At 35.0% G+C, this 72,089-nt stretch overlaps 1 protein-coding gene across 2 annotated transcripts; it reads left to right on the top strand.

The window, feature by feature from the left end:
• The first annotated feature begins 31,801 nt into the window (after nucleotides 1-31,801).
• On the top strand, nucleotides 31,802-48,572 carry LOC138315094 (cytochrome P450 27C1-like). Of its 2 annotated transcripts, XM_069255835.1 has the most exons (11): nucleotides 31,802-31,973; nucleotides 35,265-35,702; nucleotides 39,719-39,909; nucleotides 41,878-42,077; nucleotides 42,705-42,905; nucleotides 43,155-43,339; nucleotides 44,476-44,642; nucleotides 44,928-45,006; nucleotides 45,314-45,473; nucleotides 45,891-45,934; nucleotides 46,129-48,572. In XM_069255835.1, the coding sequence occupies exons 2-11, from the start codon at nucleotides 35,391-35,393 to the stop codon at nucleotides 46,231-46,233; spliced, it is 1,644 nt and encodes a 547-aa protein (XP_069111936.1). In that variant the 5' UTR covers nucleotides 31,802-31,973; nucleotides 35,265-35,390; the 3' UTR covers nucleotides 46,234-48,572. The 2 variants fall into 2 exon arrangements, with proteins under 2 accessions (XP_069111936.1, XP_069111937.1); XM_069255836.1 differs by lacking the exon at nucleotides 31,802-31,973 and having other exon boundaries at nucleotides 35,078-35,702.
• Nucleotides 48,573-72,089: the final 23,517 nt, after the last annotated feature.

The following is a 72,089-nucleotide window of genomic DNA, read 5'->3' on the forward strand; positions in this document are numbered from 1 at the left end:
GATATATAAAAGTACAAGGAGGATGACACGTAGTCTAAATCAGCTGCCATGAAGGGTTGAGTGGGTGTCTATTTCCTGCCATTCCTAAGTGTACTGACTTGTCACTTGCCTTATAAAAATACACATTTTCAATACGCTTTGAGGATGTAATACCTCTGAAAGAAAGAATAACATTTATTACATTTTTCGCAGTGAAATATAAGGTTTTATGGTTGAAATATAAGTGATATTTTCACCAGAGTAAAATTCACTTTTCATATTTTCACTGGCTTTTGACAAATCGTAATGCAGCATTGACAGTGAAAATATCATTTTGATTGTTACGTCGTTAGTTTGAGCACAGCAATGACGTCATATTTTAGATATGAATATGACGTTATGCTCACAAAATAGTGATACATGTAATAATAGCAAGAGCGAATGAATCTGTACGATACAATGGCGAAATAAACTTTCGCGGAACTAGTAGTGATGGTCTTCTGTAAATGGGAGCGAGAAAACAAATGTAATAATAGAACATTCCTTGTTCTTGATGAATACCAGTAATGTTTCATCGAGTGAGGTGGAAACTTTGATATTTTTTCACGAGTTTCATCTCACTGGTACTCATCAAGAAATCAGGAGTATCCTCTATGTCGTGTAGCATGCTTCTTCAATTCTCACTTACATCCAAATCTTTTTGCTCCTTGATAATTCTGTGGACTTTTCACGACTTAGCGGCAGTTTCTGTTAGATGCTGACCGATATTGTTCCTTATACGGCATTCCTAAATACGAAAACATACGTGTGTAAGTATAAGATAAAGCACGTCTATTGAGAGCGAGAGGTAAGGTGTTATCTCTGGCATACTCTACACCAACGAACGTGTTAAATCTCACCAGTTATTGCAATAACTCAACTATCTAACTGTTGGATATTTAAAAAAAAATGATCGAAAATGATCACACAGGTGAAATCTAAGAATGGTTTAATGAACATATTTTAATGTTTTGTTTTAGATACACGTGCATTTGTATGGTCATGTCACAGTAGCAGTACAGGCAATGTATTAGAATGAATTTAACATACAGTTATAGTGATAATTAGCTAGTTAAGTCGACAAAAATGATTGCAAGTGAGAATTTTTCTTTTACATTTTTTATGGCCATCAAATCGACATTTCACTTTTTAACTACCCCATTCTCATTAATACTTGCGATTAGGCATAATAAGGGAATAATGTATATCATACTGAAGGAATTCCAATTTTTATGCTACATTGTACCAATGGAGCAAAAGTGTTTTCTTGGCTATATTCAACACGTGATGACCACTTATTTTACTGACAAATACGGTATCAATCAAACACAAGGGAAATTGTTTCCAGACCCTTGATGGATTATTTCAGAAACTGAGTAAAATGCATAATAAAAATGTCTGATGTCATCCAATATTTCAGAGTTAGAGGGAGTAGTGTAAAAAAGTGGGTCAATCTTCCTTTATACATAGTTTTAAATACGGCCGCTGTAACAATATGTTGTAAAACATATAATGTTTGATTATGGATGCGGATAGAGCTATTCAGATAGAAGAAAGATATTTCATGCATTTCAAAAGCAACCACAGATCAACGTCATATTAAAAACTTTCGGATAATATCGAAAACCCGAGTTGCATAACGTAATCTACATCGGCGATATCCGTAGAGGATCGGAATATCCCGAGTCGTGCATGATGTATCACGTGACCAACATTGGCGATATCCGTCTTCATCAACAAACACAACGAAAATGACCGAGGAAAGTGTAATGATCTTTGTTAGCATTTTTGATATAAAGCATAGCATTTCCAATATCATTTATTTACTACTCTTGAAATACCAGGCTGTTGTCCGCAATGTTTGATTTCATGTTCTAAGAACGTGAAAGGAACGTAAGTGTACCTTTCAACGAACCCGTTCCAAGTTGGCTCACCCGGAACGTTCCGCTAAATGGAACACGCGGTATATCTCATTTCATAACACTCATTTATTATCATATCTTTATCACAAAATCTGCCGAATATCACTTGTGACTTCCAGTAATATTTTACATATGTAAACCCGGAGCGTTTCCCATTGGCTGGAAATCCATTGTGACGTATTCAGTTGTCGTCAGTAAATATTGACGTGACGTCAGAATTTAAAGACTTCGTAACAAAATGCAACATTTCATTATACATGTATAGCAGACCTTTATTCCTCTTTATACCTTAATGAAAAACAAAATTATGTAGATACAATAAAACTATTGAGGAACGAACTTCTTATCGCAAACAATACAGGCATGTGATATACTTTTCATTATGCATGTATAAAAGACCTCTATTCCTCTTTATACTTTAATGAAAAACAAAATTCTTTCCCCTGAAATCAGTTTTTTGACATTCGGCCATTTGACTAAAATAAAACCTCAGGAAGTGTTTTATTATGGTCGTATAATGAACTGTGTTAACCCAGATTATATCAAAACATTTTCGAAAAACGAAAACATTATGTGACAAACAATCACAAAATAAAAAGCATGTTAATTGTAATCCGCTTGGTGGATGGAGCCCTTCCTAATCCAAACAAGTGTTTATCAATTAAATCCGGATTATAAGTGACGTGCGGCTTATCCACGGAAGTGTTATTGTATTTTTTTCACTTGTGCTTAAATATAGGTGGTTTTTTTTCTTCGATAGAAGACATGAAGTGCATCTATGTACATATATATGTATCTCTGATATTTAGTTATGTTTTATGTGTTAGTAACATCAATTGTCAAATACAAAAAAATATTGAAATGCTATCCAAACAAAAGTTACATTTCTCAGTATGAAGAATTTCTGAGTGAGGATGTAAACTCGATATGTATCGTTATGCGGGACGATTGGACGCTAATCGACAACATTGTTATTTATAAGCGACAGATGTAGCCGCTTTATGTTGATGTACTGACTCCCCGACACCTAACGATTTTCCATCCATCTTAAATGTTCTAACAGCTTTTTGTGACAGTAAAGTCACACAGGCAACGTAAAATCACCGGCGAGAAAAAAGCTCAAGGTCGAAGGTAATACTTTATTTACGAATTTAGGACTTAAGGATCTGTCTTGTTAGTGTCGGATGTCGATCGGTGACTTATTGACAGGGATTCATTTCCTGTATTAGCGCACAAAAGACAAAGACGGTTCAACAAAGTGTATACGGTTATTGAATGAGTTAGGTATTACGCTGTTAGAATAGACGATGATATGGCTAAAACAGACATTTTCATTCATTACATACCTTCAAAGGCATTCCTGACCTATTTACCTGTACAAAACAACGACTTAACAATGTAAAAGAGCGGGAATGTTCATCTCATAACAAAAAGTAAAGAGCGATTTTGGAGACATTTTTTTAATTAACATAAGCAAATTACTTTACTTATCCCTATTGTGTTTGAAGCCAATTCTATTTTTGTATATATAAATGTCCATTGAACCAATATTATGTGGCCTATATTCTGCACTTTACCTAGTATTGTGCTTCCCACAGGGACTTGTAACGTAAGTTGTGAGTAAGCCTAGTATATAGTACACATGTATACACGACAGACTTTCTCACAACCTACGTTACAAGTCCCTGTGGTGCTTCCTTGTAAACACAACAAATTGAACAAACGATGAGTGGTATGTAGAAGTCCTAGATATGACTATGAATATAACAGTCGCTTGGCAAATGATACTCTAATCCGTAAACGTGATACTAAACAGCTCTCAATATCTGTATTAAAGTTTAAAACATTATATTAATTGAAATAATCAATTAAATATAATGAGCCCTATGACTTGTTGAACGAATTAAAAGTAAAACAAGAACAGGATATGGCGACCCCTGGGTCCTATTTAATTAAAGATGCTCCACCGCCGACAGAGCATTTATGATATTCATCATTTGAACAATAATCGGTGTTTAATCGTGTATGTATATGTCTAATTAACACAGAAAATAATATTTAATAATTCATTTTGCCGTTGGTGCATGCGCAATCAGTACTTCATTCCATATAGGATATAGTGCCACGGATTTTTTTCGGGATGCAATTAATTATATTTCATATTTTTAACTTTAAGTAAAATTAGAAGCTCAAACTGTTCAATGGTGGTAATGGTGTAAAGTAAGTAACTTTGTAACTAAAGAAAAATACTCAATCGTCTGCTTCTGTTTTTGATAATGAAAAAAATACCATTTGTCAGCGGTGGAGCATCTTTAAGGGATCTTGTCCATTAAGAAAACATACCAAGAGCTATGGCAATGATATTCAATAGTTATAGTTCGTACTTATAGCTGTCACATAAGAGCGGTGTTCTGTGAAACAGAAACTCATTCGGCGCACACTTTTATACAATATATGATCTGTTGTAAAAACTAATATCAAAATATCATAAAACTCTTGTGGTGTCTTGAAAACAACAAATCAATCAAACATTATTATCTTTTAAACGAAAGTGCGATAGCTGTGACCAAAGGAAGGATAATACCTTGGCTTTTACTAAATAATGTTTACAAAAAATATATATGTGATGAAAGAAAAACTGAAATATTGAATGTATTAAATTGTGATGAAACAGGCGTAGATAATTTTGTTACTAATTGTTCACATCATTACAAAAGGAGATGACTGTTAATGTATCATTGAGATATATCAAATGGTATTTTCACATATTGGTAAAACTAAAGCCGTTACTGGGTTTTCAATAATGCTCAGTCAATACGTGTTTCGCAGATTAAAAATAATCTATATCAAAATGTCATTTTTCCCTGATATTTCGACTTTGTTTCAATTTTATTCATAATTTATTGGATATTACATAAGTTTCCTCATATTGGAAGAGTTTATTCATTCAATACACAGATTAAGATTCAAACTAATTCATTGAATTTAAGATGGCAGTTTTATAGAAAGGGAGTCGACTCATTTTATTGACCGTGATTAAATTGACTATTCTTTATTAAAATATTACAGAGTTATATGTCTTTGCGAGTATTGTTCGTGTAACGTTTTTGAAAACGACGTATATTGCGTTACAGATATACAAAATAATTACATCACAATCGATAGCTACCCGCGAATATACAAAGAGAGTATTATGCTGAAAAGTATTTCCTTTGAAGTTGTTGTTTGATTAATTAAACACATTTTGTAGTGCTAATCTTTATTAAAGATTAATTGATATAGCATTATTATCGATTTTAAAATAAAAAAATGTTGAGATCTAGGTTATATAATACCAAGAAAACGTGCAGTGAATGCTGGATTTGGTTTTATGAGTTTGACGTCCTATTAACAGCTAGGGTCATGTAAGGACGTCCTATGTTTGTTGGCGGGGAAAACCGGAGTACTCGGAGAAGAATCACCGACAAGTGGTGAGTACCTGTCAACTGTCCAACATGGGATTCAAACGTAGAGCTGGAGGCCCCAACAGTGAATGCATAAGTTAAATGGAAACATCGCACTTAATGTAAAGACTTCATCCATATTAACTAATGATGATAAAATGCTCTATTTTGCTAAATCTTCGATTGGCTGAATGAAAGCAGACAACTATCATTATTATTTATTTACAAGCTAACCGATATTTACATAATACGTAATTCAATTTTTCGCTTTTTCGAAAATGTTGACATGACACACATAGCAATATTTCTACATTATGTATAATTTGCGTGCTCCTGTGCTTAGGCTGAGGAGATTCCGGAATAGCAGTTGAGATGGATTGTTTTTATTTTGTACACGTGTTCCTTCCACATATTCATAGAAATATAATTGTCGAAGACAGATATATTATACGGATTTAATAATCGATGAAAAGTTACATAATATAAGACCACGATCGAGTGCATCGTGGGTAGCGATAGGCCTGGGATGTCGCCTTGCAGACGGTGTATGAAATTTGCAATTTATTATTTGTCTAGATGAAATAAATAATTTGTTTTGATAACTGGTTGATGTAAATAATGAATTTACAAACCCATATTTCCAACGTTGCGTAATTTTCATTTTGCTGTAATCAATACCGATGCTGGTATCGTTTGTGCGATGAGATAAGATGACGAGGTTCTGTCGAGTCATCTCGTCTTTCCGTGTCGACACCAAAATAAAACTTGTATTGTAAAATACTGACCGTGTATTCTGTTTATCATACAACCATTTCATTATACATGAAGATGGCATTCAAAACGAAAGCAGATATGATTTCGCTAAAAGCGAGAAGCTTCTTTGGTGATCAAGAAAAATGCATTCACTAGACGGAATGAGTTTGTACCCCCTTTTACTACAGTGGGGAATATGTAAGCGACGTCATTCCGGAGATTGTGACGTCAATGTTTGACGGGACTGGCTGATATTTCATTTACTCCTGCTAAAAGTGACGTCACTCGAATGTTCGGGATCAAAGCATCAAATTTAGAATCAAAATAAAGAAAGAAATTGAACATTTATTTACTGACATTTTAGTATTTTCCCATCGCAACTGTTACAGGAAATCCCTATTTTCTGGTATCGAGTTCTATGCCTGACTAATGTCGATATTAGTGCTGAAAATGCATTGTTTATTGATATTGTTCCGCTTCTTTTGTTGAGTTTAAATTCGCAAAGTCGAAGGACGTAAGAACGCTTGTTTTCAACGGGAATAAACCCCGTATTGATAAAGACCTTCAAAATATGGCAAATGAATATTTGCATCTGAGGAACAGGAACACAAAAAGTTTATTTTCTCCAAAAGTAAGAAAGTTACAATAATATAATTTTAGGCAAAGCCTATCTGAGAGCGCAGCAGTTAATCCTTTATTTCGTTTGTTGTTTTTGAACTGTTACTAAATAGAAATATGTCAGGTAAATAAAGGATTTCTAATTGTGACAGAATAATCTCCCCTGACCCATCAGTCTTATCGATGTTGACACTAACTGTACTTCTAGAAACCATTAATAGAACTATTAATCATTAAAATCATAGCTTTGCTGAATTACTGACATTGAGTTTATATAACAAGAAAAACAATCACAGTATACTTCTACTTTCACTTTCTGCAAAAATACGTGACGGCGGCTACAGATATATATCAACGTCATTCTCCGTTGCCAGGCGGAAACTTCCGAAGCATATGGTCACGTAAAACGACTTTTAAGTTAGGATTCAAGACAAAATGTAAATGTTAGATTCAGATAAGAATAAATGGGAACGTGTATCTTTCACTAATGTTTTCATTTTGCAATTTCAAAGTGAAACTTGTATGTAATCACACGAGAGTGTGACTTTGGATACTGTCTTGCGCAACGCTGGATCTTGTGCTGACTTCCTGTTCCCGGTTTTTGAGAAAGTTTTCCAATTCTACATATATTGGATGATTTACATAAAATAACGTTACCGAGACACCTCTATCACAAGAGTTCGCTGCGCTCTCTATAATATTATATTTTCGTGTATCTGTTACCTTAGAAGTGCTTCGCACTTCGTGCCCGAAGAAGTGCACGAAGAGCTGCACCCTTATTAATTTTGCTGGAACACTAAAAAATCATTCTGATTTCAGAACATTGGAATTAGGAATAATTTTAGGCAAAGCCTATCTGAGAGTGCAGCAGTTAATCCATTCTTTCGTTGGTTGTTATTTTTTACTGTGTTACTAGTAAATAGAAATATGCCAGGTAAATAAAGGATTTCCAACGGCGAAAGAGCAAATCTCCACTGAGCCATCAGTCTTATCGATGTTGACATGTGTTTTGTTCTTATTGTTTAATGTGTGCGCTGACTAAGTGTACTACTAGAAAATATTTATAGAATTATTATAGAATTATAAATTATTAGAATCATAGCTTTGCTGAATTACTGGCATTAAGTTTATGACAAGAAAAACAATATTGAACACGGGATACTTCTCCTTTCACTTTCTGCAAAAATACGTGACTGCGGCTACAAAATATATCAACGTCATTCTCCATTTCCAGGCGGAAAATTCCGAAGCAACTGCTCACGTAAAACAGCTTTCATGTTAAGATTCAGGACAAAATGTAATTGTTAGATTCAGGTAAGAATAAATTGGAAGGTTTATCTTTCACTAATGTTTTCATTTTACAAATTTCCAAGTATAACTTGTTTAAAATCACGCGAGAGTGTGATTTTGTAATTACGAGAGGATTTGACTTTGGATACTGTCTTGCGCAATGCTGGATCTTGTTTTGACTTCCGATTTCCGGTTAATATTGAATGATTTACATAGAATAACGTTACCGAGACACCTCTATCACAAGAGTGCCCTTCGGCCCGTTCGCTACGCTCTCTATTATGTAAATGTAATAAGTTCTGTAAAACATTGTTTTATCTATATTTATGTTTGTGAGGATTTACGGTATTTGAGAGACACGCTTTTACAAGATAACCTCGATTCAAGTATTTAAGCAAAAATGAAGAGAAATGATTTTTTTAACAAAACAGTTCATATATATTGAATGAGTTAAACAATACATATTCCATCGATATTTTGTTCAAGATTTTTATTTTCCTCATACGAATGATGATTATTCGTGCGCAGAATATGTTGAGAAATGTAAAAATTGAATACCAATTAAGAAAATAATTCTTGACAGAAGATGCATAACAACTATATATAATACTATGATAATTTTGGAGAAGAGTGAGACTAACTCAAGATTGCCACTAACCAGCCAGTTTGAGATGAAAACGTATGTTAAAATAATAAAGATATAATGGTTCCCCAAACTAGCTGAAGAATTGGAGGAATTCTGTAGCAGTTTATTTATAGCTCGTTAAGATTTTGTAAATAAAATGTTTTACAATAAAACAGCATCTTTAAGTTTGATAGTGACAGATTGGGTTTCGACTGGAATGCCAGTAATACGGTTATTGGAGATTTGCACACACTGTTGATGTGAGAATTTTTTTCTGATTTATAACATCTTACCATCGCGTAGGAGTAATATAATTTTAGGCGAAGCCTATATGAGAGCGCAGCAGTTAATCCATTAGTAATCTCCCCTGCCCCTTAAGTCTTATCGATGTTGACATATGTTTTATTGCTTATTGTGCGCGTTGCCATAACTTTACTGCTAGAAACCATTTATAGAATTATTAATTATTAGAATCATAGCTTTGCTGAATTACTGGCATTGAGTTTATGACAAGAAAAAACAATATTGAACACAGGATTCTCCTACGTTCACTTTCTGCAAAAATACGTGACTGCGGCTACAAAATATATCTCAGCGTCATTCTCCGTTGCCAGGCGGAAAATTCCAAAGCAACCGCTCACATGAAACATTTAAGATTCAGGACAAAATGTAATTGTTAGATTCAGAGGTTTATCTTACACTAATGTTTTCATTTTGAAGTTTTCCAATTATAAATTGTTTGTAATCACCCGAGAATGTGATTTTGTAATCACGCGAGAGTGTGACTTTAGATACTGTCTTGCGCAACGCTTGATCTTGTGTTGACTTCCTGTTTCCGGTTTTTGAGAAAGTTTTCCAACTCTACATATACTGGATGATTTACATAGAATAACGTTACCGAGACACCTCTACCACAAGAGTTCGCTGCGCTCTCTATAACTTATCGAACAGACGTAGTTTTCTGTGTTGCGCGGCGTTATATAAATCGCTTTCCGCTTTAAGTATAATCAAAGTATAAATCACACGTTAGTACGTATGTCCTCCTAAGTTTTTTTTTGTTTCACATCCAAGCATTAAAGCAGAGCGCGGTGGTTAAATGGTTCATTTATTTACGTCTATTGTAATGTCGCAATAACGTTGGTCCCACCGCGACTGTGTCACTTAACGTCGTATGTTATCTCTATTTGTGCGGGTTAAAAGAATATGATTCTCGCTAAAGCTTGTATTACGGCGCACCGTTCCTTCTGGTTTTATCTAATGAATTTTGATAATTATGATTTATTTCATTTTTAGGCATACCTAGATCACAAAGACCACATGATTATTGTCTAAAATAATATGTGTTGTACAAACGTTACACACATCAGCAATCACATTACCTTTAAAAAGTTGTTTCGCCATTTTTTCAATTTCAACGTTAACTTCGCCATTATTCATAATGCCAAAAAATACGTCTGTTGAGGGTTACCCGACCGACCCTAATTTTTCACCCCCGACCCTATTTTTTCCACTTCTCTACAAAAAAGGTAAATAGTCGGGATTTTGATCTCAGACTCCGGTTCCGGCCATCATTTTAGATTGAAAGACTAAAAAAAAAAAAAAAAAAAAAAACTCCCGACCGACCGACCCTATCTTTTTGCCAATGTAACCCTTAACATATATTTTTTTATAGAATAACCGGAACAAAGCGATCGTTATTACATTATATTGTTCCGTGTGTTGATTTACTTAGTCCTTATCTAGAGCGATAAGAAGAGTTTCATCTACTGATTTAACATTTAGTACTGACGTTATATATGACGTTCGATTCGAGTGTGAGTGTAGGATTATTTGTTATGCATATAGCTAACCTCACAGTAGGGGTATATAAAATATCACTCGCTTCTGGCAGCGTAATTCGAAGTGTGTAAAGGGTAACGTTACACAGCCTTTTCTCTTATCCCAGACAAGGATATCCACAGTTTTACTGGTGTGAGATTTTCCTATCTTACCCTAGGGTTAAGACAAGCTACACGAGATCTTTGTACGTGCTCAACAATTGTATGACGTCACGACAACAGTATCATGACGTCGCCGTAATAGTATCATAACGTCACGACAACAAGGAAATGACGTCACAAAAACGGCGAAGATGACGATTCATTGAGGTTACATCACCCTCGTTTGTATAAGTGACATATTTATTAGAGACACAAAGTGGTATACGGGGTATAAGAAAAGAATCATTCACCCTCTTAGGGGTGAGACAGGAGATCTCAACCCTCGGGATCAGATTTTTAAGAAATATTGACAACTTAAGAATCTTATCCCGAGGGTTGAGATTCTCCTGTCTCACCCCAAAGGGGGTGAAAGATTCTATTACTCTCATATTAGACAGTTTTCCACCTCACGGTATACCAGCTAAATATTTACTCAGACCAACTCTCCAGTATATCGTTAAACTTACTCTCCTTCCTCATATTAGGTTTCTCCGTCAGATAAACCATTCCAGTTTTTGTTAAACCGAAATCATTCCGAAACACTACACGTGGCGATGCCCGTCTATATCTAATGTACCACCTCAGCCTATAATAGATACAATTTAAAAATATCAGTCTAACTCTAAAAATAGGCCAATATCATCAAACCAATCAAATTTATGCAAGAATTCCATGCCTGTTTTGTGTCTCAAACTAAGTAATGTGATATGTCTCTTTAATGTAAATTCGCTTGGTCATTCTAATGGAAGGCCACTTCATTTTTGTCGTATTTGCTTGGTAAACTATAGCACTATTTTAAACAAGGAATGCAAAGCAACAGAAAAAAATTACCTGAGTGCTGAATTCTACAGAGGAGAAAAAGTAGTATGTTTATAGAGCATGGTGCTAGTGTGTCTACACTACAGCTCATAATTTAGTGCCATAAGGACACTGGTAACACGTAACTCAGTGCCATAACACGTAACTCAGTGCCATATGGACACTGGTAACACGTAACTCAGTGTCATAAGGACACTGGCAACACGACACTGGTAACACATAACTCAATGCCATAAGGACACTGGTAACACGTAACTCAGTGCCATATGGACACTGGTAACACGTAACTCAGTGCCATAAGGACACTGGTAACACGTAACTCAGTGCCATAAGGACACTGGCAACACGTAACTCAGTGCCATAAGGACACTGGTAACACGTAACTCAGTGCCATAAGGACACTGGTAACACGTAACTCAGTGCCATAAGGACACTGGTAACATGTACTGGCATCATGTAACTCAGTGCCATAAGGACACTGGTAACACGTAACTCAGTGCCATAAGGACACTGGCATAAGGACACGTAACTCAGTGCCATAAGGACACTGGCATCACGTAACTCAGTGCCATAAGGACACTGGCAACCACTCAGTGCCGAAAGTTCGGTTATAATATTCAGAGTCCAAGTACAATCCCTAATAAAGCTTTAAGGTTGAAGAAAGATACTGGTGAAGGGAGAGAACATAAGATAGAGTCAATACTCTTGGCACCTGCAATCTAGCTTTAAAGAAAATCTAGAAATTCCATTATGCACTTTAAAGTTGGATATATAACTGAAGTTGATGTTTTTACGATTCTCTGATAAATAATTACATGTTTCCATGACAAATATAACCATTCTTCTCCGAACTTTATTTACCAAATTCTGTGCATATATCTAGAAATGATAAAACAAGTAATAATGAAATATTAGTTTCCAACCATCAAATCCTACAAATGCGTTACTACCAAATGCATGCAATTACTGAATTAGAGTGATGCATTGTTTATCACTTATTTGCTGTCACAGAAGCGCAAGTACGCAGGAAATGGGGCACATTCAGAAGATTGATAGGGAAAAATACGGTTAGTGCAAATTTTGATTCAGTATTCGTTACTTCAGTTTTTGCCTCTAATGCACTCAGGTTAGATATGTGTTGGCACCACTACAGGAATAGAGTATGTTTACATCTAAATAAAATCTTCAGGAAAAAACGGGCCGACAAGGATGAAGTTTGAAGGTGTCAGTGTAGTTCCTATCAGTGATATGAAATAGCAGCCTGTACATCGCGCGTTCCTGCTCCAACGTCAACTAATTATAGGCACCAATAGATACCGGCCGATAGACTTCCTCCAGCTTAAACCGTTAACCCCACATAAGTACAAGATGTAACGATAAAACAAATAAACTGAGACTTGTTTTTAAACTCCGATATTCTTGAAGTCATCTCTCAATGAGAAATGCCAAGTCCCGCTTGATTCTCTGTCAATGGTTTCTGATAAGTATGTGTTCCGACCTATCATAGTCATGCCAACCTGGGTCAAGGTTGTGCACAGCTTTAAGTTATCCACCTGTCGGTTACATCGCAAGCATTATAAATGGTCAAGGTCGTAATGGCTGTAAGCTTTAGGACAGCATTGCAGCGACAATAAATACCATTTCCCTCAACCTATTACAAAAAAAAGTTATACATCGAGTGGATGTTGGGTATGGGATTTATTCACAAGAGTGAGTTACTTTTTTTAAAGTTACAAAATACGTTGTATACAGTTGGTGTTCTTTTTTCTAACTTTGCAAAACAAAATAAGAATGTTAAATGAATGGCATGTCCAATAACTTCGATTTGTGTGACCTGACCATGACAAAATCATCTACACATTACAAAAGGTCAGACTACGATAAACGCTATTGCATATACAAATAAGGTGGAGTTATGTCCTCATTAGCAAATATGTAATCATAAATATTGCAACAAAAACACTATTCCGTTAAGAATATATTAAGAAGAAATTGATTCAATTATGAACAACTCTCGATATATTTCCAACTACTGAAGAAGGTTACTAACAGTCAAATACCAGAATGTTGAATCAATATGATTTTCCCAACACATACACATTAATGTAAATGTAACGACCTGAGAATGGAATAATATGACGCACTGTGGCAGAAACACTATATAGCTATTTTTAGGCTATTATACCTATGCCACAGGACGAGAGTAGTATGCCGCAAGCCGATCCTGACTTCCATTCCATGTCGCCCAAAGGTGCCATACGATTCACCAATTCATCTCAAGGCTGATGACATTGCCTTCCGTCGTACTCCTAAATGTTGCAGGAGTCTGTTGGTTGATTGAGCTGGGAATTCCTTGTATCCAACCTCGACTGCGACCAGCCATGTCTTAAATTTTTCTCTTTGCAGTCTATTCTTTGATCCGCAGATTTCAAGCTCTTCCTTTCATGCGCCTCTTCACAATTTTCCTCTCAAGGTACTGTGAGCTTCACTACAATGATAATTCTGGATTGGTTCGATACCAGAACCATGTCTGGACGTTATGTAGTCTCAACAAACCTTCCATCCAGGCCCACTGTGAGCTCCCAGTCCTTGAATTTTCTTTATCCAGCAGTGATGTTGTAGCTGACTTCTTCCGCTCTACTGTCTCGCCTTTCCTTACTAAATTCGTGTGGGTGCTTCCTTTTCATTTCGTCCTCTACAATAACTGCAAACACGCGTAAGACCATATCGTGACCCCACCTGTAACGTCCCTGTGTAAGTCCCATATCTCTTGCGTCCCCTGCTCAACAGCTTTTGTCTCCCACTGCTCAACAGCTTTTGTCTCCCACTTGCTTGTTTTCCTCTTCCCGCCTGATCTTGCTCCAAACCATCCTACGCCTCTCTGGCATTGACGTGTTCTTCCACTTTTGAAAGTGCTGCAACCCAAGTTCTTGACATCCGTTCAAGTGTTTCTACATGTAGCCACATCCCGTAGTTCCAGCATATTTTCAGTCTGATCTAGAGATATTGACGCTGACAACTTCTTTCCTTGTTCTGACACCTGCTCTATTGACTCTTGCGTCTAAGGAGTCCCGAAATGTCACGACTACCATACAACCCTATAGAAGTAAGTCCTGATAGGACACCAAGCCTTCGCCGCAGATAACAGCTAACTGCTCTTTCCAACCGCTAAACTTTCGTCACTAGGACCGCGTAGATCACCAACAGTCACATATTTATCGATTTGTTATATGAAAGTGATTCATCAAACTAAACTAGTTCCCTATGCATTTGATTGGATTGTTGACTAGTTTTGGTATTTCGTCGTCTTGCACCTTCAACTTCATTTGACAAATACGTCCCTTTTTTAAGAAAAGGCTCCATGACTTGTAGGGCTTGAACGTCATGCGAGCGCATGATATATTCTTGTCTAGCGTAGTCAATATCCATCTGGCTTGTAGTAGTAAATTATATATGGACTTTTTGTGATATAGGTATATATTTTTTGAATATCACAATTACGCCCTTTCTTCTTAACTCTAATGTTAACGTTTCAAACTGTGCAGATTTAACAGTTTCAACAAAATAAAACTATTTTAGTTAATCATTTTGAACCTGCTTATGGGTGAAGTCATCTTGTATTCAATGCCAGGTAAATCAAATAAAAAAAAACCAGAATGGCAGAAGTGTACACCATCAAACAACAGATGGGTTAAGTGATTAATCAATTATGACAGTGAAACATGGTGTGTTCATTTTCCTTTGTAATCTTCTTCCCAAAAGGAACATTCCATGACTGTACCTATTTCAATAATTATATGATATTTAATCCGTAATTCTCAATAGCACTATATTTATTCAAAATAATCTTAACAGTAATCCAGTTTCCTTACAGTGTAATAACTAAAAATGAAATTTGTCTTTATTACAATTACAACATACGCCTGTCTACAAGAGAAGCCATCTTATATCTCAATCACTATGAAAGTCATAAAGTGCCTACGGGAGAAACCTTCACTACTGATCAGATATGAACTGCGAGATGTTCATGACTACAGTTTACAATTTAAATACAACAAAACACAACGAGATTTAAAACAAAACACGCACATCACCAATCGCAGCACACGGTCTACGTGGAGTTCTGTCCTTAAATGCTACGTATTTGTTATAAATGCCACATGATATCAGAACAATTACCACCACAGAACGATGATATTGTATGAGAGAACCAAACTATTTACAATTTAAGATTAATTGTCACGCAATTCAACACATCAAGTGTTTCACACTATGGCAGGGTAATATAAAACTGTTAATTTGTCGCAAATATGTTAAGTCGTCGAAAGGACAACACGCAAAAGGCTTCCACATAGCAATTGGTGCTAAATAATGTTTTAATACTAGGTAGAGTTTTTATGCAAAGTAGTGAAATCTGTCAATATTTCTTGTTATATGTTTCATAAGGAATGTAGAACAATACATTTATGTCATATTTTGCTTCGTGGTTATGTAACAGAATTAGCCTAATTGAATTGACCCTTTTAACGCCAATGTAACGTTGCGATGCCCTTTGATAATTTAAATCACATTATTTGTCACACATGCTATTAATTATAATTCGATTGACGCAATCGTTAAGGGCAAACATCGGGTCCATGGACCAACAGAGCTTGAAAACAAACAAAGAAAGTATCTACTAAATTGTATTATTTTACTAGTACTTCATTGGAACGGAGACATATTGCATTGGTTAAATTATGAATTTGATGAATTCTAGGGAGGTTTCATCTGGTGCTTAAATTTGCAGGTATTAAAATTAATTCCCGTTCAAGAAAGCGATGTTTTGCATGTATTATTGGATCACTACTTTGGTGCAGTTGAACAGATCTGAATTAAATTAATCACAAGTGTGTGAGCATCTTAGGTATTAATGTTTTGTGTACATCTATTGTGTAGCTTGTGAGATTTAAGTGAATCAACCAAAATATGACAGTTAAAAGTTTAACAAGTTTGTCACCAAATAGCCATATATTATGTTTGATTGTGTCTAGGATTGAGACATTTAGCTGTTTTAAAGAGCCATAACTCATACGTAATGAAGAGGTGATCCATAGGCAAGTCACTAGATATGAGATGGTGGGGATTTTTGGGGGTCGGGTGGAGTGGGGTGTGTATATCAAGAAAGCTTAAGTACATAACACACTTTAAAGGTGATAAAAACAGATTTTAAATATGCTATTTTTGTGTTGATATTTGTTTATTGTGGTGCACTTTATGATTTCCAACAAAAAATAAAGGTTGTATTTGACGTGATTTAAATGATATGTGCTTGAAACGAAGTTCACAACAACCCTAGAATGAATTATGAAAACTGTGCAGGAGGACCCTTTTTACTTTTAAATGCGCAGAACATTTCAGTCGACGAAAATAGGGGGCAAAAAGACACAACAGATAAATTATTGTTTTTTCTTTTAATCTGCGTGTATTTTTTATGTCTTCGTATGTTTGTAACGAATGATTTTTTTTCATCAAAACGTAGGTCTAAAGAGGTGGGCCGCAATAATTGTCCATTTTCACTACGATCTAACGTTGCACATAAAATTACCATTATGTATATCAAAACTCCCCGGTTAATTTTATGTGTAAACTATAAATTACATACATGCACAGTCGTATTACTCCTGGGTGGAGTTAATAGGAAAGTAATACTTACTAATTCGTGAAAAAAATGGCCTTATATTTAACTCCTCACATGATACTCCACATGATATATAAGTATTATGTACTCGACATTAATGACATCATCATTTACATATAGTGACGTAATTTTATAAGTTATGACGTCAATAATGTGCAATTATGTAGGAGATAAATCACGCTTCCCAATAGGTCGAAGTATAACATATTTTTCTCCTTGTGTATTTCCGTAAGATCGGCACACCGGCTTCCGGTAGTTGATTGTCTCAGATGACGTCAAAACTCATCGGAACTCAAGGGTGGTAAGTCATAGAAAAAAATCTGTCGTCAAAAAGATGTGAAGATTGCTTTCATTAATTTTACTATTTAGAGACAAAATATGAGCAAATATCAAACTGATATATGTTTAAATAGGACATACAAATGTTTCTAGCGTATTATTTCATTTTCCATGTCCCTTCTGTTTTTATCACCTCTAAAACATATATGTATGCAAAGGTGAGGTTGTATAACCGCCACGTTACATTGTGATTTCTTTCAATTTTCGAATTTTTAAATGTTTAGGTGTATCGTTATTTAATGTGCGCTTTTGATATCTTCTGGTTTTTTCGAAAAAAAGATGCCCTGAAATCACATTTACTGGTAATACACTTGTGTCTACATTTTGAACATATTTTTTATATATGCTAATTAAGGATGTATTCTTCTGAGGTTTCAGTCCCGTTGAAGCCTTGTTTCAACATAGATCAAAGAAGTTATGAGATTTTAAAATAAAATCTATCAATATCTGTAGCAAATTGTCGGTTGCAAATTTTGTCAAAAAAAACCTTTCTAATTTTCAGTAGATTTTTACACGGGGATTTTAAGAAATGGCCTGTTTGGCGGCCATTTTGAAATTGTGTCTTTTTTCGCTTTGTGTAGAGCCACAGTTTTACCATTTTTTACTGAAATTGTTTTTACTTAAATCACTGCGCCAGTATTTTAAGCTATATTAAGCTATTTTTTGTTGTAAATCTTTACTGGGTTCGTGGTTATTAAAATATTTAGCATTAATGTGTGAAATGATACACTTTTGTCACATTATTTTTACATTTAATGGTAATTTGAGCACTTTTATTTTTTACTCTAAAGTACTGAAAAATAACAAATATTCAAATGGGGCAAGAAAGTAAGGATCCCCCATTTTTCTGTCTGTTTTTGAAAGAACAACACTTTCCCTGTTGATATGCAAAATATTAACAAAAGTTAAATACCAGAACCTTTTCTATAAAGGGTTAAATTTGACAAAAATGGCTGAATATGGTTCATTTTGAAGCTCAAAATTAAGGGGTAAGGGTAGCATATGTTGTTATTCTGAGCAAAAATGTTAGTCTTATTAATCAAAACTGGTATATTTTTTAAGAAGACTGCTGAAAAATAAAACACCTCGTTAGGAAATAATGACTTTAATCTCTTGTTTATATGGTCAAAACGGCAAAATTCACATAAAATCCAATATTTTGTCAATTAGGTATCTTTGAGTGACAAAAGCTCAAAAACGAGCACACGGTCATTTGTTTTTAATTTCATTTTGTTTCATGGTATGAACTCCTATTTCCAAAAATCTATATGAGAAAAAAAGTTTAATACAAGAAAATTTTAACTTTCTCAGAGGACAACATCCTTAATTAATGAGGCTTCGCTATTTATTTTATACCCATTTATAATGGTATTTTCTAATCAATTTAACAGGATAAAAGATAAGGTTTTGGGTTTGCTCCAAATCTTTGGCATGTTATCGACAGTGTGCACAATATTAAAATCATTTTAAAAAAGTGCAATAGGTAATAAAAACTTATTATAATAGTTTCTCTTTTAATATCAGAAATCAACTAATAACGGGAAAGACAGGTATTTTTATTAGCACCTCAATCTCAAAAGGTACAAATTATTTCCATCTTTCCCTCTATTGCAGATAAAAAGCTATTTGTAATGTAAAAATTAAAGAGCGAATTAAAATTAAAACACTACAAAGGCTACAGTCTTCGTTACAATCGCAACAATGTATTTCAAAACTAGTTTTCAACAAACCTCATAACCCACTTGTACTAATTGTCATCAATATCTAAGAATATCTAAATTTCAACCAATTGGAGTCGCCATTTTTCTTTTTTCTTTTTTTTCTTTTACTCGTGGAAACCAAACATTTTTACTCATACTCATAACCTCTATATGCAAATTTTCACTTAAATATGACAATATTTGGATTTTTACAATCAGGTCCCTCCATTTTGTTACCAAATTGATACTTAAGTAACCTCACAATCCTTAACACCAATGTTCACGTAAAACTGCCAAATAGAGGCCTCCATTTTGTTATCATGACAACCAACCAATATTTTTGAAAGTGTTACCATTATATTCAGCATCCCAAATTATTACTACAATGGAATAAGTGATATTGAACTGAGAATGTTAACACAGACTTTTTAAATCTTAATTTTGATATTAATTTACACATAGCCAAACATGTCATTGCATTAATTTTACCGCAGGGCAAAATTGAAAAATTGCATACCTTTTAGCGGAGTGTAATGAGATAAAAAATAGAAGTGTTAAAAGTAAAACAATAACAGGCAATGATATTAAAGTACATGAAGGATTATTCTCATTTTGGCATAATTAGACAGATAGATGTAGTCAAACATATTCAGGCCGTTTGAACCTTTTCAAAATCAAAATAGCGTTATGGTAGAATGACAATTACTAATACGTTTGATATGCAAATTGGATTGTGAGCAGTCTCTATGAGATTTTAAACATAATCCTGAACACCCCACCTTTCCTCGTGCGTTTGTTGATCATGAAACAAAAACAAGTCGATAATTTTAGCGATAGTAAAACGCGTGAGTCAGCTATTTCATATGGGCCACATCATAGGGCGTGTGTATCTAATGCATAGGTGATTTCACAAGGTTGGAACAAAAGAATTGTGACCACTTAACATTTGCATATTACTCATATCAGCGTGGCATCGTTATCTCCCACAATCTTATACATATTTGTGTAATGAAACGTAGCCCACAAACTGTTGGTTTCAACTTAGTATTAAGGGTTCATAATGAAAAGTTCAGTCAGTTCAGTTTATAATAATCGTGAATGTAGAAAGTTAATTTAGAATGATTAAGAGTAAAACATAACTTACCAAGCATATGCATGGACTATTTAAAGTACTGGTAATGCAATACATTCATACACATGTACATAAATTTGTTTTATTAAATCACATATTAAAAAGGATGATTGGCAAATTGGTATATAATGGTAAGAAAGTACGATGTATAGATATATTTCTAAGTTTATTTTTTCCCTCAATATTTCCCATTCTATTCTCATATAATGCTGGCCTTTTTGTTTTAATTTTTTTATATATATTCGTATTTTATCCTTATAATTGCTATTTCACTTAATAGATACGGGGATACATGCCACAGATTTTGTTATCCTAACGATCTTGTAAACTTTGTGAAACTTAGAGGTATAAAGGTTATTCAAGTTAGAGTGTATACCTTTAGCCAACAGAGGTATCCGAGTTCAACACTTTATCGATGGATTTCACTTTTGTTTATTAAAAATAAATAACATCTACCGATCTTAACACATGATCGCTATTTTGCGATGTCCTATGAAATAAGGTTAAAGTCAGGACGAGGAAACAAAAGCACAGATAACGATCCCTTTTCGAAGTTTTTGTAAATATACTATGTCCCAATTAGATAAAAAAAAGTAAAAAAATTTAAGATGATCTAAAACTCCCTGATACAAGATTAGTTTTCATCTTTTTTTGTGTGTGGAACATACCGTATTATTGATATCTGATACAGTATCAATATTCCCGTGATATTAAACCACATATAATTAGAACATACCAATAGAAATGTTCAATTCACTATTGCGTATCACTAAACAAAACTGTTGATATATCTTCTTCTTAGTAACGGTTATGACAAGACATAGTGTGACCCCTTCATTGCGTGGAGAGACATTACGTTGATCATGTATTCTTGTCGAGGACTACATCATAAAGTAATAAAGATAGCAAGATCACTAATATATTAACGACATGGATGAATCTTTTACAGTTGTTCTCCAAACCCATTAATTGCGCTCTGTTACAAACCCATTAATTGCACTCTGTTACAAACCCATTGATTGCGCTCTGTTACAAACCCATTAATTGCACTCTGTTACAAACCCATTGATTGCGCTCTGTTAAACATCGATGACACCATATGATGTTACACGTGTTCTACCAAATGTATTGATTTATTCCGAATTGCCAATATACTTGTATGCATTTCGTATTAACAATTTACCCTTATGCCTATTCCTTTAAATTGCATTCTAACTATGCAACCAATTTGGTATCAACAACACCATCCACAATGCTTGTGTGTTGTTTGTATTTTTAATGTACTTTTAATGGCTATGGTTTTTAAACAATGACATAAACAATTGCAACGCTTTAGATTTATCTTTTTCCAACAGTCTTGTCATGGGTTCAAGAAAATGGTTTGTAAACATAGTCTGGTGTTCCTTGGTAATGGGCGTGCATATACCTTGATAAGCTATACTTAAAGGGACAATTCAGTCTATGAGAACATTAAAACTTGTACATATATCGGAAAAAACCCTGTTCTAATGGAAATTAGATTAGTCGGTTTTACTGTGATATGCCTGAAAAGCCCATGGTGGTGACATGTGTGTAGATGTTCAAACTCGCTCGCAGTCCGCCATTCACATTGTGGTCGAACTTCTTGTATGCCAAACCCTGTCCCTTGCTTGAAGAGTTATGCAACTGTTGTTTAGAACTGCTCAAATCGCTCTTAACAATGTTAATACTTAAAAATGTTGTGGAATTTTTCAATGTTTTACGTTATATGTTTCATAAGAAATGTAGAACAATACATTTATGCTATATTTTGCTTCTTGGTTACGTAAAAGAAATAGCCTGAGTGAATTGTCCCTTTAACGCTGTCCGAACATATTCTACACAAAGCCATGCCTGAAAACTGGGGAAATTCCTTCGCAATAACAACAATAATAATACCTTGTTTTGCCATTCCCATCATATGCATAAGAATTTAGTGTTTCCTATATTTCGTTAACAATTCACTCATACGTCGATATACATTTTGTCCCCAAGCCGAGATTTAGTTAAAAATCCCGCATGTTGCCTGCGCGGGAGGAGTGAGGATAATATGAATATGCACCAGTGTAGAAGTACGCATCTAAACATACTTCAACTAATACAGGAGATAATTGAAAAAAAATACATCATCAACTAGAAAAGGTTGAACAATTCTTAATCATAATAATTTCGTAACAAAATATAACGGGTTTAGTATATGCAGGTTTTTAATCAAAAGTTTTGTGGGAGTCCAATGTGGATAGTAAAAAGAGAAACATTGAAATTCATATGATAAAGTAGAATATGTAATAATGTGTTTTGTACTAAATGTTATTTCGCATTTCGCAACCAAGTTTATCACAAGATATTTGTCTGACACCTGTCCATTTACACTGACAACAAAGACTTATAATCTTAATACAAAAAGAAATAAGGACATGGACACGGCCAGTGACTAATAATCATCATTTCCAGACCACACGCCACACCTTTCCCCGTTCTTGTGTTTCGTAATTCCCTGTGTGTCACAGTGGGATCCAGGGTGGATCCAGGATTTACCGAAAGCGTGGGTTGAAAATACACTGTATATATCTTTTAAAAAATGTTAACCTTTCAGTGGCGTATCTAGGTTTGAAAATAATATGCATAGAATGGGGCGCAGGATTCCGGATGGAATCTTCAGTTGGTTTTTGTGATGATGACGACACATTATCACAATAATTCCAACTCTAATACTTACTAATATAATGCCCACCTGTTGTAGGCAGTATATATTTTGAATTTGTTCTCGTTTATTTAATTACAACTCAACCTGTATGCATTTGTTATTTTGCCCTCTAGTTATTTTAGACAAGGTTGGGTTTAATTCGCACAGTAGGTAATTTGTAATGTATTTGGTTCATTTCACGCTTTTAAGATTAATTTACACATTTGCTATTACATACTATAATGGAATTAAAACAGTTTATATCAAATCTGAAACGCTATATTTAGTAACATTTATTGTTGAATAGTTGCTCTTTCATCTCATAATATTTTGATTTTTATCCACTTTAAAATATATTACAAGTCACATTTTTGATCAACAGAGACGTGGCTTATTTAGTGTACAAGTAATACATCATACTTCGATTTGGTCTATCATTTTAATTTGTCAATTTTAGAAATCCTTAGTAGTGTGGGTCAACACGCCTGAACTTAATAACAGTTAACTTTACAAAATGAATTGCAAAAGTTAATATTCAGACGTGATATCCATTAGAATTACACCACATTGTTTATTTGGTCTAGCTATATGCTGATTGCAATGGCTCGTAAGACCTGTAGTCCTTACTAATAGTACAGTGTAACAGTGGTTCACCCATATCATCTCCCGACATGTAAAGCAAGGCTGTGCAATATTAAGGTTTTATCTAAATTTACAAATAAGAGCTATTGATCCAAAAATGATTTTTCTTATTGTCAGTTAAGGAAGCAGTGTACAGCTAGATCGAATTGCCATGGGTGAGATTTTTATTGAGCAGAAAGCCCCTGTTTTATGTTATGCTTAAATTTTTTTTTAAAAATGTATATGTCCTAAAATTGGTGAATTCAATCTAGAGAATTATATGCAGGCTTCACATTTGCATAAAGAAATTCAACAAAATGGGTTCGAGATTAATGGTTTAGACGGTATCCGAATATGCGTCTAAGATGACAAAACTCAATACTGTAGCAGCAGAAATTGATAGATGCAGTACGAGGAAAGATTGCTCAAAAGTTTAATGTTATACCTATGTCGAAATAGGCTCAGTTTTGCTATCACGGCAGTGATGCTTGGTTTTAAACTGTGTTCAAGAAACAAATCTCCTAGAGGGGGTGTAATTTTGGGTTAAAAATCCCAATTGTTTGCATTTAAAAAAAAACAAATTTGGTTACCATCGTTTTTACAGGCTCACAAAACCACAAAAAGCAGACCTTTCCAAAAAGAACTCTGCATAACAATTGTAAATGTTGTGTAGATTAAAAATATATATACATGTACTTTTATATATGTGTTACTTAAGGTTAAAAAGTTGTGTGTACATAGTTAAAGCCTGCACTTGATTTTGCTGCATTTTTCAAATCTTCTGTAAACTGCCATCTAAATGTAAATAATCAATAATTTACAAAATACCTTTGAAATAATAATCCGTTCGTGCATTGGGGCGGAACTAAATATACTTATGATAAATATAAACTATCCATGTAATTTAGAGTCATTGAACACAACTTAATTTGCTTATCTTGTTTATCTTTTCAGTTTCAGCATGCCTATACGTTCAGGTTCCTGCTTCTCTATGCATTTCTACTCCTATTTTATTTATATCGATTCAATGATTATATATGATGGTGTAACAAGTAGTATGTGAATGTCAATATATTTACATAGTTAAATGTAGTATGTGAGTATTTCGTGATATTGTCTTTTGCATTGATATTGCATATAAATATGCATAAAATGACTCTTGCTGAATAAGATTATCTCTCGACATAAAGTCCTTCGCCTCCGGGTCACGAGTTCGAGTTGTTCCAAGTGTGGCAGTTGCCAGATACTGACCACTGGGCGGTGGTTTTTCTCAGAGTAATCTGGCTTTTCTCTACCATTTAAACATGGCACGTCCTTAAATGACCCTGGCTCTTTACTTGATGTTAAACTATCAGATAATTACAACCGAATACTCATAACTGTTTTGTAAAATATATGAAATGCCCTTACGATATGAAACTGTTCTCAACCACATGATAAACAGGAGTAGAGTTGCGATTTAATCAATAACATCATTAATCGTCTTATACAATATATTACGCGAGTGGAAACACAATTATTGCCAAATAATTTCAATCTATCGGATTAAATTAGCACTCAATAATACTGTCCTGTGCTGATTTTATATAGTACGTGTACCCAGTAACATTTAGGTGGGTTAAGTAGTTATGTAATGTCGAACTTTGGCTGAGCCTTTACCCGTAATCATTTAGTGCAATACTACCGCCTTATTTGGCAGCCCTAGTAGAGGTATATAAAAAAGTCCGCACGTCAGTTGTCCCAAGGATCGGCTACTTTTCAAGGGTGAACACCTTGTTTTTGCTGCAATACTTTGAATACTCCTGCAATTTATATTGATAAATGAAAATACGAACACGTAAATTCAGCAGTAAATGACTAAACATGCCGTAATAATGCGAAATACCGCATAATCGGTTATTTGAGCGGATATCATAATTTCGCGATTCCACGGTCACCGCCATTCTCTCGAATTTGTGCTCCATGAAATGTTAAGAATTAGACGGATGTTATATACAATTGAACTTAAATTGCGAGATTTTGATTCGCTAAAAGTAAACTTTCTATGTATAGGTCCAAATTGCGAAAATATTGACAGGCAAAATAGCCGACTATACGGTAGCACTAACAAACGACGGAACTTTTTTTTTCTTAAACAATGTTTGAGGCGTCATTTTTTTTCAAAGGTCATATTTACGCCGTTTCCAAAGCATGAATAAAGAACTATTTACTTGGCATATGATGGATTAAGTCCAGGGTCGCGTCGTCGTTGTACCGGGTAATCGGGCTCAGTTGATTTACGCTAAATATTATTCTCAAGCGTATGTTCAGCCAATAATGGCTTTCTTAGCCATCATTTTTCTTCATTAGACACAAATATATAGTCTCCATACCTGCAAATAAAAGCAAATAAAGTAAGATTGTCTTAAGTTATTAAAAGTAGATAAAGTAAGGTTGTCCCAAGTTATTAAAAGTAGATAAAGTAAGGTTGTCCCAAGTTATTAAAAGTAGATAAAGTAAGGTTGTCCCAAGTTATTAAAAGTAGTTAAAAAAAGTTGTCCCAAGTTATTAAAAGTAGATAAAGTAAGGTTGTCCCAAGTTATTAAAAGTAGATAAAGTAAGGTTGTCCCAAGTTATCAAAAGTAGATAAAGTAAAGTTGTCCCGAGTTATTAAAAGTAGATAAAGTGAGGTTCTCCCAAGTTATCAGAAGTAGTTAAAGTAAGGTTGTCCCTAGTTATTAAAAGCAGATAAAGCAAGGTTGTCCCAAGTTATTAAAAGTAAATAAGGTAAGGTAATCCCAAGTTATCAAAAGTAGTTAAAGTAAGGTTGTCCCTAGTTATTAAAAGTAGATAAAGTAAGGTTGTCCCAAGGTGTTAAAAGTAGATAAAGTGAGGTTGTCCCAAGTTATTAAAAGTAGTTAAAAAAAGTTGTCCCAAGTTATTAAAAGTAGATAAAGTAAGGTTGTCCCAAGTTATTAAAAGTAGATAAAGTAAGGTTGTCCCAAGTTATCAAAAGTAGATAAAGTAAAGTTGTCCCGAGTTATTAAAAGTAGATAAAGTGAGGTTGTCCCAAGTTATTAAAAGTAGTTAAAAAAAGGTTGTCCCTAGTTATTAAAAGCAGATAAAGCAAGGTTGTCCCAAGTTATTAAAAGTAAATAAGGTAAGGTAATCCCAAGTTATCAAAAGTAGTTAAAGTAAGGTTGTCCCTAGTTATTAAAAGTAGATAAAGTAAGGTTGTCCCAAGGTGTTAAAAGTAGATAAAGTAAGGTTGTCCCAAGTTATTAAAAGTAGATAAAGTGAGGTTGTCCCGAGTTATTAAAAGTAGATAAAGTGAGGTTCTCCCAAGTTATCAAAAGTAGATAAAGTGAGGTTCTTCCAAGTTATTAAAAGTAGATAAAGTAAGGTTGTCCCAAGTTATTAAAAGTAGATAAAGTTAGGTTGTCCCAAGTTATTAAAAGTAGATAAAGCAAGGTTGTCCCAAGTTATCAAAAGTAGATAAAGTAAGGTTGTCCCTAGTTATTAAAAGTAGATAAAGTGAGGTTGTCCCAAGTTATTAAAAGTAGATAAAGTTAGGTATGGCGGGCTAGCTGCAATATTGTAGCTCAAAAGACAACATTAAGACAGATAATGGTGGCTTTTGAAAGCCAAAAGGTATAGTATGCCAGGTACGTATATTCGTGCTAGTGGAAGTTCAGACATCTTAACCACTCGGCCCAGCGCCCCCCCCCCCTCCCAATAAAAAATACTAGGAGATGAAGAGGCAACCAATTTTATCACATATTAATAGCGTGAAATGATATGTCATGATCTTCTGCCGTTATCTGGGCAGTACAGTGTTAATCAAACACTTCGTTAACACGTGTATCATGACCATGATAGGAACTATTTGAAAACAATAAACGCTCCCTCCCTTAAGAAATCAAGGTTTTTAGGTATTACATGTATGGAAGTTTATGTATCGTTTTATCCAAAAAATGGTTATTTCATTTCAGTTGATCAAAAATAATGAAGAATGTTGTATTAATAGATTTTACATTTTTGGAAATGTAGAAAACATCAGTTTTCCTGCTGCACGCGTCTTTTATTGCTCTATATTAACACCTCAAATTGGCAGAAAGAAAGAGTTGTCTACTTGTTACGAAGACCATATTCCAAAAAAATGGATACATATTCCAATGACACACGTTTGGACATTATCACAGCATAAGAAGAATGCCACGAGCTTTTTACCCCAGATTAAAGAACCCCAAACTCATATGCTATTTGGTAATAATGCTATATTGAAATCAAATCGAAAGAATGTGAAATATGTTTGCGAGTAGCGCAGCAATCTGGTGTCACAGACCATGTATACCTTCATATTTAGCTGATTGAACCTGGTTGAAAATATTACTATATGCTCAGGTTCTTTCTGCTGTTTTTGTTGGCATAACTTATAATTACAGATAATTCAACAACGTTAAATTTGTTTGTCGATATTAGCATTTATTAACTAAATGCGAATACTAGATAAGAAATTTGTTTCATAGTATTACATATACCATTTACTTTATTCCTAAACTTTTATAACAACACCAAAAGATGGGGGAAAATACAAATATTCGGTTCAATATTAGCCGAACAGTACCTGATCGTCTGTAATCTTAGTGCTAAGCCATAGTACCACCTGTTTATAGATCCTCACATGCCTAAACACTAAAAAAGTGGATGCGTCTAAAAAGTTAGGGCGAAAAATAAGATAATGTAGTACGAGCTATCCTTGAGTCTTTTCCCTTAAAAACAAGAAACTGGGATGCATATGCAATTATTTTTGTTGAATACACTGTAGATTTTAAAACTGAGCGGCTATATTCTGTTGTAAATCTATATATAATTTCGGGCTCCCTAAGCTTTCCTTCACCGTATATCCTGTTTTTAATACGACCCATTTTATCTACCGAACATTACAGCCCGACCGTAGTATACTTGTGGCGTCATTTCTTGTGATCGTTTATAGTCCTAGTCTAGATATATAGTGAGGTCTCACTGAAGCATATTGTCGACTTTATTAGTCAATACAACAGTCATAGAATATACACACCCAGTCATCTCACATGAGTAAACGCTGTATTGTCTAAAAAAGAGATTAGGACAAGTAATAAAAAGTATGTCATCAAAAGCGATATTCTTCTGCTGTCGTTCAGATACGACAATTTAATGACAATTTATTTGATTTACATGTATCAGTTAATATCAAGTGTTTAGGCTATTTACGTTCATTTTACTTACGTTGCCCTCTTGTCATTTGAACTGAACTACATTTTGAAATCTATAAATACATATACGACTATATATAAAGAGCCCAAATATGAAAACAAATTTAATATAAATTGGCATATTTCCGAACAACCCTGAACTTTAAGGGTTGATTATTCTAGATAACAATCCAATTCATCCCTGTGCATGTTAAAAGTATTTCATTACTAGGTGTCCAGAACAAGTAGTTAAGATGACTAAGCATTAATTGAATTATAGATTTGTCATTCGTAAAATAGTTCACATCTATCGATCAAAATAATCCACTGAGTATCATTTCCTGCTTAAAGTTCACTTAGCGTTCACCTATGGGTCCGACATTGTGATAGATGTATCAGTACTGGTATGTCGACAGGTATTTCTCTTATTTCATATATTTTAGCAATCCTACTGTGTAGGAACACGAGATGTATTCAATATAGGGAACTACGTTAGTGATAATGATTTTATAATTACAAACATATCCCATTCATCATCGTTATATTTAGACTTAATTAACAAGTCATAGAATGTAAATGAAAAAGTATATACAATTCATAATATATGCATATTTTTTACTTTCAAACGATGGATTCAATATGCAGTAGTGTTTTGCAACAGAATGAGTTTCCAAGGTCCACGTTTTTAAGTTTTGCCTACTTCAAATACACGTATACTAAATGTGCATATCCTTTTATCTATTTTATCACAAAAACAACGAGTATGCTTATACACATTATTTAAAACTTGTTTGGTATTCTCGGAACATCTGTGTTTTCCCTATAGCATCATTGACGAGTACTAAATGAATCCATTCACCAATTTGTTGGCTGGATGGCGAACTGGTTTGTCCACCCATCTTCTATCTAGCTGACCAGGCACAGCCAAGAAGAGGTAAGGCGTCTCCTGCATATTTCATTGGGTTTTTACTATATCAAAAAAGGGCAAAAATGATATGTTCGTTTGAAAATCGATTTAGAATTAAACGCCACATTTTGCTAACATAAACAAAATACTTCTTCAACGTTTTGTTTAAATTATGTTTTGATTTCAGCGTGGTATATAATGGTAGTTTTGTTTCGTTAGACCACTGTAAGTCGACTTGTTTTACTCCGCCACGAGCGTCCACAAACGCTTTCATGATGGGTAGCATGTTTAGTTCATAAGTATTCCACACCATTCCATTTACCATCTCATGCAATTGTGACACCATTTTCCATGGACGGTCTAATGGTTCAATGAGTGTTGGGATATGTTTGCCTTGACAACTGCATATCTCAATCGGCTGTGCGTTTTGGGCCACCAACACACAAGTACCACCTAAGTGCCAGCAGCATCAATGAAGTGTGACGTCATACGTTCCAGGACTAGAGTGATTGAGTACACATTCTAGGAAGTAGCGCCCCGACACAAACAACACCATGTTTGTGGATAGTGTATACTAAGTATCGTATTTTGTAATATGGCTATGTGTCACATATCAATAAGTCTTGTTTGACTACCGACATGTTTATTGACCGACTTTAAGAATTGACCACTAGCTGCATGTGGCCTGTTTTGTATGCAGTGTCAACATAAATCCATGACTATCTAAATTCATTTTGAATATGTGTAAATGATTGTGTGATAGTATGCGATGTGTGGAGAGCAAAAGTGAAGCTCCATGGTGATTTGTAACGCTATTACTGTAATCCAATGGTACAGTCGGTATTTACAGAAATTAAATTATCATCATCGAACCATTTGTTCATGTCCTTGATCTCGAATAACTGATAACTGATTGATAAATTGTAATCTTGGAATAGTATGGGCTGACTGTTGTGTTAACATTCCATCATGACACATCAGAGAAAATGATGTCTATTTTGATATTTGTCTTTTTGTGAAAGGGTAAGATGTTCTCAACTTACTAATCTAGCAAAGCGAGTAGTACAGTTTTGTTAAAATGGGTTGGTAACGCATTTGTCTGGTCCATGAGATGAGATAGGACTCTCAGATAGTGAATCTAAAATAAGTGATATAGCACATATTGTTTGATAAATACTTAACACCAGACAGGCAATTTTTCACATTGCTTTATTCAAAAAGATATTGTGCTTTGAAACAATAACAAGTCATGTTCTGTACATCATGCAATAGGTATACTATATAGCAAAACACTAAATTACCACACTTCAGCTAACGTACCAGGGCATCCTTATATATTAATGACAGATTCTTTAAGTTGATGGATTGTCAGAATTTGTTTTAATACACTTAGCGTGGTATGAACCCAACAGGATTTCGCATAGAATGTAAATAGAACAATATCTCCTGATGCTATAAATAATAATAAAGCCGACCGATATTGCATTCACAATATAATATGCTTGTACATTGATGTTTGTACATATATCTCACTAGTTGTTAATACAAAACGAATTCATATGCATGCAAGTAGTTAAATCGATACATCGAAGTGTATTGTATATGATAAATAATTGTTATTGAACATTATAATGATAACAGGTGTTATACGTTATAGAATATCTGTATAGCCGTTATCAGATGTTTCACAATACATTTTAACTGAGACTTCAGCTGCACGGTAAAGATGAGATATAATTATGAATAACAGCTTCTTTATTTTTAGAAAAAAACATGTTATTTACAATGCGATTGCTATTACAATGTAACTTTTAATGTGAGCGTTTGTGTACTGTTAACGTGTTCTTTGCTGTAACTCTATAATGTCTATATACCGTGACTTTCACAGTGGTATAAGAGAGCGCATATATATGTATAATGTATGTATTTACTCCTCATGAATACCGCTCGACCAATCGTAGCTTAACATGGATTCGATATGGATTAAAAGTATGTAAGGTTAGCAGTGGCGGGTACCGGGAGCTGTTGTGAATGGGCATTCTCTCCTCCGCCAATTATACGGCTTACACTATAAATAGGACGCTAATGTCTTTGCGTACATTTAATCTTGTGAATGCAACGCATACACACTAGTACTGTAGGTACTACGTACATAGCTCTTCCTCTAATAATTGGAAATTACAACTAAAGCAGGATCCGCAAACAGAAAGGTAAGATTTTTCTTGTTTTAATCGACAGTGAAATTTGTTAATAAAACGTTTTGATAAATAATAAAAGTATCTGATAAAATTTAACTGAACATATTTGATGTAATTTGTGTACAAGGAGATGATCATGAGTCAATAGGCATTTCAGTTAGGTGGCTTGTAACGTCATTAATGACGCAATGCTTAAAACGTAGTTTTTACTTTTTTAAGTCGACTAGAATGAGTCTAGGATGCTAAGTTAGTTATTCGTCTAGGATGCTAAGTTAGATATTCGTCAATGATACTAAGTTAGTTATTCGTCAAGGATGCTAAGTTAGATATTCGTCAAGGATGCTAAGTTAGATATTCGTCAAGGATGCTAAGTTAGTTATTCATCTAGGATGCTAAGTTAGATATTCGTCAAGGATGCTAAGCTAGTTATGCTGTTGGATGATGAGTTTTAGGGTGTGTAAATTTATCTTTCTGTCAATTAGGATTAATCAATAAGTCGACTTACATGCAAATGTTAGTTTTAATGGTCTGTATATTAGCTAAGGGATGCCTTAAAACCTCAATATAAGTCGGTAAATAATTTATAATGGTTTTTTAATTGTCCTTTAGGATGCTAGGTTCGGTAGCCTATAAAGTCGACTTAGGATGCTATACGTTTGTTAGTTATTGTTGACAAGGATGCGAACTGTGATCCTTATTGCTGAGTTTGTGAGACAATATTAATGCGTGTAAGAATACTGTGAACACTGGACATTGTCAGAGTTGAATAGGTACAAACGATGTTTGTTGTGTAAAACACCCTTCTGTATCAGGCAAAGCGACAGGTCCCGTGGGAATCAATATCTATTAATATTTTATAACCGACACGGGAATTCCGGACCAACTTGTACTGATTTACGAGCTAAAAATAATCATAAATTGTCACAAACAAGCTAATTTAGTCGTTATTTTGATAATAGAAAAAGAAAATAATAACTTGTATGTAAATGACCGCATTCCGTTACATTAGCGTAAACGCATGCAAACGATGAAAACACGGTTTTATGTGTCAACGGTTTATCGGTATGATTTACGTATAAACTATACAAATATTTGTAACTGTTGAGGCAAGCTGCCTCATCTTATTGATCGTAATAGTAAAGTATTTACGTGTGCAGGTTAAGTCACGGCTAACACCTGTGATGAAGTGTAGTGCTGTGATACACTGCTACCTAAGGTTTGCGGTTTCCACTAAGCTAATAGAAGTGGGTAATACTTTTTAACTGGTACGTGCTGTTTATTATTCGGTAAAAACCACAAACGCGACAACTTGGCCCACACATATATCAAAAACACATGGTAAGCATGAATTTATGATATAACTCCACATCTTCAGAAAGACAATTTTTATTGATAATCGGTTCATCACAAAAATAATGTTTTGACGATATGTATATACATAACTAGGTGACATTCCTGCGTAGATGTTGCCGATAGCAAGCCCTAATTTAGTGGGTCATTAAGTACACATTGGGCACACTGCTCTGTGGTCAATATTTAAGCAGCAAAACATGTTGATTGATAAACTAAGCGATATATCAACATGCCGGCAGTTAAGTTCCTAATATAATTTATTTCCATGAGTACCAGTGCTGGACATTCTATTAAGAATGTCTACCGAACCTCTAGATTAGCACCTCGACATAGTGTTTTAAATTTGTATCCGCCTTAAATCTACCAACAATCTGAGCTATATTGTAGATTTCATTTTTTTAAAAACACGCTGTTCTATAAACAGTAATAGACTGTTCCATTCGGATATTGGTTTACACGAGTTTGACGTCGTACTTCAGGAGAGAGTACCCCTTGCTTTCCACATAACCTGCCTCGTATATCAATGCTTATAGTTTTTGTACAAGCAAACCATTGACTTTTTTCTTAATTTAGTCTAACATAATTCGTCTAGGATTTCTTTTAATAATCTCAGTTCTACGTTAGGTTGTCATCTATATTAGATACTTTTACTACGTTAACATGTCAGGGCGTCAACCACTATATTACATTAATATATCGACATCCTTTCCATTATGTTCTGAACACGCCAAGAGCGTAGAACGCAACGTTTGAAATATGTAAGACTGATCGCTTCGAGAACTGAATAGGGATCTTATATAAGCTATTCCAAGACCTGTTCTTACTTCGGTGAAGATGCCAACAGATATGGATCAAAATGTCTAAACATGATGTAATTCGAAATTATTTCCAAATTTAAGGTAAAATTGTTTTGAATGTTTCATGTCATATCGGTTTAATCTTTGATATGTTTGTCATTTATGAGTTAGTTAAGCTAAGTTTGTATATGATGTTTCGCATTCCACAGGACATAGCAAATTGCTTTCTTTTAATATCAGCAGTTGTAGAGATTGGTAATAAATGTTTGAGATACATGAATGGCGCATGAGTAGCAGTGACTTTAGGATGGAATAAATAGGAACTATTTTAGATGCACACGTGGGCTACCATCCTTCATTTTAACCTAACATATATGATATAGCGGCAGCTCTAAGGAATGTTCACCATTCCGCCAGTTACTTCATTAATTGAATGGAAATAGGGATTTGGGGTACTTGAAACATGAAAGAAAGAGTTGAGACAGGAAAGTATGAATGATCTTATAAAGCATGCCGAGATATCAATGCTAGATGCTATACCCTAACGGGGTACCATTTCTTAATTCTCCGATCTATTTTTCATGTTAGATGCATTGGTATTGACGTATCATGTTTTGGGTTCCAGTATCATTTCTTTACTGAAAAGCGTTATGTTTGGTGTTAATTAAACTGTTTAGAGTTATTATGATGCTTACATATAAATTTTTGTCACTAATGTATAAGTGTCGTCGCATTACTTTTATTGTCTATGAATCGTAGAAACAAGGATAGTTCACCGTGTTCAAATAAAATCGTGCATCTATAAAATTTCGCAATGATACCGTATGTTTTCGTATAAATGAAAGGTGCCCCAACACATACCCAGATCGAGTTGGTCCGTACACAGAGACACCTACGATTCGCCGACTGTGTTTACGGTACAATTGTACCAGTGTGACCCTATTTAAAGCGAATTCGTAAGGCAGTCAGCAGAAGGCAAGTAGCGCCTGACTCGTTCTGACGTACGGCCGCTATAGTATACACACAAGGATTTAATACCTACTTATATACACATACTTACTATGCAATGAGTTAACTATTATTAAGGGGACTATGTCTATCAGTAAGCGACAAACGAGAACTTTATTAAAACTGTGATTGTTTTTTTATTTAGTGATATGAAGAGCCGGAGACATGAGCTGGTCACATTGAAATAAACCCAGGACGTTTTCGGAAAATATCTCTTCGGATGTTATCAAAAACTTACTTTGATTTTTAATACTAATAAACACAACGAATTATGGCAGAATCTGCAATACGACAAGTGGCCACGGGTGTAGGCCGGACAATTACTAAATCGGGTGCAAGGCGTCGTTTGGTGAGTGAGGGTAGGTCAGTGTCCGAGGATGTGCTGGTCAAGCCCGCAGTACTGGACAATCATCGCCACCAAACAACATTAGCAGCAGTACCAACTCAGTTTGTCGGTGCCGATTGTGAAAAAAGTACTGTAAAAACACTGCAGGATTTACCGGGCCCTAAGGGGTTACCAGTACTCGGAACGGCGTATGAATACTTTAGAAAGGGCAATCGTGGTCAGATGCATAAGGTCCAGGTATGTCAATTGTTATACATATTTGACTTGTTTACTATTGTGATTTTTTTTTATTTTGATGTTGTACCACTCATGCTGTTAATTCAATAACTAGGACAGCGTTTAATATGTTAATTACCTTGATACCGGGAATCAAGATGTAACCAATATGTATTCGTGTAATAAATCGGATCGCTCTATCAGGTTGGTACATCTATCGGGTTGGTACATCTATCAGGTTGGTACATTGTATATGTGATAAATCGGATATCTCTATCGGGTTGGTACATCTATCGGGTTGGTACATTGTATATGTGATAAATCGGATAGCTCTATCGGGTTGGTACATTTATCGGGTTGGTACATCTATCAGGTTGGTACATTGTATATGTGATAAATCGGATAGCTCTATCGGGTTGGTACATCTATCAGGTTGGTACATTGTATATGTGATAAATCGGATAGCTCTATCGGGTTGGTACATCTATCGGGTTGGTACATTGTATATGTGATAAATCGGATAGCTCTATCGGGTTGGTACATTGTATATGTGATAAATCGGATAGCTCTATCGGGTTAGTACATTGTATATGTGATAAATCGGATTGCTCTATCGGGTTGGTACATTGTATATGTGATAAATCGGATAGCTCTATCGGTTTGGTACATCTATCGGGTTGGTACATCTATCAGGTTGATACATTGTATATGTGATAAACCACATCAGGCTGTATCAGTTAATAATCAAGACAGTATTATATGATATATTAATGAGGTATATAATTGTCTTAACAGCACTAGCCTATCAATTATCATACAAAACCCTGTTCAAATATCGCATGTTTCCCGTCACCACTCAAAACATAGATTTTTTATGAGTGATGGGCAGGTTAGTTTCTGAACCGTACTTAGCTTCTGTTAAGAGAAGGAATTTCGGGAAGGAATGCCACTTTTTGTTTATGGATGCCCCACCTGTTTATGGGATCAATCTGTTCACGGGCGGTGTGCTTCCTTTATTGTGTGCCTAGCGATTGATTGAATTCTTTAAAACGACCTCGTTCACTACAGAACATCTAAAGAGGGTTATCTGTTCTGTTGTGTGAATGTGAAATATGGCTGCTGCTGCCGAACAGTTCTGTACCCTTTCCGATTGAACGTATTCTGTAATAAAAAAATGACAGTCACAAATCGCAGAACAAACTAATGGAAGAATTAAAAAAATGCATGTGTGTGTTTATGTCCTGGTTGAAATTATAAAATCACTTGATGGTAAACAGTCATTTTCATAATCAAATGGGTATTCAAATCCATTATGAAATGAAGGTTGAAGTAGATATTTGCAAGTCATGGGGAACCTTCACGTGAAGGAGAGGGTAATATACCAAGGCCCACATATTGGAGTTCTTTGATTGTATTTCAGATTGTTAGTTATATGTGACAGTTATGTCGACTGAAGCTTGCTAAGAACTTTTGTTTTAGTGTCCAGGTGTATCTGCGGAATACTAAAGGTTTACATGTGCTGTGTATAGGGGAGGTGTGTGTACCCTGCTACCTATTTCTCTGTAAACGTGGGAGGATTGTTTCTTTACATACGCACGACTTTTTCTTGTGGACGCTGAAGGAATTTCTCTTGATGATCATGGAATGTTGTTTCCATGAGGTGAACTCCGTACACGTTTAAAGGTAGAAATGTTCTTAAATTCAGAATATCCTAATGCAGCATGCTAGACCTGCATTGTAAATACAAAATACGAGTTTACATTGCTAACCTGGTATTTTACGGGCTTATCTAGCAATGTCTCATAAGTGTTACAATACTTTGAATTTTATTCTGTCATACAAAGCAGGTATGTATACCAAACTGTTGAATTTATGTAAAGCGCTAGGTCAGATGTGTCGTTCCTCGTGACAAACTCGACAGACACCTCTCTCGGTAATGTAACTAACACATGTGACAAGATACGTGACAAGCTGATCTTTTTTTAAGAATGTCAAGTCTGTCCCTAGGAAAGATGTCAAAAACGACATTGTAACATTCCTTTAATTCTTTCTAATGAACTGCTTGGTAACGGCCAGTAGTTGTTGCCACTAGATACATATACACATGTATATACATTTTAACATATCAGTTTTCAATGTTGTTTCTGTTCGGCTGAGATCTGTTGAGCCACTAATGACACGTTCTGTATTTCATATCGAATGTTAATGAAATCGTACGTATGCTTGGTACCCCGCTGTATAGAGTAATGGGTAAGCCAGTGACGGTAATGGGAAGGTACTAACCCTACACTACGTGATGCTGTGAGGCGAACATTAACTTTTTATAGGATGCATATAAAAGGTGAAAGATCATCAGAATATCCTCGCTGGCCTGGTGTCATGGAGGAACAGCTGATTGCTTTATCGTTAGCGCTAGATGTATCGTATTTCAGGCGACAGCAGGGACATGTGATTTACACACTACCCCTATATAATGCTGTAAAATGTCATATAGTGTATTAAATATGATGTATTGGTTATACTTTTCATATAAGACATAGGAATATTCAATACCTGTGTACCTATTGGTATCTGTCTGACATTGAGATTACAAATATTTGTGAATTCACCAGAAGCAGACGCGTCATTTCTTGAACTAGTTATAAACCTAGTAATGGTGTGTTTTGGTAGATGTGGCCCATTTATTGTCGTATCTAAGATTATAGCTAGAAAAATTGTACCACAATGTTATATCATATTAGACACTGCGTTTGATATTTAACTACAAATTAGACACTATGGTCGTGTTCTCGTCTCCTGTATTCAGCCTGCCTATAAGAGCATGACGTTAGACAAGTTATTTTCACGAAGAGGACGGGGATGTACAATCGGGTACATTAAGTTTATGTCTTTATAGAAGTGCGAATTCGAGAAACATTGTCAGCGGTCCTATTTAGTGTGACTGTAGACCAGGTAGAGATCCGGGGTTTTTGTAATTCTAAGCATCAATATAATACTTAATACGATGTTCTCAATGTAGTGTTTAATCTAAACATCTGTAAATACATAGCAATAGTAGTTCGGTGGCTAATATTGTAAAGGTAATGTGTGTTACCCCATCGCTGTTGTATTTATTATACAAACAAGTCAGTTTGATAACAGATGTTCTTTAAAAATCATTCTCAATTAGCTGTACGATAAAAGCCTGACCAGTCAGTAAAATGTTTTAAACAGGGTAAACGACCGATCTACGGGCTGCCATACACAGAAGGATTGCTTGAATGAGAAAGGACTTTACTACGGGAAGGACACCTATTTGATGTGTCTACTAAATAGTCTATTTGGTGAACACATTTGCCCGAAGGTAGTTGATATTGAATACAAGTGGTGCGGTAGAATTATAATGACGCCGCTGTTTTACACACGAGTAAATCAGCCCCGCCCGAACCTTGAATGGCTTTGTTGGAGGTTGTCGTCTGCCCCTCCTTGCTGAGGCTATATGCTGTTGGGGGGTTCTCAACCCCAGGGCTACTGTCGGTCTAATCTTCTGTCAGTTACAATGGTTAGACAATACAACTCGTGTGCTTTCTTTGGGATTACCCAGGAAATATGTTAAAACACTGCATGACCCCCTTCAATAGAATAACAATCGTTGTCGACAGCTGATAAATTGTGACCATTTTAATATTGCTTCTAGTATGCGATGTTCTATGTAGTTGAGGAACCGAATGCCCCTGATTACACAGGTGTGTCTTTGATTTCATTACTCTGGTGTAATTGGCGATATTTTTATTATGATTAGAATCCGCTTTCCAATTTTATATGATTTTAATTTGACAGTGTAAACTGATATGTGGTTATAGATGATATACTCCAGGTCATCCAACCCAGCATTATTGTTCCATCAGAGGACTGCAATGATCAGATGACAAGAAAGAGGACATAATTCAATTCACTTACACGTGTTTTCTTTCTTCATGAACTAGACACATTCAGGTGCTAGGTCTCACCTTTCTAGTAAGCCAAATGTTAACCTTATTTATTTTTCTTATTTTCAGACAAACTTTCACCAAAAGTACGGAAAGTTTTTCAAGGAACAACTGGGACCGGTGACGAATGTATCAGTTGCCGATCCTCGTCTGGTGGAAGAAATTAGCCGTAAGGAAACAAAGCTGCCTCTCAGACCTCCATACGAGTCCTGGGTTCTCTATAAGAAGATGCGTGGTCAGAACGCTGGCATTATGTCGGGGTATGTTGATAACTGCTCATCATTTCGTTGTCATGGGAACAAATTTTGTTCTGTATTAAAAAAAACATTTTATGATTTCGCGCATATATCTGTTGTTTGGATATTTCTTAATATCATCGATTTGGGTGTGACATTATTGAGGTTTTTGAGAAAAATATGGATGTCGTTCCACTTTTCTTTGTTGTATAGAAACTACATAAATCTGTGTGGTTTTGCAGTCGATTTATATATCTTTTGTTTGACTCAACGAAAAATTAAATTAATGGATAATGTTTTCCATCCTTTTGAAAAAAAAAAATTTTGACATGATAAAAGCAAAGCTCAAAATATCATATAGCAATATGTTCACCTCGCTGACGTCAATTGTAACACATTGATATTGATAAATATAGCACGCTATTCCGATTATAAAACATGACGCACGTAAAACTATAAATCCATGTCCAAGGTTTTCTGGTAATGTGTGTGCCAACTTTCGTTATCGCATCGCGATACTCAGATGAATGATCACCAAATTACGTTCTCGAACTGTAGACAATGACTTTGTCAGTCCGATGATAAGTGGTACAAAGACAAGAAGCGCCGTGGATCGATTTGTTCTATAGCAGAGTCATAATTCATCTTAAGCTTTGATTTCTATTTCCATGCATATTAATAGTAACGTTATTCTTCTCAACGTTAAAGCAATAAAATGTGTGTGACATTATTGAGAGCCGTGTAAATACATTTGGAGTTAGTTGTGTGACACAGCTGTCAGCTTTTGTATTAGGTGTATATGTCGAACACTTAAGGCTGTGAGAGGTTAGTGCGTACGGAGTCATCCAGTACATCCCAGCCTAACACATGGATAAACTTTAATGCTAATCAAAGACCTTAATCTAAGCTATTTCACGAAATAGCATCTCAGCACCTCGGCCTTTAGTGGAATGTTAAAGATGTGTGTAGGTTGTATGATGTGAAAGATACGTACCTGATGCTGTTTAACCTTGCTCTGGGAAGGAGAAAAACACTACATCCGTGCGTATTGTAACACAACGCTGCTATTTGAGACTTCCTTGGTTATCTTTTCCCGATTTCCTTTAGAATTTCTCCCATACTTGACAGGCTTATCCTGCGGTCTTTTACCCGGGGTAGGAAAATAACAGCTCACGCGCACTTGAAAATGACGTGACCTCGCCGATACATGCGGAGACTATTTCCGATGACGTTATTAATTTTGCAGTCTCTGTGATGTTGACACCATAAAAATGATTCTGAAGAACTGATTTTTTATGAGAAAGTATATGAGAAAGATGATCCAACATGGGCCTGTCAGGTGGATAGGTATTTCTCCAATACTTCACAGGGATATGCCGTGGTTGCTACGGAAAATATATCTCTGTCTTACATAGGGGGTGTAAGACAGCTCACACGCGCTAGACAATTACGTTACGTAATCAATAAATGCGGCGTAATCGCGGCGTGCATTGTAGATGACATCATCAATTTTGACGCATAAAGACGTCCCTGCATATTGGCGCATCGAAACAGCTGGAAACAAACAGGAATTTCGTTTTTTACTACTAAGTAGTGGAGATAAAGAATCAAACATGAGTCTGTCAATTGGACAGGGATATCTCAACCCTCGTGAAAGATATTGGCCGTCAACCCTCGGCAAGCCTCGGGTTGTCCAGCCAAAATCTTTCACTCGGGTTGAGATATCCCTGTCCACTTGACAGACCCATGTAAGATTCTATTAATCTCAACCCTCGTGAATAATTTTGGCTGTCAACCAAACCAAAATCTATCACATGGGTTGCAATATCCCTGTCCATTTGACAGACCCATGTTTTCTCTATAGCTTAGTTTGCTGATGTGTTTTATTTCATCCTATAACGATTTAAACGTCTGAAAATATGTTTGCTTTATCTTTATTTGTATGTTTGGCTCAACAGAATTTTTAAGTTATTTATGGATTCGTTTTCTTAGAATCGGAGAAGAATGGAAAAATGCAAGAAGTGTTTTGTCGCAACGGATGCTGAAACCAAAGGTAGTTGCGGAGTACACAGGTGAAATGAATGAAGTATCGGACGCATTTATGAACCGGATACGACATCTCCGTGACAGCAGTGACCAGGGAGGTGCCGTACCCGGCTTGGTTAACGAGCTAAACAAATGGTCAACAGAGAGTACGTACTGGTTACAATTATCATCGTCTTTGATCACTTTACCGAACAATTACATGGCAATTTCTGTGACAATAAATATAGTTCATCCCTCATCAGGCCTCAGGTTATGTCATCAATGGTCATGCCTTTAGTGAAGTACTTTTGTTGTAAAGATTTGATAACATTTTGATCTCGTCAACTAAGATAATGTACTATATAGCCGCCTATGTTCGTTACTTGGAAATTCTTCCTTGAAAAAAAATCACTACATTGCTTTAAGAGTACATATAAATTATCTATATTTTATTGATTCGCAACTAATCCAGTATTCCACGAAATTGCAACACTATCATCCCGGCGAAGATTGCCGTTTGGACGATATTGACACGACTACATAAGTAAAGGATGTAACATAAAAAAGGATCTTATTTGCAACGATTTTCTCTGTTTTCATACTAAATATGCCTTTCTGATCGGGTCATTCCTTTTCTTCGTGGGGGTAGTTTGTTTGCTACGCGGATTCACACTGTTTGCAAAGAAAATCTCTTTCATACCCCGACGAAATTAAAAGATATCGATATCAATGTTTAAAGCTTGATCGATGTATCGATATCCGTATATATTCATGTTTTTTTTTTATTCTTGCAGCGATAGCAGCCGTTCTTCTAGAAAAGCGACTAGGGTTCTACGACGAAAATGTGCCAGAGGATGCACAGGAATTCATCAACTCTGTGATAAGCATGTTCCTGACAGGTCACCAGCTAATGGTTTTCGCTAACGTCCACAAGGCGCTCGGAACAAGGGTATGGCGGGAACACGTCCGGTCAATGGACTCCATATATAGGATAGGTAAGCTTTGTTATATATCTCAGCATACCATACTCCAACTTGTTTGAATTGAAAAAGACTGTCGTTGTATACGTCAAGTCTTGATTAACTTAATATCAAACACATATTCAGACATATTCTAAGAACTTCGCTAGCGAAGACTATAACAAAAAACATTAAAAATGATTCGAAAAAGACTAACGAAGATGTTCCATACCTATGTATGTTTTATATATAATTTTATATATTTGTATGCTAATGCTCTTGCAGCTGAATCTTTGATTGATGAGAAATTAAACGCGTCACAACGTCTAGCGACTTTAAGCAAGGAAGATTTCGAATCAGCTACGTTAAAAGGATCTGCATTTTTAGACTACCTCTTCGCCAGCAAAAAACTTTCATTAGCTGATATCAAAGTAAACACAACAGAACTACTTCTTGGCGCTGTCGACACGGTACGTATTTATTTGTCTTATTTAAAACATTTTTTTTGTCATTAACACTTCTTATGAAATATTTAGGAATGTTTTGAGACATGCACGATTACTCGAGTGCGATATAAAAACAAAGTTAAAAAGGGCTATAATTTGGAGTACATATCACTTAATCAGATAAGAGACCGTTTTGAGAGCATCTCCAATGCATTAGACAAGGTGCATCAATCAACGAACGCTTATACAAGTCTTTCATTGCATCAGATAAACAGAATGTGGTTACAAATCTTTCTTCTTACCGCAAATAACTACTTTGATAAGAACTAGACGCGTTTTCATTCACACCTATGCACGCGAAGGGTCAAATTATTTTGTATAAAACCTAACTCTATAATTGCCTGGTAGTCGCGTGCTGCACTCGCCGGGTGGGTATCGGTTAAGCGATCAGATCATAACATAGTGCAGCGTCCGACACGAATACTTATCCAAATACAAGACTCTTTACTGGGTTGGAAACCAAGCAGAAAAGTACACATCAAGAGGTTCCTTGGGTGGTCGGAGCGCTAGATTAGATTGTGTATTAAAATAATGGCAACTGGCTTTTAAAGCAAACTAGCATATACAGCTAAGTACTTTATCTACTGAGTGATGCATTGGTACAATGTATGTAGGCCTGCGTGGTCAGGTCAAATCTTTAATTCAAATCTGAAGAATTGCTTTTTCATAGATCAGCAGAACCATAGCATGAACTAGTTTGGCTGACTGAACATGCGCATTAAGGACATATACATAACATCCGTTCGAACTGTCTCCCCCTCGTACTATCGGTATTCCGATCGTCACGCTCTTGCGTATAGGCGGAACATGATCCACTCCACAGTGTTATCGCCATTTACCACTTAATTAAGATTGCTTACATATTGTTGAAACTAAATTAAGCAGAAGAGGACATTGCTAGGAATGAGCGACCGAGTGTATACTCTGAAAGCAGAGAAGCATACGAGAATGTCATTAATTAAGTTTCGTTACCTTTTGATTGTAGAGTAGGAGACAAATAAGTTTCCGATAGGTCGTCAGGCTTAAACAATAGTATTGTGGCAGGAGTATAACAGACATCAGTGTAGTTATTTGCATTTCGTTATCTTTTCATTTTATAGGCTGCAAATGCGCTAGGATTTGCTATGTGCCTTCTTGCTGAGAATCCACGAGTACAGGAAAAATTCCACCGTGAAGTACAAGAACAATATGGCAAAGGGAAACACATCGATTATCACGAGCTACAAGATGCAAGTTACGTCAAAGCAATCGTTAAAGAAACGCTAAGGTGAGTATCTACGTTTATTGATTATCAATTTTATTCTTGAAAATGTAGATTTGATCTACATATTCATTATTCGTAGGATCAGGCCATTGAACGAAATGGTATTTTATTATTTTCTCCGACGTAAATGTCTACCCATGTTGCTTGTCCTGATAGTCTCTCTGTTAGCAGAATTCTCCTTTATAAACATATGCCTATATATGCCAAACCAAATTCTATCTCACATTTGTGTCTATAATAAAACTGCTATGTGCACCTTAAATTCAATATGATATGTTTGGTTTACAGAATTTACCCTGTCCTCCCTATTAACGCCCGGGTATTGACGGAGGATACAGTGATAGGAAATCACTTGATTCCCAAAGGAGTAAGTTATTCTATATAAAGAATTATATTTAGATGATATTCGCATTGATAGTGTAGTCGGCAGTAGTGTATGTACATATAATGTAAGACAATATAACGAAACTTATATTTAGAGATAGATATTTAAAAAATCTATGCATGATATCCGCATGGTTAAGAGTTTATTGATGTCTTCGTTAGGAGACTAGTTCGATACAATGCTGTGGGTAGAGCTACTCCAACATAGACAGACCACTGATAGAGGATTACCTCGTAGTTTAGTCCTAGTTACAGACATACATACTTATACAACTCATTGTCCATTGTAGACGTGTATTCTGTTCAATAACTACACGATGTACCACGACGAATCCTACTTTCCGGACCACGATGTGTTTCGGCCAGAGAGGTGGATCCGAAAAGGTCACCACAAAGAATGGGATCCTTTCACCACTGTAGTCTTTGGGTTCGGAGCAAGAAGCTGTCTTGGTAGGTTGATTCAGCATTAATCTGCATTGTACCTTAGGTTATAGGTTCAATTTTCTGTTAGGCCCAGCTTTGCTGGAACCAAATGAACCCCCAGATATCGGTAAACAAAAAATAATGCTTATCAGTCATAGCCACCAGAGGGCACAAATTGACACTCTTCCTTTCGAAATATACAGTCATCCACATTATAGTATTCATATTATTGAAAATATTTCTACAACAAATGTGGAATTTAATGACTTACGACTATAAGCAAGTTTACATTTTGTTTGAATTAAGTGTGCTTGTTATTTACCATGTAAAGTATTATATTCCTATAAAAATGAAGTATTTTACACTTCTTGCTAGCGAAAACATATGTAACGCGTAATTGATACTATATTGAGGTATTTATGTTGTGTTTTTGCGGTTTTTCAGGCAGGCGTATAGCTGAACAGGAGCTGCACATCAGTCTAATGAAGGTATGTACAAAATGTATCATCCTCAAACGTTAATAGTTGTATTGGTCATGCAAAAAACGATACTGCAATATAAATTTAAAACAGATAATCGTTTGTCTCTAATATCATTATGAGATGCTGCTTTCTTATGGCGCATTTAATAATATTTTGAATATCCTAATCACTTTATAATGCAATGGTTTCTGCTGTTACAGCTTACACAGAATTTCTGGCTCGAGCCATCAGGGGAGCCCTTACAACCTACATTACGGACTATACTCACACAGAAAGAAGTCCCTGTCCGATTCATCGACCGCTAGACGACAGTGATTGGTGCATAAAGGTGCTTCTTTGTCTAGAAGGAAAATTGTACAAAAAACGTAGGACGAACAGGCATCGCTAGCCAGTCTGTACAACACTGTTAACACATTATGAACGATTACAGTTCGAGTAAATTGTCAAGAAATTGCAGAAGCTATATATTACCTGGGAATCCCGATGTAGAATGACAATTTAATGGACAGTTACAAACACCTAGTGGAGTGAATGGGAACTCCATACGCCTAAAAGCATTACTCTCTGCGTGTGTTGATAAGTCTTGGCAGCCTGAAATCTGATTTGTCTTTCTGCAAGAACAATCAACTGATGTCCGGATTGGCAAGACGGTACCCAAGGTAACCCCTACGCGCCTTTGACGCCGAAAAAGTGATTATTTTTGCATCGTAATGGATTACTGAATGGATTCTGTCATTCACATTATCAGGGTTGTGCTGTGTCTCTTGACGGAGGAGTATCTGCATGTGACGGGACCTTATCAATGAGCACAAGGGCTGATGAGACAATCACGAGTTTGACACTTACAGGCAATACAGGCAATCTATTAAATAGAGTCCCATCAGCGTAGACACAGAAGGTGTCGCGTTGTGCCTTCTCTAACGGCCTATGCCGTTATGGCCTATAATTAGACATGCTTGTATATTTCGGGTTCACGGGTGAATTGGTTCCGGATGAACTGGGACTTTTTGTACATGTATTTCGTCACAGAATCATTCGTAACTCCATTGTTTAAATATGTAACGTTCAACTTCATTTAACATGAAGAAGTACTAAGTCCCAATTATTACAAAGCAGGGCAGTGTTGCATTATTTGTGTTCGGAAAGCCTCATGGCATATCCCGACTGACGCCACGTTGTGCCTCTATCGCGGACTGAACACGGGTATCATGGATTCATCAAACATATCCTATTGCTCATTTATCATAGATGTTTAATTTTGTTAGCTTTCCCTTACTGTTTTAACAGCAATGCAATGTGAATGGAAGTGAACTTGTGCGGTAATCTGTTGTGGAAAGTTTGTTTTGTGAATCCACTATGAGAATGGAATGAAAACAAGTATGGGAGTGGAAGAGAATGTTAAAGTAAAACTTGGTGTGCCTGTAATTTGGCGAAATAGAGAGAGCGTGTGCGTGTATTAGTAGTAGTGATTATGTGTATATACATAATACAATATATTCAATGATGTTGTGTAAATACGTTTCCTATATTTATTATATGGCAACTGATGGTTTTGTTGTAGTTGGTGAGGTCTGATTATTTATTTATAAAAATACATTTAACATCTTTAAGACGTCGACGCATCCGTCAACACACTCAATTACAATGCGTTCTAACTTGTTTTTGAAAACGATGTTTTCATATTTGGAAACTAAAGATATTGGAACAAAATTCTGTACAACACATACATTATTCTATACGCTCCACTTTTAATGTGATATGAAAATACAAATAAAAACCTGGTTATACCGTGCACCGTCAACGAATGTAATACGATTCCTTCTCCTGTAAAACATACGCTTAGAATGGCTTTGTATGCTGTCTAATTCAATTCAAATCCACATTTCAACCAAGAATTAGACCGTGAGATCTTCTGGTGTTACATCTTAGGTGTTCTACTTATTGCACTGAAACTGGAAACACATTTTTCGGTACTGTACTTAATATTTGAACATTCTATAAACATCTACTGGAAAACTTCTTTACGTAAAGTATCGTTGTAATTAGAATACATGCAACAACGATATTAAATCTATAATATACGATTCATTAGGGATGTCATACAACAAGCATATAAGACATACAATTGCGGAAACATTAAAATATTCTGTTAATGATGTTTAAAATTTACATGCTTTAAATATTCTTGTAATTATTTACTAAATACATAAAGTCGATTTCACGTGACGTAAACACTTTCGGCCATCTGACATAATTATGTACATGATATATAAGTATTATGCAGTGTATTGATTCTATACTGTGAAGATCATACATTTCTGATGGTAACTGATGACGGCTTCTATCATGACAAACTTAGAATTCCTCGATTTTTTACGTGATAGAAAACATTCGAATAAGTTCGATCATATCATGTTACAATACGTTATTTCTAGACTAGCTGGAATACGGAGCACAAAACATAACATACATAGATATCTTACCGTAGTGTTGACTTGTCTCTTGTTGAAGGGGTAATGTGAACCTTATTATTTGTTGTATCTGGTTGTTAGACAGTAAAAGATCACATATATTATATGTATAATGTATATGTGGACGCATCGATGACTTATCAACTTGTTGAATAAATAACGAAAATACGTCACTTTTTTGTTTGTGTTGTGAATTTCCTATCATTATTTTTATTCTACGTAATTCTATTGAAAATAGAAACTATCTATGGGGTGTAGTAAGAGATACTTACAGTTTAATACTTGATTGGTTATTTGACTTTAGTTTTCAAGATAATGTCAGAAAGCTAAGATATTTTTTCATGTGTACAATGATCAGTGTGGATGATTATCCATCACCATATACAGATGAACGATGTCCGTATAGGATCTACGTTGTACCATTGCTCAGCTAAAGCAAGTGCACACGAAACGAGCGTAAACTGGTAAATGGGTATATAAATTCATTGTATTTAAAAGATATCAATTAAGCAAAATTAACATCGAAACAGCAACATTTTATTCCACTAAGTCGGCCATTATAAGTAGTCAGGCGTTGTCTAAAAATTTGCTCGATCTAGTGACAACCCATTTTGTAAAAAAAAAATAAAATCCTTGACATCTGATGCTTTCGGTAACAGCTGAGGAAAACAGGATAATAAACGTCAAATATTTTCTATTTCCATGTACATAAGAAACCCTACACCACCCATCAAGAAACACAACTATGTGATAGGACACCTACATTGTAGTAGCGGTGATCACGGGGTGCTTATCTGACACTATAAATACACCGTGTATTTCTACTTTTGAACCAATGTGTAAAGTGCGAGGTTGGTTTGTTGGTTAATTCATTTAAAGTCCTATTAAAGGCCATGAACAATTAAGGACTGCCTCCTGTGTATATAGTGCGTTGCATGTGTAAAATACATGTATGTTTTGGGAGACTGCAGTATGTCCGTATTGTGACTCTCTGTAACAGTGAAACTTTCGCCCTTTTTATAGTGCTATCTCACTGAAGCATGATGCCAGAGGCCACTTGGTCACACCAAACTAACATTGGACAAACCAGATGTCCTGTGGAATAATCATACAGGTATTGATATGCCATATGACATTTCGTTTTTTACGTGAATATTTCCTTAATGTTAACAATAATCGAAAGACGTCATTTCGCTGTTACCTGATTGCAACGAAGTCAGTACAAATTGCTTTTGAAACTAGCATATATTAACGGACCAGGGTATTACCGGTAAACGTTAAAATGACTAGACAGATAACCATATAGCCACACTAACAGGGATGTACTGTATAACAGCATATAACACATTTGAGATTGATTAACATTTCTTCCTAATGTGTCCTCACTTTCACCATTGCTTACACGTACTCTGTATCGATATATAGTAAAGTCTCGGTATTTATCAATGGCGTCAGGTTTATTTACAATATAAATTGTTTACAGAAGCTTATTTATATTTCATTCAGAGCGACACGGGCAGTCGTGTTGCAGTCGGGTTTCTAACACAATTACATGTACACTACGCACACGACCTCAGTGACATGGAACTAAGTAGACGGATATTTACTTCCTATAGAGATCGTGTTTTATTTACCAATGTCTAGTTGGGCGGACTGATCATCAACGAAATATAGCCCACTTCCATTGTAATTTCGATAATGGTTACCTTTCTAACACAACGCGTCGTCGTGTGCAGCACATATGGGTGTGTCTAGTTCATAATTTAGCTTTTCGCGACTGTCTATATCTGTCAACGGCCATGATCAATGCAAATCAACACAAATCGCCAATGTATTGAACGAGGCTACCTCGAAAATGAGTTTACTGTCATAACGGATCATTTGCTTTTGGTTTTTGCCTTCTCTCCTAGCTGAAAATTCCATGTCATGCATGTATATGAGAAATGAATTAACATGTATCTAAAAATATACACCAAGAGCGATGGCTTTAATTGGGTTGAAACGGAAGGAAAAGCCTCAATGTATGTGATGCGATTTTTATTATAGACATTGCAGACATCGAAGCAAATATTCATCTTTGTCTTTCCTATTCGTTTTTGGTTGCAATTACCGTTACCTCAATGACTATGTAATTTAAAATTATTATAATTGATACCGCATGGATGAATGAAAGTGAAATCCTACGATTTAGTGAAGTTGATTGGGTTAATGTCATTACTCTAGTGAACATTGGCGACGTTAGATAGCTTAACCCTACGATGTGGTTACACCAATATCCCATAAAGATGGCTGGACCAGTGAATCAGAGCCACACAGAAAATAATCCGCAATAACATAAAACAATCTTAGAGTGACGAAAACCTTTACTTTTCATATCTGATCGCATTTATTTTTAAAAGGGTACGTATCTCTATATCTCTCTTGTTTTCTGAAGATGGCGATGAAAGGCTTTCTCGGGAAAGGAAAACACAGTGTGTACAGTTTTTATGAATTAAAGCAAACCTGTGATAATGTTTGGATTAACATCTATCTTGGTAACTGATGCTGTATACCACGTTGGCTACCCGAATATACAACTGCCACACAATTGTATGACGCAAGCGTGTAAGTAACCTAGATGTAATTCACCGATCAAACGAACCTTACTCTATGTGAGAAAAACAATCCACTGGCGTATTGTTGATATTACATCATCGGCAGATTGACCTCAATTCTAGCTATCTGTATCAAAACATTTTAAGTTGTTTTCGAAGAACAAAAATTTGGCAATATCTACAGAGATCAAGGAAACCAAACGTTTGAAGCAAGGATGGCAAGTCTAAAGATGAAAGGAAGATCATCCAAAAATTACGTTGCATGAACAAGAAAACAATTAACAATTCATATTTCTGAAAACGGTTCCATACCACTACTAGTCACTAGTCATCCTAGTCGTAAGGGTAACACGTGGAGGTCAGATAAGTTTATTTTAGACAATACATTCTGCATTGTATTATCTTCTGTTGGAGAAATGTAAACCTAAGCTTCAGTAACCTGGTAGTATATGATAGTAGTGTATTTAGAATTAAACGTAACGTTTGGTTTAGTATATGCACAATAACGTTATTATACAAATGGCGTTCAAGTGTTAACAGTCCACATGTCATTTTAAACCCCATCAATCAAACGGCAACACTGAAAATAAAAGCATACGAATGGCATTTGAAGAGTTGTCTGAGAGTGCGAAGGTACCAATAGTTTGTATTGTGGTAATACGAGATTTTATAACATTCACATTTCTGTGATGTCCAGTAATTAAAATACAGACACACGTACGTGGCTTGTATTGTCCCGCCTAAGCAGACATAATCGAAAATGGCCGCAGTGTCTATTGAAGGATTTGAGGGGGAAACTTCAGTCTTCATAAAATACAAGTTTTGGCAACCATTGGATGATTATTTCGTATTTGAAATTCTTAAGGAAAAGATGGACGCTTCCAGTAGACTTAAATTTGGTTGCAATTCTTTATCAACATGAAAATAGGACCCACTGATTTGATTGCTAAAGTGTTCCTAAAATGCATGTGATTGTTATTTTACATATTAATCAAACAATTAGTGTCAATATAAATTATCACGCTTGACAGCTAGTAGATTATTTTATGTCAATACTAATTTGTTTATGACAAAAGTAAAAGCTATAAATCTTGTATCCCTGATAATAGAAATGCTGTGTTATATTTTATATATATCTGTCAGATTTCATGGCCATGGATTTCTAGCTATACGTATCATTTTGTTACAATTCATGGTCATGAATAAGATAACATTGTTTCACGATTATCAATGCTGCCTAAATGGTAATTAAAATAACATGAAAATTAAACTTTTTTTTGCAAAGTATTCATGACCACATTTAAATACCATTGATTTTAAGAATTTTAATGGCAATTGAAAAGTCCAATATAATACAATTAATGGCCATGTATTCTTGAGTTTTTTTATGGCCATTATTGATTTCCGGTGTCATTTTTTATCTGAATATAATTGGGTAAAAGTCATTGTTATCTCATCAACAATTACTTGCCACATTAATAGTAGTGTTTAAACTTGTACCGTGACTCTCATACACCTTTTCATATGTTATTCACCACTAACAGGTACCAACATTTTGATAATTACGATATTTACAATGCGTAAAGTTTTAATTTTACATAGATAGATAAAAAAGAGCTCAAAATGATTTATATCCATGTGGAAATGTAAGTATGTAATCATTTGGGAAGGGCATACATGTATAAAGGCTTTGCCTGCTGCCCGATCCAAGTTATTTTTTTATTCAAATTAATGAAATATTTAAACAACAAAAAAAACTTATTTACTTTGTCTCTAGTTTATGCCCGATACTTGTTCACCGCCTGGAAATACCTACAGTGTTGTACTGTTAATTATGAAAGCATTTGCTGATAATGGATTTATAAAGAGACATGGGCGATAACCTACACCGGAAACCAATTAATCGTTCTGGTTCCATAACTTTTAATTTAGATGGGAATCTAAACCTTTCGTCCATTAGGTTAATACAGAAATGTATGTCATTTCGAAATAAGACTTTTGCGTAAAAGGTGTAATTTCTGTGAGCAAAATGTACAACTCCATTCTCTTTATCACACATCAAACAGTGATGCATGTCCTTAATTATTCTTCATTGAACACGTCAAACCCATATGTAGTTTCCCGGGTATACCCGGATACCATGGTCACGCACTTGGTTAACCCCGGGTGCAGAGAGTGCACAGCATGCAGGCCAAATTCCGCAGATGATAGTTCATAGAGTATTGAAGAAGAATGGGAACAAGAAGAAAACACGACGAAACCCTTTACTGTATCGAATAATCAAAGGTGAAAACTCACAGTGCAACGAGGGGAAGGTTAAACTGACGATTCACAGCTAGAGTTAAGTCAATGTTAGCTGAGCATGTTGTCTATGTAGGGAATTTAAGTCAGGGCTTTGATCTTTTATTTAGACAGACGTTTAGAATTCAATACCAATTAAACAGATGACATCCAGTTTGAAAAGAAATTGGGAAGCTCAATTCAAATGTCTATCTCTAGCACAGATCAAAAGCTAGATCCCTCAAAGAAAAACGAAGGCAAAAGGTATATTGTTAAACAAGTACATTTCAATATTGACATTGCGATGTGTAAAGAAACTCGAACAATCGGTTTTGTATGTAAATGAACATGTTTTGCTTGAAAAGTCAACACTTCTTATTACATTAGAATTATGTTTGATTGAAAACAGTTTGTGCGTAATATAAAAATCCCGCACCACGTTTTAGCAGTACTACTATAAATATCACACAGACCTAAAGCGGTGTTCGATGTTACATTGTCGTTTTATAGTATTATAGGTTCATTGAGTCATATTTACCACTGACCATTAAATGTGAGTTTTGTTAGTTACTCCTACATGAAACAATACTCATTTGAAAATTATATTATAAAGTTTAACGATAATGTGTTCATTATATGTGTGTTGGAATCAGGTTGCATGGTTGGATTTGGTTTGATTATTTTAATGTCCTATGAACAGTTTTTAGATGGTGGAGAAAATAACAACCAGTGGTCAGTATCTTCCAACTGCCCCACATGTCATTGGTGGTAGTGGTGGTGGTGAGGGGTGTTAAAGAACTGCTTCTCAGAGGAAGGCAATATATGTATTACCTCTATCACATGGAGACAAACTATGTACTAAGGTATCAGAACATTTTGTTTGGTTTTTATGTCCTATTTACATCCAAGGTCATTGGAGGACATGCTAGGTATGGGAGGTAGATCGTCAGAGTAAAACCACATTTACATCCAAGGTCATTGGAGGACATGCTAGGTATGGGAGGTAGATCGTCAGAGTAAAACCACATTTACATCCAAGGTCATTGGAGGACATGCTAGGTATGGGAGGTAGATCGTCAGAGTAAAACCACATTTACATCCAAGGTCATTGGAGGACATGCTAGGTATGGGAGGTAGATCGTCAGAGTAAAACCACTGAAGTACGACAGGAACTTGGCAACTGCACCACACGGGATTCGAAAGCACGACACAGAAATGGAGAGCTTATTGATCCTCGTTTAAGGTAGTTATTGTCATTATTTTATATTTGGAGTGATTCATTATGTCTCTCAGAGCCCTCAATTAGTCTTTCTTTTTTAGATTTTTAATGCGGGTTATGTCCAGATTGTTTATATTGGTATAAATGTATGTAAGTAGGTCTTATCCGTGTCATTTTGGTATAACTGGTATTCACCTATCAAAGAATAGACCTATTTATTTATATAACGTTTTAAAGTTACTAAAAGCAAAAAGATGTCATCTGGAACAAATAGCAAGTTCAAACTAAAGCACGCTATCATAGTATATTCTTTCATTTTCGGCTATGGCATAAAGTGTCATTTCCAATTATCTCCTCAAGAAAAAAAGTTAGCCATGGGAATATTTGACTTTTCAGAAGAGAAGATCTTAAATATATCCTTCGTGCTTTGCTTGGTCTCTGCTATTGTAGGTATTCATGAATTGTCGCCGACACTTTTATTTGGTGCGCTTAGTTACTATTTTTTAGATATGTTTGATAAGCATTCTTCTCCACTCCAGTAAAAACGTCGATGGATTAGTACTTTCCCTTTACTGATGTAACCGATTGATTGGAGAAAGAAGGATTCTGTTCAAATTTAGGATAAAAGCATGTGAACAGAGATTTTTAAAATCCGATAAACTAATCATTTACAAGTAAATGCAACCTGTAAAATGATTCTCCCGTTATATAAACTGCAAACCTAGACAAGATACATTGTAACTAGGATCATACACATGGATCGGTGTATGCTGCAGTGCATGTAGAGCACACGTTGCGTGCGCGCGTGCAAGTACAGCGGATTTGACTTGGTAATTACAGTAGTGTACTGGATGACCTTGTGAGCTGGCATTGACGACATGACAATCCATCACCATTGAACCATCGCTAACACACAATCCTCTTATCTCTTCCTAGAATACAGAAGTAGGTTTGTACATGTATGGGGTATTGGTGTGTGTAACTAATGTGATATATCTAATATACATGTTACATTTACAAACAATTGCTAACGATGCTACACGTAGATATATATACATTTTTGCAAAAGTACATGATTTATCACTGATCGTCGTTTTTTGTCTATGTAGATATGTTAACGTGTGATGATATTAAATAATGTCCTACTTTTTTCATTTTTTAAAATATTGAAGGTATCTGTTTTAACCATTTCATGTGCGAAAGATATCAAGTCAAACAGCTAATTTCGTTGAATATTTAGGAGACCAGCGTATACATTTAAAAAACCGACCAATGTGGCTTACAAATACATGTAAAATTACTAGTAGGAGGTAGTCCGTCGATGGCTCTGTGATAAATTATGGTAAAACCGATACCCGGAGATGTATTGTAATCTTAGGAATCACAATGCGAAACACAAAGTTATTGAAGTCGTTGCACAGATATGCAAATATGCTATATACGGTATAGTAATGACTAATCTAAATTAATAACCTAATGGCATTAGTTAAATATTGATGAGAATGACATACGTAATGGGGAGCCCCAGGGTGTGGTAACTATATACACACGCTTTATCCACCAACACAATACTCGTTAACGAGAGATTCAAAAAAAGATAGCACTATCGTATCATCTCTCATTCACACTAGCATAAACATTACAGCTATCTATGTATTATTTATGAAAATTTGAATTGTTCAAGATATTTCTGGAAATGTCAAATGAAAACTCATGATGAATATGTACGCATGTATTTGAATAATTTAAAGTCACGTATTTAACGTATTTTATTGTCATGCGAATGTGTAGATAATTAGTTTGTTGTAAAATCACATGAAGAATTAAACACCTACCGCATTACGACGAGGAGGACTTGGTGACTCCAGTAGCACTAGTTCATACAAACTGGTTTTCGTTAAGTTTTTAAGTGAGGTTTTCGAGCATACAATGATTAATGAGTGCCGAAAATGAAAACTTATTTATGCACTACAATCTATCTGACCGCATGCTATTTCTTAGACTGTGGTCTTAGCAATCTTACTCTATAAGAATTCAGTATATAAGGGTTTCGAGACATTATAATGACTATGGAAAGTACGACTTGTCGTCGATTCTTCCCCTTGCCAGAAAATGTATCCCCATATTTGACGCACTTTTTAGACGTCACAATAGCCAGAAGGTTTGACTAATCTTACTGGGCCCACGTGTTGAAACTCTCGCATTAATAAACAGTAAAAATAGTGGTGTAACGTATTCATAGCGCCGTTAGACGATTATAGCTAATATCATGACTATCAAATTGAATAACATACAATGTAAATAATAAAATGTACAATCTCATATTCCTAAAGCATTTATTCCATATAATTTCGATATTCATGACATGCATTTGATTGTTCAGCTTTCAGTTTGTTGATTTAGATGGTTTTGGTTTTTGTTTTTTTTTTTTTACTTCCATGCAGGATATCGTAATTGCCAACTGACATAATAATACACTACCGGAATTGAAAGTAAGTTTTATATTTTAGACCTGATGGGTTTTTTTTTAATTAAAGTTAAAAATAAACGTTTGTGTTTATTAATGTAAATGGAATATGAAATTATTTTTCAAAATAGTTGCAGCCATTATGTTAGCGACAATTTTACGCGACAGTGCGAAAAATATTCTGTTGCATTGCCGGGATGATTTTGTCACCTTCGCGCTGCCGCGTTTTGCGTTCAGGTTGATATGGACTGCTAAATACCAGCTGATGGATTGCCATTTTCTGACGAGGGGTGAATATAGAGTCTAGGTATGATAAGTGTAGATTGTCATACAACTTCTTACCATGGCTTCTTACCATGGCAGTGTCGCTTTTCGCTTGGCGCATTGTCACTCTTCGCTAGGCGCATTGTCACACTGTCGCTTAGCGCATTTTTGCATGTCGCACTGTCGCTTTTCGCTTGGCGGAGTCGCAAATGACAGTTACTTAATATGTACACATGGTTAGCACGCTATGACACTTGACTGACCAATCCATGTTTTGCTCCACTTTTATTGTGTCAATAGTTTGATTATTTAGTTTGATACGAAAATTGTTCAGTCTTATTTTAATATTAAATGGCCCATGCGTCGTTTGAAACTTCCTCAAAACAGACCTTGATATGGAGGCTTCGAAAAATGTACTGCTCCATAACCGACTTTGGGTTGGTTTGGTTTTTGGGAGACTGTGGAATAATGTCTGCTTAAAAGTGGGACATAGCTAAAACAATAATATTCTTGCAAAAGCTCTCTGGGGCAAATATCATCTGGTTACCCAGTTGTTTCGCAATGCTGAGCGAGACACTGATTAAAGAAGTACAAAATATCATTTGAAGTGTTTATGGTCGAAGGAAACTATTTCAAAAACCTACTTGACTACTACATATGATTAAGATACATTATGTTATCTGGTAATGTATTTTTTTCAAGTGAGGTCTTTTATCTTAGTATTTCTCTCACCTAGATTTTCTATCACGTTTTATCGACATAGGTTTAGACCTGTAAATGGACTATTTGATTGATTCCCATTGCTCCTCTTTCTGATCTAATACATCAATTTCATAATTAATATAAGCCTTTAAGGAATTCATCGTTTTAAATGATGTGATTTAATAATTACTATGTTAATGAATAACGCAGTTGGGGTATTTTATACAATATTTTAATCTATTTTAACATTTTACATACAAATTATCTTTCTGGTGCACCTTCAAATTAAATATTTATTAGTAATGTTTCGGAGATAAAAAGTGATTAAGACAGATGATGTATTATATACATGTATAGATAATTTAAAAACCTTGATTATAAAAAGCATTTTCAAATGCTAAAACATTATATGGCCCATTACGTGGAACTTAACGTCGCTGTTTTTATAATATCGTCGTCGCTATTTTATAACGTCGTTGTCGCTGTTTTATTATGTTGCTGTTTTATAAAGTCGCTGTCGTTGTTTAATTATGTCGCTGGTTTATAATGTCGCTGTCGTTTTTTTATAACGTCGCTGTTATATAACGTCGCTGTTTTATAACGTCACTGTTTTTTGACGTTGCTAATGTTCTAAACGGGACGAAACCAAAATTCAATGAGATTTACAAAAAATCGTTAAGATTTTAAGAAACGCAGGAGACAAGACAACAAGAATTTTCATTAAATGCTTATTGTGAGTATTTTTTTTCATAATGTAATGATAGTTAGCGCTACTGAGTAGAAGCTAATATGTTATTCTACTGCCGACGGTGACTGTTCGACTTTTGTTAAAACCAGTTAATTTTTTTCAATAGCTTGCAAATACTTAAAAACTAGTTATGTTTCTAGACCTTTGGTATAATAAAATAAATACTACCTGCATAAGAGGGTGACACTAGCACTGTCACTCTCTAATGCAGGTTTTTATAATGTCGCTGTTTTATAATGTCGCTGTCGCTGTTTATAACGTCGCTGTTTTATAACGTCGCTGTTTTAAAACGTCACTGTTTTAAAACGTCACTGTTTTATAACGTACGTCGCTGTTTTATAACGTCACTGTTTTATAGTCGCGTTAAACGTCATGTTTTAACGTCGCGTTTATAACGTCGTTTTTATAACTCGCTTTATACGCTGTTTTATAACGTCACTGTTTTAACGTCCTGTTTATAATCATGTTTTAACGTGCTGTTTACGTCTGACTTTTATAACGTCGCTGTATAATAAAATAACTACCGCTTAGATCGCGTGGTGTTTATAACGTTTTACGTCGCTGTTGCTGTTTTATAACGACGCTTTACATTATTGATATGCGGCGTAATGTATGATAGTTAGCGCTACTGAGTAGAAGCTGTGCCGACGGTGACTGTTCGACTTTGTTCAGTTAATTTTTTCAATAGCTTGCAAATACTTAAAAACTAGTTATGTAGACCTTTGTATAATAAAATAATACTACCTGCATAAGAGGTATAACTGTCGCTGAATTTATATAATGTCGCTGTTTTATAATGTCGCTGTCGCTGTTTTATAACGTCGCTGTTTTATAACGTCGCTGTTTTAAACGTACGTCGCTGTTTTATAACGTCACTGTTTTATAACGTCGCTGTTTTAAAACGTCACTGTTTTATAACGTCGCTGTTTTATAACGTCGTTTTTTATAACGTCGCTGTTTTATAACGTCACTGTTTTATAACGTCACTGTTTTATAACGTACGTCGCTGTTTTATAACGTCACTGTTTTATAACGTCGCTGTTTTAAAACGTCACTGTTTTATAACGTCACTGTTTTATAACGTCGCTGTTTTATAACGTCGTTTTTTTATAACGTCGCTGTTTTATAACGTCGCTGTTTTATAACGTCGGTGTCGCTGTTTTATTGCGTCGGTGTCGCTGTTTTATAAGGTCGCTGTTTTATAACGTCGCTGTTGCTGTTTTATAACGACGCTTTACATTAGTTGATACTGCGGCGTAATCACTTCTAAGAAAAAGGAGGTCATCCCAAAATGTGAAAAGAGAGGTAAATCATAAGAAATGATTTGAACATATTCTTATGTTACGGAGATATAATACATAAATCTGAGTGAACTCTCAATAATTTGAGTACACTCACATTTTTTTGTTATATTTACATTACAAAAAATAGATTCAATTCAATCCTTCAATGAATACGGATATTCAGCTAATCAGATTTCCTGTCACTTATAAGTTTACATCTCCGCCCTTGTAAACACACGTAAATATTTACTTTTGTTTATGTTAACGATGACAGTCATAAAATGTTGCTTAATACGGATCACGACAATAATTGCATTTACGCTAAACATAAATGATAGTTCTACCAATGGGAGAGGCAGGATTTTGAATTATTATAATACGTTATAACTTGTTTATGAATTCTGTTCTGATTTTGAGCACATTGAGTCATGGAAGGTCGCTTTAATGGAATGTTATTGTTTATCATGTGAAACAATAACTTTCCGGCAGGATTTGTTTTTGTTTTGGTTATTATAGGTGTGACTGGTAGTTTACTCTTTAGAATTGGGATGTCTAACCACAATCGTTTTGTAAGGATTAAAGGCATACTGAAGCCCCTTGTGTCCCCACGCACGGTTGCATCTTTCTGCATTTGAGGAGGATGAAAGGCCAGTACTTTCCTATCTGGGCGGGGTTGCTGCCAAAACACTCCACTGATTATATATACGATAATATGTATTATTTATCGTTTTATACCTTCACGTTGAGTTCAGTATATAAATAAACTTTAATGATATTCCACTTCAAATACTTACACCGTCTACACGTGGATAGTCAGCAAATGATCTCCGTTTTGGCTTAAAATCGGTGAGGTTCCTCATTATTTTCTGGTTTTATAGCATTTATCGCGATATGACACTAAATTCCTTTTTATATCTTCACTCAATAAACCTATACGTTAAGATTGTGTATCGATGGTAAAGTGTGAATAATCAACTAATAAAATTGAAATAAATCGGTTAAGGTACAGAGAGTGCGATAGGGACCCCCGCACGCCGTGAACCTCGTACACACGAGTCCATCAGGCCTATCGATCTCGTGCTCCCTGTACATACGCCCGTCGAGTATACAGTAGAACAGGTATTCTGTATGACACTCATTACCACCTCGTCACCTTTTCATCGAGGCTACATACTCCCTCAGCGTTTAGTGATTTATGATCGGAGTCAATGTCATATTTGTTTACTTCAGACATTTGTAGACGGAACAACAGATTATAATTCATTTACAGTTACACCTATACAAATGCGGATTCTCAGAAAAGAGATAATTGCAACGATGCGTTGGCTGGTTCAGGTCCTGATACATCATCATGTTTTAGTTTATGATTGTTTGTTGCTTTTAACATTAATGAGGCAGTCCTTAGATTTGTAGTATATTATTAAACCCTAGTCAAAATGCAAATTAGACATAATGATTTAAAAACTGATTTTTTTTTTTTTTTTTTGGGGGGGGGGGGGGGTGGTTGGGGTTGTTTTACAAAACTCATTTTTATCATTGATGGAAATGTTACCGATATCATTTAAATAATACTTCAATCAGTCTAATCTAGAAACCAACGAATGTATGCAGCGGTCCTCCTAAAAAGTATTATACTTTTTATACTTTAGGGACTTAAATTACTTTGATGTTGATATGACGTTAAGAATCATCAATCAACCGACAAATAGACAACAAACGCATCTGAGTAAATCCTAAGTCTTCGCCATAAACATAATCTAGGTTACAAACATCACATGGTATGCAGCTGTTTGGAAATGGACTCCAACATTATTTACTCTGTCAGTGCACTACCAAACATACCGAAATATTCGTTACATAGAATTGGCTAATCCAGATGGCGATGTAGACCTGAGGTATTCGACATGTGTGATGCTGACAGGCCACCTGTCTGTGGTGGAAGGCTACGTATAATTCCAATAAGAGGTCCCACTTCACTGTTTGTTAAATATTTGAGGTTAATACCTTGATGACCTCGAGACTGCACTTACAAAATTTACCAAGTTCACTCACCCCCTGTTAACATAACTCGCTATGCGATGATCCGGTGGAAGTTCAATAGGTAAATCGTCTATCTGTATAGTACTGAAGGCGTTTCTGTGTGAAAATGGACTCTAATCATTGCGCAGGTCTTCCTGCTTTGACTGTCACCTCTTTATGGAAAATGGATTGGAATGATAAGCATCTGTCTATGTTGCTGACGAACACCTTCGAAGGAACTATCGCAATATCTAAGCTGATTTTATCAAGTTTTCAGAGTCATAGAAAATATTACTCGTCGAGTTAAATTTGATATGAAACAGAAAGAAAGCCGTTAGTGATTACCGATGGCTCAAACAGTTAAGTAAATAAATAAAAAACGAAGATCATTAGCATTTTTGATATTATGATATTCAAGGAATGCATTATCATTAAGTGACATTTGTGCGTCTTATGGAACTTTAAAGTGGTGTTTGTCATCTTTCCCCTAAGATATCGTTGAATTACAATGATTATCCAATTATGAATCAATCATTACACCATACACTAACTGCCGCCAAATGAATTGTTTAGCTCTTATCTAGAGTAAGCCAGTCGTATAGACGCCTTTGTCTTTTTCAGAGACTTGCGGTTTTACTCTGTTAGTAAATATATTTTTGTAATTGACCATTGGTTGCAAATAAAGTAACTAAGAATAATTTCAAACTTTTGATTTGAAACATGATTGAAGACGTCTTGGAAAACTATATCTAAAAGAAGGCAGTATCATTTAGTCCACATATTTCTGAGCCGTATTGACGATTTCACGGTATGAAATGCTACAAAATCTGTTGGTGAGCTTTATTTAATCAGTAAACAAGAAAGCTACACATGATAACGGTCTCAATGGTGGTATTTTACCAGATATCACGTCAGCTCAATTTGTTTATTGTTAAAGCATTCCAAACGGGAGTTATCGCTAGTTTAAGAATGCTGTTCATTGCAGGCTGTATTTGTAATTTAGGCTTTGAAGGTTTTTTTTATTTTTGCCGATAAAGAAATACAGAGTGTAGTGTTTTATATATCGTGGAAAATATATTATTTATTTTTATTTCATTTATGACGGTTAATGAAGAATATCTTATGCGAATATAATAGTTAAGACGATATTATGAATATGTATTAAATTAAAACTTTATCTTGTATCTTCAGATGGCATTATGTGGTAATTCTATAACGTATACATGTATGTTTGTATTCCTTCATATCTTTTAATTTGCTCATGAAACTTTAAATATAAATAAAGTATTAAATGATTTGAAACGAAAATAAAACTCAATGCGATAAAGATGTAACCATATAAAAATGGAGTGATACATTGCTATGATCAACTTGTTAAACTTCATCTTAATAACTTTATTGTTCGTTCAATATTCATATGCAGACCCTTTTGGTACTGATTTTCTGACCACCATTATGATAATCATTTTGGTTGACCGTGGTCTGTGCATTGATCTGAATGTGTAATTTTTCTGTTTTTTCCTCTCTAAAATCTTTGAATGTTGTTTCTTCTTCAGTCACTTGCATAAACATCAAAATAAACAAAGTTACACCGTTTCAGCCTTACCAAACAGGCTCCCAAGAACGTCAGTACAACCATTGGGACGCTTTGATTTCCGATCGCTTACGGTTACCAATCAAATATAAGTCATGCACATTGAAGAATTAAAGAGATGAAGAAAGCCGTTAAGAAAAATATAATACAATTGTTGACGAAGGTTTGGCACAGATTAAACTAATCGTTTTCCTGCAGATAAGATTAGATAGTTAACTATGAATACAAGTCGTATACTAGTCGATTGGTAAACTAGATATACTAAACCTGATGAAGCGATGCTGCTTTATGCCGATATTAAAAGATACCATTTTGGAACTCGTACACATGGTTTACATTTAGCTTCTCTTGATCCGGACTGGCGATACATTGTAATTTATATAAATCGAAATATTGTCATAATTAAAAATTTAGCAAAGTCATGTTTAGCCGTATTGATAATAAGCTATTTCACAATATTAAAGTAGAAGGAAGTAGCTAAATATGACTTGTATCTTGTTACGTGCGCTTTATCTCTCAGTTAACTTCAAAATGTAACAAAACGTATTTCAAAAGCAACCGTCTGGTGTTAAAATATAACCGGAATCATTCTTACAAAGGTACAGTAGTTTGTTAGATTAAAACAAAATTAGGCTTAGTTTGAAACCTCAATGGGAACGTCTCTGTCTCTAACATCATCAAATTGAGACCTGAACTACTGATGCATTCCCATGACAGAATTCTGCTTTCGTTTTGTTAGAAGTAATCAGAGTTTGATACTATTGAGGACAATACCAAAGCTATAAAAATGTGATTAAATGTATTCTGGGAACAGCGAAACGTGAAATTAATGTATTAAATTGTTTTATTTTTTTTAATTAAAATTCAACGCAATTAGGAAAAATCCCCATTTAAAAGGTCAAATGTTACACCGCAAATATGCCAACGGAGAATTCTATGCATTTTTTTGTGAAAAGAATGATCGATAAATGTACCTACGTATATACTGAACGCATGAATTACTACATCAAAGTACCGCCTGATCTACAAATCCTCAGTGCGGTTACATGACGCAGTGGAGCGCACCAACAAAATGTGATTATTCGGCAAATTAACATGTTCATCCACAACTTGTGGTTTCAGCTGTAAAGAAGCGGTCCTGAAGACAGGCAAGGTCGAAGAGTCGGCATACCGATTGACAGGTTCGCGTACTTGTGGTCATGTATACTCCTACAACTTTAAACTTCGACAGGCATTTCTTTTCAAAACAACAAAGAGGTCCTGACCTTTAGGATAAGTGGGCGATATATATCTCATTTGAATAAATTTGCATTTCAAATGTCGGTATGTGTTAAGGTCAGCTGTATAAGGAGAATTAAGTGCAGTATTATCAATTTTAGGAAGAAATTGTTCAACGCTTAGTAAAAATGCACTCATGGCTAGTAGAGTTGTCGCAGTTGAAATATTTTACCACTGGTGATATTATTCACTGTTTGGTAATCCTATGGAAACAATGGTTGATATTAATTTAACATTGTCGGTGGTTTGTGAGATGGTAAACATCCTAGTTAAACGAAGAGAAAACTGCCACATACGGTCGGTTTATTGTCACTACCTCAAGAGGGTTTCGAACTCATAGCCTGGAGGTCTATTCATCTTTTGGCCAACGTGGTTAAATTATTCCACATATCTAATATGTTCCTGTAAAATAAAAGAATCAGTAAAGAAGCAAATCATAATTAAAAACCCCATTAAAATTGAGAAATATGATTAGCATTAATGTCGTGGATTTTTTAATCTGCTTGCGTTGTTTAAGGAAATTAATAATTGGGAACTTGTATGCCACGCTATGGGATAATTTCGCTGTTTTCATCACTTGTATCCGCTTCTACCGGATATCCATGATTATCGGATAGATTTTATTAATATGATGACAACATTAATTTGTGATTATCGCTCTAATTGACGTCTTCCATAACATAATGATAACCCATTACCAGAAGAAAATATTTGTATAATGTTTGTATGTTTACAGATGTTATATATTTAAGTAAATATTTAAATCCATTTGTGTATTGTAACAATCGTTGTGATTAATAATTAAAGTGCATTTTTACAATTTGTATTTGATTAACATAACCGGTCGCACGTAGACAGAATATTCTCCCTGGGATACCTCATTAATGCATACTAGTTCACCAATCTTCATCATTTATAATACACAGAGTAAAAAAGCATGCAGTACTCCAGAAATTTGTGAATATTAACGAATGAATTAGCTGCCATCATCGATATTTCATATATGTTGACATTTTTCTGCAATCATGTTATTTTTGGTTGAGTTATGTTAACGTAACTTTTCCGAGATAATTATGTCGAAAAGTCGAGTTATAATACAATTTATTGAGATATTTATGTCGAAAAGTCGCTAACATCATGTGAAGTCGTCTTATATATTGGAATATCGACTTTAATACATTATTACCATGATAGTCAGTCGTGATAGTGTAACTCAACTTTTTAAATATGATAATATCGACAGGTCGCATTATAACTTGTCTTTCCGACATAAATTTATCCCATAACCCTGCATGTTTCACAATGGAAAACGATGTGATAAATTCCATAGCAGTTGGTTATCATTTATTTTAACACACTCCAGTGTGTAAACACCTACGGCGCCTCTGATTAGTCAATGCCAAGATATCTTGATTCCGATTGGCTTTCAATTTCAGGCTACTTTTCATAGCACATTTTCTTTAAAATAGCGTTGTATTTACTGTATAACAGGTAGATGCTTATTCAAAGTATTAAACAATAGAATATTAGTTCACTATTAAGGCACTATATTTTATGGCGTAAATATATCATTACACATTGTATGGTGGTACATCAATGTATTCCCTGAATGAATACGAGAAAATGGTCACCACGGTATAAATATAGAGTTAACATTATGGGATGAATAAGTTCCTCAACGCGTGACTGTTGTTTATCGTGTTTATCTAAACTCTCGTTAGTCAATTTTCAGATTTTCAAAAGATACGAGCTTTTAAAATTTTTGAAAATTAACTAACTCGAGTTTCATAAACATGATAAACAACTGTCACTTTTTTGGGAACCTCTATATCTCAACAAACCATCTTATAACTTAACTAATCGACATGCATAAGTCAAAATTTTGCAAACTCGATTTACCGTAACTCGACCCATAATAACACGATGGCAAAATATGTCAACACCCTTCATGGACGTTTGACATGGCACGGTGGAACATTATGAGCTCGGTTTCCAACAATGACTGCTGAAAGAAGTAATATATGTTTAAGTAATAGCCCGCGGTATGGTAAAGGTGATTCTCCTACACGATGAGCGTATTCAGTTATACCAGGAGTCCACAGCCATCCATGATCATTCCTTCTCCAGGTCATATTTAATATAAAAAAGAAATAAGCATTATAGGTATATAGCTTAGCATGCCTCGTCATTCCGGGTAGGGGCTACATGTAATAGGTGTGATCACTGTTCCGTGTTTCAATCGACTGAGACGTTGGTTATGTGGACAGATTGTCCGTTAATAGTCCAATTACGCTACCCGAAACAGAGCTTTTATCAGGATTTTTATTAAAGATGCTCCACCGCCGACAGAGCATAAATGATATTCATCATTTGAACAATAATTGGTGTTTAATCGTGTATATATATGCCTAATCAACACAAAAAATAACATAAAATAATTTGTTTTGCCTTTGGTGCATGCGCAATCATTACTTCATTATATATAATATATAGTGCCACGGAATTTTTTCGGGATGCAATTAATTATTTTTCATATTTTTAACTTGAAGTAAAGTTAGAAGCTCAAACTTTTCAATGGTGGTAATGGTGTAAAGTAAGTAACTTTTTTAACTGAAGAAAAATACAAAATCGTCTGCTCCTATTTATGATAGTGTAAAAATACCATTTGTCAGCGGTGGAGCATCTTTAATAAACACTGCCCGGCTTGTAATTACATCGATTACGGTAAAGTCGGCCTTAGCGATCATCTCTGTATGAAGATCACCTGCTGAATAAGACCACTTGTCTATCTTCCCAACTAGGGTACCCATTCTGTCCTTGGGTGTTCTGTAAAGACACGATTTGCTTCTAAAGGAGGTCATTTCAAGATCCATATATAGTACTAAAATCAACTTCAACCTATCAAATCTTTGAAAAATCTTAGTTTTTAGCAAAAATATTAGTGTTTTAATGCTAAAATAGAATAAATGCTTAACTAGGTCACTGTGACCTACTTTTTGGTTTTTTTTCCCCATCATTTGTCTGAACTGAACTTCACAAACCCAATGTTTACAGGCAAAACCGGCAAAAATGTTATCTAATGTATTCTAATATTTAATTAATTAGGACTTAAACAATGAAAATGTGAATATTCACCCATTGAGTTTTGACCTTTGACATTACCATGAGCGCAGGAAAAATTGGATATTCTGAATAGCATACAATATGCAGTTGACCCTAATGTATATTCATGCAAAATATTTTGCTTATCACTGTGTGGCCGTAAAACGGCCCAAAGTGATAACCTTCCTTTGGAATTTCATTACAAAATCAATCTAAGACCAAGTCTAAATTAAATGCACTTACATATGTAACATAAATTTCATTTTATGAATGAGTAACACCAAAAATAGCAATACGTGTATTATGGCGTCGAAAACCAAGATTTGATAACACAAGACTTCAACAGAAATATATCAAAAGCATTAGATAAGTATAAATTTAAACCTAAAACTGTGCGTTCATAACGTTAATAAACAGAAAATATAATTCAAAGTGCTAATTCTAGTGCATATATTTGCACAGATGTGGTTTATATATTGGTAATATGCACACTAATACGAGGTGAGGGGGTTATCATTTAGTTCCCCAGGGATCAGCACGATATAGCTCCTTCATGTTCATCCCCTCTTGTTAGTACTCATCGTTCGGCTTTTTTACTAGCGTATATATTATGGTTGATTAAAACTCCAAAGCAAACATTCAGCTCGAAAACACACTAACATCGCCATTAGTTTACTTCAATAGGTACAATTTGCTGCCTGTCAACAAAGGAAAAAACAATTGTTGGTGAGCGTTCTGCTAACATGTCAATCAACACCTAACCTTGTTATAGTCATGTTGTGCATTACCATGAAGCATCGTTGTATGGAGTACAATGACTGAAAATTCGCTTCATTTAGTGTTCAAACAGTCCACGATGAATTTGCATTTGTAGGGACAAACATTATTGTGTTTCTGTATGATTATCTAACTGAACCTACGTAACTTGTTAACACTTAAGACCCCGGTCTGTGGGTATTATAATTACCAACATCTGTAAAACTCCATATGTTTGCATTATTTCCTGTCCACTGAGCCAATATGATTATATATTATGAATGGGTTAATAAAGATCTAATTGACTGTACGTACGTACCGTGTAGAATTGTGTAATGGGACCCCGTCCTATATTCCTAGTCGGTGACAAAACCCGACAAATAAACAGATCACAATTGACCTGCAATACCTAGTCGTATTTAGGCACCCCCACTAGCTTTAAAGTAGTCCAACGAAGCCAAGAATGCACAGACACAGAAAATAATCAATATCCCTGGCTTTCTTATTATTGAAAGGTGGTTTTTTTGTAGATATAAATTATCATAATTAAAACTCTTTTTGCAATAAGTTTATAGGTTAGCGAGGATAGATTTAAATTAGCGAAACTCAATATTAAGCTTGCAAACTCACTGTGTGGATTGTGCGGGTCAGTTAAAATACAAATGAAGCGGAAATAAACGACCTGTTTGTCTAGTCGTATACTGTACGTATATTTATAATTACTGTAATTTGAAACGTAAGATTACTTATTCGTGTGTTTCCGCGATGTAGATATATAGATCATGACAATGCACCATGTCGTAGAGTGCTACATACTCCTCATTCGTTTTTAGATTCACGTGATAATATTTTGACACATTAAATATCTTTATGGCTTATTTTGACACTTAAAAATGTCAAATTGCCTACAGTTAAATACACATTCCTTGTCATTTACTCCTTTTTTAATCATCTGTTCTATTTAAGTACAGTGTCATTTACATTGATATGGTAAATTAGTATGCATTTCTTATATGCAAATTATTCTACAATACTCACAGAAAGGAAACGTATTACGGACAGACAATTGTGGGGCAGACCTGTTCCTAAAGGAAAGATGAAGTCACCAGGCTTCAAATATGTAACCTAATATAAATGACTTTTAAAACACAAAGTGATTTGAAAATTCTTAGTATTGGTATTATATAAAACTATATATTTCCGGCGACAGTCTTCCTACAGGATGTATGTAGCTAGGGAACAATGGGTCTACAGTATCATTGGGCATTGTTTGTTACATCACTGCTGTATGGAGGAGTGATAACTGGATTGTTTTGCTTGGATGTCATCATTTAAATACTTTGCGCCTTTAATTTGCTTTGAGACAGACACTATAAATTATCCATGTCAAACTCCAATATTCCTATCTAAAGTACTTCTAAACATATTCACATTTCCACGATTTTGGATTTTCTGTCTCGAACTATGTTAATTCAGTTGCAAATTGACTACATTCGCCAAAATGAAAGTTAATTATTTTATCATTGACATTATTGCAAAGCATTACTCACATCAAAAGTGTTAATGGATTACAGGATTTTTTTCCATGTTAAACATGCAAAACGGGCATTTCATAATTTTGTTTTCATTTATTTCACTTGGCGCAACAATATTCTTTTCAGATTTCCATGGGATTTACTTTCACGTCTTTTTGTTTTAATATCGAATGCAGTAAGTCATCTTCGAATATATTCTTACGTGTGAATCTTTTGAAAAATCAATTGCCTTATATATCCTTAGTCTTTTAGATATCTGTTCAATCTGCATATGTCACATAGAACAATGGCCTTTGTCTGTAAGATTTGATCCCGGTTTGTATTCATGAATGAGAAGGGGAAGTATTTGACCTTTTACCTACAACCTATCAATCCTCATATTATGTGCGCCTTGTTCCAAATGCAGGCATGCACTATATGAAGACAATGACACACTACGACAGACTAAATAGGTCCTGTGTTATCAGCATTTAAACCTGCCCGTTATTTATGCCTTACCGCTTATCTTGCTGGCTGTTTAGGAGTCTACTGAGGATAAAACCCCTGTCCGAGGTGAACACTTAATGATTTAAACATCAGATAATTAGTTTGGTATTTATGAATGGGTAAGATCATTGCTGCGTCATGATTTCGACAAGTCAAGGTCTGATAGGTCTAGTACAAACTGATATGATTTATGGCAGGTAAAATTTGTTTTATGACGACAGTGCAAAGCTTGGTACCCGGATGTAAGAGAGAGTCTTATACAACTAAGATCTATAAGTAACCGACTTTATACATACGGCTTTAAAAGTCACGCAGTTTAAGTCCATCTGAACATATTTGCTATTATTTCAAACAAGTATATATTTCTCAAGGATCAGGTGTCTGTTTTCATGCATGTATAGTCGACAGGATATCATTTCAGGAATCTGTTCTCTTACAGATGTTTGACAGTATTTAAACATCCATACAATGCGAAAAGTGCTTCGTCATTTTATTCACAGAAAGAAATAAAGATTCGTTTTCAAATAAATTTGATAAAAGCAAAACATTTATATTCATAATAAAGGATTGCTTGCAGAGTCCAAAAAGGTAAACAGTGTCAAAACCTGAGGACAACGGAAAACCAGCAAACCTCAATACAACATAAACAGACTTAATACCTAAAAGACATTAATACAACAGGAACTGGCGTAATATCTAAAAGCCATATAAATACAACAGGAACTAACGTAATATCTAAAAAATTTCAGTACAACAGGAACTGATGTTATACATTTGTATCTAAAAGTTTTTAATACAACAGGAACTGATGTTATACATTTGTATCTAAAAGTTTTCAATAAAACAGGAAATGGCTAATATCTAACAGTTTTCAATGCAACAGGAACTGACGTAATATCTAACAGTTTTCTTTAAAACAGGAACTGACTTAATATCTAAAAGTCATCAACAAAACAGGAACTTACGTAGTATCTAAAAGTTGTCAATACAGATAGAAGTGAAATGCTATCAAAAACGACAGTATTACTGAAACTGACGTACTTTTTAAAACGTTAGCATCAAAGGAACTGACGTTGTATTTAAGAAGCCAACACAACGTGAGCTGACATGATTTTGTATCTACAATGTCAGTTCAACAGGTACAATCGAACATTGGATCGAAAATGTCAGCATAACAAAAACTGACGTGGTATCGAAAATGTCAGCATAAAAAGAGATGACATGGTATCGAAAACGTCGTTGTCAGTATAATGTGACCGGGTGGGGTGTGTTGCGAAAACGTCAGCATAGCAAGAACTGACGTGGTATCGAAAACGGAACTGATGTGAAAACAAACCACAAACTTGAAAGGTCAGACGAAGGT

Source organism: Argopecten irradians, chromosome 2 (assembly GCF_041381155.1).
Source record: "Argopecten irradians isolate NY chromosome 2, Ai_NY, whole genome shotgun sequence".
In the NCBI taxonomy this organism is placed as follows: domain Eukaryota; kingdom Metazoa; phylum Mollusca; class Bivalvia; order Pectinida; family Pectinidae; genus Argopecten; species Argopecten irradians.

Coding starts and splice junctions, on each gene's coding strand:
- LOC138315094 (XM_069255835.1), top strand. CDS start 35,391: ATGGCAGAATCTGCAATACGACAAGTGGCCACGGGTGTAGGCCGGACA. Junction 43,340..44,475: donor TTCTTGGCGCTGTCGACACG/GTACGTATTTAT, acceptor TTCATTTTATAG/GCTGCAAATGCGCTAGGATT. Junction 45,007..45,313: donor ATCACTTGATTCCCAAAGGA/GTAAGTTATTCT, acceptor TGTCCATTGTAG/ACGTGTATTCTGTTCAATAA.